The sequence below is a fragment of the Indicator indicator genome, chromosome 6, assembly GCF_027791375.1.
Source record: "Indicator indicator isolate 239-I01 chromosome 6, UM_Iind_1.1, whole genome shotgun sequence".
Classification (NCBI taxonomy): Eukaryota; Metazoa; Chordata; class Aves; order Piciformes; family Indicatoridae; genus Indicator; species Indicator indicator.
Window position 1 is genome coordinate 11,658,798 of NC_072015.1, and position 72,089 is coordinate 11,730,886.

General features: G+C 41.8%; 1 protein-coding gene across 1 annotated transcript; it reads left to right on the forward strand.

The window, feature by feature from the left end:
- Positions 1–37,372: 37,372 nt before the first annotated feature.
- Positions 37,373–38,626, forward strand: ID4 (inhibitor of DNA binding 4). The gene is made up of 2 exons (XM_054381908.1): positions 37,373–37,777; positions 38,582–38,626. The coding sequence occupies exons 1-2, from the start codon at positions 37,373–37,375 to the stop codon at positions 38,624–38,626; spliced, it is 450 nt and encodes a 149-aa protein (XP_054237883.1).
- Positions 38,627–72,089: the final 33,463 nt, after the last annotated feature.

The window sequence follows — 72,089 nt, forward strand, 5'->3', positions numbered from 1 at the left end:
AGATGTTGTCCCATGGTATGCATTATAAATGAGGCAATTCATTTCTTGAGGTTTATAACCAGTGACTGGAATTATAATCAACAATATACATTAGTGTCTTCTAATATTTACAATATTTTGGAGCTAATTTTGATCTCTTGCAAAAGGTCCCTTTTCTTTGTACTGACTCCCAGTTTATGTTGGGGTAGGTTAGAATAGAGCACCTCATTTTATATGAAGCATTATGAGGCTCAAATACTTTTTAAAGGTACACACAAATGTCAGAATATTTTCATACTGAAAGGCATTCTCCAAAAACAGAAAGTTTTGTTTGCTGGGATTTTGTGAGGCTTGTTTTGCTTTATTGGATACCATTACTAACAAACTGCAATCCTTCCATTTATCTAAAGCTAAAGGTCATTTACTTCCTTAACCCTCCAGAAACAGCAAAAGAATTTGACTATTTCTCTTCCTATTTGAAGCTACATGCTGCAATGCACACAGCAATCCTGGCTGTTAAGTTTTACTTTCAGACTTATTTTCTTACATCTACCATTGAATCCTATCAAGAACTTTCTCTGTTTCTCTCAGCAGATGTCCTCACATCCAGCAATGGTAATTATTTAAAATTAATCACATCAACATCATCCCATAAGTACCCACAGAAGTTTTCTACCATACACATCAGGGGCATTCTGTTTACACACCAAACACACAGTTAAATTACATCTGAAGTTCCATAAAGGTAACAAGAATTACCTCTACAACATTTGCATCCCTAGGAAACAGAAAAAGAATTCTCTTATTTGCACCACATTCAGACATTGGGTTGCATCTAGAATAACCAAACAGCAGGGTTTCCTATTCACAATAACTGCCAGACTTCAGCATGAGGGAGACTAAAACCTGGAATTATTGTCCTCTCTACAAACCAGAAATGTAAAGAAACACTCAGTCATACCTATACTCTTCAGAGGCTCAGTGAAATTAAGCCTTGTTAATTGTCCTTCTCCTCCTTAAATATTTGCTGTTATATTAAATATTGTTTTTAGTTCACAATCATAAAGTCACAGAAGGGGTTGAGTTGGAAGAGATGTTTAAAAATCATCTAGCTCCACCCCCTCTGCCACAGGCAGGGATATATTCCACTAGACCTGCTTGCTCGTAGCCCCATCCAACCTGGTCTTTAACACTTCCAGAGATGGGGCATCCACAACTTCTCTGGGCAAACTGCTCCAGTGACTCATTGCCTTCATAGAAACAAATTTCTTTCTATTATCTAATCTAAATCTAGTCTCTTTCAGTTTAAAGCCATTACTCCTACACAGGTTCCCAATATCTACATCTTTCAATCAGCTTCATTAGGCATACTGTCCCAGAATCACTGACCTTGGGAAGACTTCCCAGGTTAGTCGTTCCTCAGACTCTGCCTTCTAGACCCCTCAACCCCCAAGCTCCATTCTATAAGGACAAGCCTATGTGACAATCAATCTCATTTTTCCTGGCATTGGAGCAGAAAGCATGGAAATTGTAGTTGAGCTATCCAGTCCCATAGGTCTGCAAAGGTTTGCCATCCCTAACAAAATATGCTTAGCAGGTTTGCTGCACAGCATTAGGAATTCTAACAAGCAGAGCACCACAACAGTAATGATACAAGGCTTTCCAGGTCCTCAGCTCAAAAGCAGAACTAAGAGGTGGACAATTCTGACCTTAACATCATGTTCACGTCACCCCTATCTCAGATCCTGCTGAACGGAAACCCCACTGATCCAGAAGTGTTGCAAAGAAAACATACCAGATTTAAGAAGGTGACATTCTTCTGACCACATCCAGTTTTGTCTGTTTAAACATTCATCCACACTCAGCAGCATCTTGTCTCAGCACATCATTTTCTACACATTGATCCTCTCTGCTGGGTAACGAGAAGGAAATAAACCTTTGCAAACAGGAAGAAGCTTTCTAACAAATAACTACAAGCTGAGCTGAGCTACATACACTCTGTTCCATTTAGTTCAAGACAAAACTATCAAGCATAGGATTGATTTTTAGACAGCTAGGAGAGTAGAAACAATGACATTCAAATGCTGTTGAAGAAGCACTTTCAATAAGCAGGATGGCAGCAATATCCAGGACTGTGTGCTGAACAACCCCAAAACTGTTTTGATGGACTTAGAATTTATAATAATATATTCAAATTTTACAGATATATACACATACAAATTTATATGTAAATATATATAGATACATTTATATAAATATGCATATAATGCATTCAAATTTGTTTATAATAAATCCATTGTATACCACCCATTAAGCAAACTGATAATGAATCACTTAGCTGCAAAGATTGCCAATGCAACACATTATTGTAGAAGTCGGAGGTGGAGGGAAGCATTCTAACCTTTAAAGAGTCCTTCGACTTGGTGGAATAAAAAAAAAAAAAAAAGTAGCTGCACAACTACAGAAAGGAAGTATAGCAGAACCATATGTCCTCCAAGAAACTTGTGATGTTCATGTTATTACAAGTAGTGATATTGTCTAGGCCACTGAAATATCATATTGAAACATTTAGCCAGAGAAAGACATTTGGTCTCTTCTTGTTACTATAAGCATAAATTGAGAGTATTTCCAATAAGTCAGAGTTTCGGTATAGCAGTGCCCAGAAAGCACAAGAGTACCACTATCTTCACAAAATTCTTTAATTTTTCCTGAGTGGAAAGCTATGGCTGAGAAATAAGAGTTTAAAAAACACCACACAATCACACAGTAGAAATCCATATAGATGTTAACATTTTATAATCAGAGTATGAAGGGCAAGAATGACTCAGCATGAAGACACAAAGGTAGAAAAAAAACATACAGTTAACTATAAAGGAAGAAATCAACAAGAAGCAGTCACAACCTTCTGATAAGCTGTAAGCCAACTTAGAGCATCCATTTCACACTTGAGTGCCAAGATGAAGAAAGAATAAATATTTCTGCTTTTAAAGAAGTCTTTGCAACAAACCCATAACCAGTCTGAAACAGGATGCATATGAAAAAAATACTGAAACTTCATACTTAAAATGAACACAGAAAGTCAGTCAATCAGAAAAACACAGAAGCTGTTAAGCCATAAACCAAGTAAAACACTCTCTCCTTTAAGAGAGAGATTTAGGGGGATGAGGAAAAAAGATGACTTGTTGGCTAGCCATTGTAAAAAAGTGAACAGCAACACAGAACATTAAGATGTCTTGGCCTTAAAAAGGAGGCTATACAGCAGAGTCACCGGCGTTCCACAAAAGTTTAAACAAGCACCACAAACATTTGAATCTGTAGGGTCATAAGTAAATTGCCTTCAACTAAGGTGAAGGCCTTACTGAAGGCTATGAAAAAGGCTGAAGGCTATAATCCAGTCACATCAAAACAAGGAAAGTTAGTTTTCTAGAATATAGACCAAAGATAAGTAGCTAAGGCTATGAAGGCATGAGATGGAATCTTTCACGTGGCTTGCAGACTTGGACAGAGATGTCAAAGGACTTAAAGAAAAAGATTGCATTATTTGCTGACCAATGTTGGACAACTCTGATGTCTCCTTGTTTGCTTTCTCCTTGAAACCTCCCATCTGCAATATTGCGTAATTTACCTTGATCACCAAAACTGACATCTGTCAGCTGCGTTCTCAGAGTAATTTAAGTAAACTTGTATATCCTCACTCAGTAGTCATGCTTGAAAGGACTTCACCATCTTCCATGTTCCTCAGCTATTCCGTATACACAAACACAGGTCTTCCCCTACCACATTTGTATGCAACTTCTACTGTGCTGTGCTTGATTCTCTACTAGAAATTTCCAGGAAGCAATGTCACAATTGAGCAATCCAGACTTACAGTGTAATAAAGCACCACACATTGCTCCCTTCAACAGATAGTGTCTTCTATATAGCATCTAGAGAGCAACCAAAAACGCTCCTTATATAAAATATACATAGAGGGCTGGACCATCAATGCATGCTTCAGAACCTGTATTTTTGAGGCTTTATTACTCGTCATTTAAAACAGACGCAAACAGAAACATCTGAAATGTGAAAAGCAATAGATTTTATAAGATAGAAGTCACAGAAATGCAGATATTTTGCCTTACATAGCTCATAGGTTTGTGCAAAAAGAGCTACAGTGTGAGTTGTCCTCAAAATGTATAGCTAAGGAAAGTTGCTGGTTTCAGTAACTGGTAGAGCCTATAAATGGGATTCTACTGTTGACACCTGGAATTGAAAATACAAGCCACCATAATAACAGAGTGTAAGAGAGGGGACAGCCATTCTGGCAAAGGTACCTAATGCATAACCTCAAAAATTAGTAATGGAGTCCAAGTCACACTATATGGGAGGCTTCTGAATACTATTTTACTATAAGTAAAACTGTAGACCAACTTTTAACTGCACAAGAAGAGAGTTCTTCTTTAAACTTTTTACAAAACATCTTTTTCTTCTGAAATTCCTTTCCAAATACTCTTGGACTACTTAAAAATCCCCCTCAAGTCCCAGATCTTGAGAGTAAGCATAGGAGACTTTCTCTTCAGCTGTTACAATACAGCAGATGAGGACCCAGGGAACATTTTCAGCCTTTCCGTGGAACATGAGTCTCTATTTCAGTGGGACAATCCTGCCAATAAGGCTGTGAATGCCAGCCCTCACTCACTTGAATAGTAACAGTGAAGTCCAGCAACACATGAAGGGATGTCTTTTTAAACCATGCAGTGGAAAGAGACTTACTATAGTCACCATATTGATTTGCCTTGAGTCTTCTAAACAAAAGACGAGCTGTATTGAGACACACCTTTTACAACACATTCAAAGAACTGTTGCTTTGATCTAAGCCTTACTGGTACAGTTCCTCACACAATTATGTTCTTGTGGTGCATAGAAACAGCACTGTCCCCTTTCTGGCAGATTCTGAGGAGCTTGACAAGAGAGTGGGTGATAGCATCATTCTTCACCAGATACTCACTCTCCCCAGCAAAGGAGGCTCCTTTGGTTTTCTACAGCATCAACGTAAATAGTATTTTAAACTGGAGTGCACTGTGCTTGCCCTGTTTCAAACATTCAGGTCACTCATCTCTCAAGTATTCATGTATGCCTGGAAGAGGTTTTTGATTTTAACAGCCCACACACAGGCCCAGAATTCATCAGAAAGTGTTGGGCAAAATCCTACCTATATACCAATTCTGCTCTTGCTGGAATCAGAAAAAAATCTCTTCATTGATTTCACTGTGTTGCTGCCAGATGACACCCTTTCATTCCATTATCTACCTCCTGTACCCAAAACTCTGCCAATCACAGTTGATAGCATCTCTACAAAGTTGTAGAGGCTGCAGAGACTTTTCTGCTGATTTTCAGATAGACATTGGCAACAAACAGACAATCAGCTGTCCTTGAGTTCAGCCAACTGAGCTCTCTGATACTACTGAGATATTGTACTGCTACCACCAGAAGCAGGGCTAGGGCTTGGAAAAGAGACTTTGGGATTTTACAATTTCCAAAAATACTTTCAGAAATATTGTTGTAGTTTTATATTTTGCTACCATAATCTGAATTTGGAATAACCAGGATTAATAGATTATCATAGAATCATCTGGTTGGAAAACACCTTAAAATGATCAAGTCCAACTGTAACCTAATATCTCCCTATACACAACTGTTAGGTCATGTCCCTAAGCACCTTATCTAAACATCTTTTAAACATCTTCAGGGATGGTGACTTCACCACTTCCCTGGGCAGTCTGTTCCAGTGCCCAATGACCATTTCAGTGAATAATTTTTTCCTAATATTTAATCTAACCCTCTCCACTGCAACTTGAGTACATTTCCTCTCATCCTATCACTTGTTACCTGCAAGAAGATGCCAGCCTCCACCTCACTACAACCTCCTTTCAGGTAGTTGTAGAGAGTGATATGAGGACTACTCCAGGCTGAACAACCCCAGCTCTCTCAGCCACTCCTCACAGGACTTATGTTCAGGAGCCCTCACCAGCCTCATTGCTCTTTTCTGGACGCTGTCCAGCACCTCACTGTTCTTCTACTAAGGCAGCCAAAACTTAACACAGTACCTGAGGTGCAACATCACCAGTGCTGAGTACAGGGGTAAGATCACTTCCCTGGTTCTGCTGGCCATGCTATTCCTGAGACAAGCCAGGATGCCCTCAGCCTTCTTGGCCACCTGAGTATGCTGCTGGCTCACATTCCGTCAGCTGTTGACCAGTAGCCCCAGATCCCTCTCTGACAAACAACTTTCAAGCCATTTTCCCCCAAGCCTGTAGCATTGCATGGGGGGTTTGTGACCAAAGGGCAGAACCCAGCATTTGGCCTTGTTGAAGTCATACAGTTGGCCTCAGTCCATTAATTCAGCCTGTCCAGATCCCTCTGAAGAGCTTTCCTTACCTCCAGCAGATCAGTACTCCCTCCCAGCTTGGTGTCATCTGCAAACTTACTGAGGGTGCACTCAATTCCCTTGTCAAGGTCATTGATAAAGATTTTAAATAGAACTGGCCTCACTGCTGAGCCCTGAGAAGCACCACTTGAGACTGGCCACCAACTGGATTTAATTCCATTTACTACCACTCTTTGGATCTGGCCAGCCAGACAAGTGTATGCCTGCCCAACCATGCAAAACTTTTACCAAAGTCTAGGTACACAACATCATCCACTAAATGAGTCACTTTGTTATAGGAGGAAATCACATCCAGCAAGCAGGACCTGCCTTTCATAAGCCTATGCTGATTGGGCCTGATCAATATGCTGCATCATGGCACTCAGACAATCTGCTCTATGACCTTCCACAGCAATGAAGTCAGACTGACAGGTCTACAGTTTCCCAGATCCTCCCTACTGCCTCTTCTATGTCACATTCACCAACTCCCAATAAAGTGAAACTTCTCCAGTGAGCCAGGACAGCTGATAGAGGATGAAAGGGGCTTGGAACTTGCCTGCTCCCTCAGCACCCGTGGGTGGATCTTGTCCAGCCCCATAGAAGTGTGTATTTCAGTGGCAGAGTAGGTCCCTAATCATTTCCTCTTGGAACATGAGATGATTTTTCTGGCACTAGGGGCTGGGTAGCCAGTGAACAGGGATCTTACTATTAACTAGTTAAAAAATTACTACTTACAGAATTACTGTATGCTAAATACCATGCTGACAATTACAGCGTCTCCCTCACCAGGAGAGTCAATTTCTAGAACTATCTTGCATAACACAAAATGACACACATTTCAAAACCTCCAGAAACCCTAGCAAAAGACACACATTCCAACACTTATCAGCTATTATGAAACATAGTTGCAATACTTGGCTTTTTAGTTCCATGTATATAGACTGCAGGATTAGGAGGTGCTTTATAGCTGCCAAACCTAAAGGAGTATTTTTCAGAAACATGATAAAAAGGAGTTTAAGAGCCTAAAAACTAGAATAACCAGGGACCTTTCCCTTAAAAGTTTTCTTTGTTACAACAGAAAAGATTGTGCTACACTATTAAAAAAAGAAATTTATAGTTTGCAAACCAATATTTTATAAAATGTATTCCTTACCTTCTTTTTCCTGTAACCACATCCTTGAGCATCTAAAATGCTGCTGTAGTACTGAAGACTCCCATTTATGCATGTAGCTCTGAACTCCAGTTTCTGCACAACTACTAGCCAACCTCTTGACTAGACAGAACTTTTTTTGCAGTAAGAAAAACAGAATCAATCCCAGAAAGTCACAGAAATTAAAAGAGAACTAATTTAAGGAGACAACAGAGAAGGGAACCACAAAGGTGCTTAAAACACTGGTTTGCCCTTCACTGTGTTTGGTGAACTAGGTTGCAGAGGTTTTTAATGAGGATTGATGACCAGCTGGGGTTAATGGCCCTCAGCTGCACCTCAGGCCATTAACTCCTCCCAATCCGTTATTAATTCCCAGGAAATACCCTCTACCTCTCTCTTTATTGCTTAATCATAAGTGGCAAGAGATAACCAGTCATGATCCTGGCATGGCATAACTGCTCCTGTTCCTGCCTCTTCACACTGCACATCTTACGCTGTAGAACAAGATATTTAGGTATTACCACACTGAGGTCACAAAAGGATGAAGAAACTCATGTGAACAGCGAGAAATAAACACTTTCTCTGGTGACTGTGTATCACATTTCTTCTTTAGAATAAACATAATATTTATAGCTTCTACACTTTGTTGGATTATACAAATCTGTTTGCAATCACACTTGTATTAGACAACTGGGGGCTCTTCTCTTTGCAGTTCTAGAGCATATAATGGGGCTAGTGTTCTTATTACTGCTCTTTTCAAAGCAAGACAGTACCAAGTAGTTTTTATAACACACAGCCTGAGAAGTAAAAACACCACAGTAAACCTAAGATAATGCACTCAAGAGGCACATGGAAGCATAGACTCACAAGGCTGGAACTCTGTGCTTTCCCCTGCAAAGACTAAGCTCAGTCCACCCCAAACTTTGATATTCCCCACCCACTGAAACAGACAGTTTGGTCCAGTCTCAAGCCCCTGTGGTAGCAGAGGACAAGCAGAAGGTTTGCACATGGAGTTAATAAAAGATTAAAAATACAACCTTTATGTTTTAATTTTGTGGCAGAGAAAGATTGTGCTGGCAGTTGGTCTGTTTGAAGAAAGAAAGTGGCATTTCTGTGATACAGCATCTTGAGTATCTCCATTCTGGAATGAAATTTCTGAGAACATGACCATTGATCTAAGAAACACATGTCAATTCATATCTACCATGTTCATGCACTCTGAAAGATGATATACAAATACACTAAGAAGTGATGTGAAAATCATCTCTCTGCATCTTTAGTGAATAACCCTACATCTTCTTCAGTGTCTTTTTGTATCAGGTTCACAGAAAGAGCAAGTAGGGATTACTTTTCTATTTCCTTTTCCACATGTGAGGCTTGTGGGGCACTGAGATTTTTTTAATGGATCAATAAATCACATACTTATGTCTTTGTGAAAACTTTCATGTAACTGAAATTGTGACTTCCATCCCATGAACTATCCCGTTTATTTCAATGGGAACATCAGTGTCAATAAAAGGAAGAAAAATTCCAGTCTTTAGGGGAGAGTACTTCAGTCCCTAAAGGCTTCAAGATGTTGATTACTGTTATTCTTTTTAAAGGGAATAAGACTACATTGACCAAAATATAGACCCTTTCAGGTCACATTTACCGAAATATAGACCCTTTCAGATCACATTTACCAATGATCCATGGTGATGTAAACTAAATCAATTACATCTTTTATTTGCATACAAATCTTAAGTTAAGTGAATGCTCTGCTGCCCTACTTAAATGTAATTATGTATAAACACCCACAACACTTTTTGTGCTGCTTCTTGTGACAATGTTGTATTTTTCTTAGCTATGGGTAGGACACATTTTGAACATTGAACAGAATAACCCCCATTTAGAAAGTTAGATCTGAAAAACCAACATTTGCTCAATGAAAGTTCTCCCAAGAGCCAAGTGCTGTCAAAATTAGCAGAAGAACTAAGTAAAAGGTTGTAAAAAGAAGTAGTATATTTAATTTCAGAACAGCTGGTTTAGGTCTTTACACTACCTCAGCTGTAACAACATTTTCATCAACTTCAACAGATTTTGGATCAGGCTCAGTTGGAATGGAAGTTGATGATAATAGTAGGAGTGCATTGACTGATGGCAATGGGCTTTGCATTGGCCCATTATTAGGAAAGCTGTTTACAAAGAACTGAATAAGCAATGCACACTGTGCTATATACACCACCTCTGCTAGTGTGGCTTACTGACTCACTGCTTTTACCATTTGCACAGCCACTTGCCTGAGTGAACATTTTTGTTGGTTTTGCCTGGGGAAGAGTTAATGTCATCATGGAAGCTAGTACACAGCTCTGTTTTGTATTTGTGCTAAAAACAGTGCTGATAATAGAGAGATGTTTTTGTTAATTGCTGAGCAGAGCTTAGAGCCAAGGCCTTTTCTGGTCCTTGTGCCATGCCACCAGATACTAGGCTGGGGGGGGACACAAGAAGCTGGGACCAAAGGGTTACTCTAGACCATACGACATCATGCTCAGTGTACAAAGCTGGAAGAAGAAGGAAGGGGGGAAGTTCAGAGTGACAATATTTGTCTTCCCAAGTAACCATTACACCTGATGGAGGCCTGCTTTCCTGGAGATGGCTGAACACCTGCCTGCTCATGGGAAGTGGTGAATGAACTCGTTGTTGTGCTTTGCTTGTGAGCACAGTTTTTGCTTCACCTGTCTTTATCTCAACCCATGAGTCCTCTCACTTTTACACTTTCGAGTTCCTCCATCCCACCAGCAGGGAGTGAGCATGAAGCTCTGTAGGGTTTAGTTAGCAGCTGGGGTTAAACCATGACAACGTTTTCTGAAACAAATGTTTTAAATCTTCTTAAATGTGAAAATCCAAAGATTTTCATGGGGTTTATTAGGGGGAAAAAAAAAAAAGCCCACTGAAACCCAACAACCAGTACCAAAAAATCTTCACACATTGGGACCTCTCTTCTTCCTACACTAGTTTCTTTTAACCTAACAACCAAGCTAATCCTGATGAAACATCTTTATATCAACTGCTCATGCTTTACAGAATGTTTTTTCCCTAATTAATTGAATCATATACATCATAGTCACATTTATTAAATTTTGTTAATTATTAGGTACATTCTCACATATAAGATTTTAAAGATTTGTTTAATGTCACATCTATATATAGTAGACAATTAAATCATTATATTCATTAAAGTTACTCATTTAGTTCCTTTGCTTGGCAGTAGGAGACAGAACTATGAATACATGTTTCAGCTGACTTTAGAAGCACGCATTGCAAGCAGCAACAAGCATACATTTTCAAGGATCATTTGTGAAATGTGCTGGACTTACAATGTCAGATTCTGAACCCTTCTGTTATTATAAAAGATTTGCAGAATAAAAAAAGACTTCTAGCCAGCTACTGTCCTTGCCTCTCAGAAGAGGCATTAAATAAGCAGTTCTGTCCTGCTTAGCTTTTGCACAGCATTTTTTTGTATAATACATACTTCAACTCAACTGACCATCAGAATGGGCTTCTACAGAGACTGATGACTACAATTTCTTAGTTTATGTGTTTAACTATGGTTCACAATGGTCTCTCCTGTCCTTAAATCAGATAAATGTATTATGAAATCAAGGCTACTGGGTAACAACTCTAATATAAACAAGTTCATTTTCATGCCACTAAAATGATGGTACACACTCATGAGTGAACTGTTAATGCAGACATCTATCAAACATTTAACAGATGATCACAAACCACTGCAGATGCTCTTCCAGAAACCTCTCTTGAGGGGTTTTGGTCACCAGCATTCATAATTCACAAACCAGCCAAACTAGGAATTCAAGTTAGCAGCAGAGAGTAAGTTCTAGAAGATAAGTCTGTTTGTGGTTCATGGTAAACAATTGACATAGGTGTAGTTCAGCCCACTGAAAATCTTTGGACAATGGTCTGTGTACTTAGGAATGGTTCCTAAATCCCTGTTTCAGATACTGGTTTATCCCATGTTCCAACTCTGTATCAGGTGGAAATCAGGCATGTATGATCTTTCCTCCTATTCTGCCCTGATTATTACGAGAAGGAAATTTGACCTTCTTGGCCAGAGAGGCACCACAATATGCTCCAACCAACTTGGAAAAGCAATCTTATGGCTTGGATGTGTGCCACACCATATACTCACAGGATTGGTTAGATGCAGCCTTTCTTCTTACGAGTAAAGCCTCAAGATAAAACACATCTACATCAGATCCCTTAGGTAAATTCAACTGGTTGGAATGAATCCAGTCTTAATAGCTACTTTGTTAACATAGTTGCTTATTAATAGTGAAGATTAAGACATATGCATCATAATTCTCTCAAGTGCAAAGCTGAACTTCGGTGTAGCCTAACACTTTTCGATCATTTTACAGATAGTGACAAAACAGAGCAAAATACAACAGTAATATAAAGCAGCACTATAAACAAGATGTATTTTCAACTACAAAACTCACATGCATTTTTAACACTACAAATATGGATCTATATTCAATTCTTTAGAACCCAGCTTGCATTTTGAACATAATTTTGCTTTGCCTTACTCATGGGGAGAAGGAAGAAATCTAATCAAATTCTACTGAGTGTTTTCTCTGCTATAATTTAGTGGTAAAACTGGCAGGCTGCCTAACCACGTCAAAAAGGGATACATTTGAAATGCTGTAACTATAAAATAACAAGGAAGCTTTTAGCTACATTCATGTAGTGGAGACTATGAAAATGTTTACTTGTAATGTGGTTAGCATATGAAAAGATTAATCTAACAGGAAAATACATTTTAAAGTTGTGAAATTGTCCTGCTTGATGTATAAATATTTTATGTAAATAAAAGCGGATTTGAGATTCATATAACATTTATATATTTTTAAAACTAAAGGCACAGCAACTGGCTCTGCAAAACATTTTTCAGGAATACTCTCAGGCTGCTATCTACACTAACGCCTTTATTTGTTTATATTAGCTTTCACCCTAAGGAAGACGGCGCCGGTGGTTCTGTCTGGCCAAGCTGCTGACAGGACACCATCAGCTTCGATGGAAGGCATCACAGAGAGAGAGAGAAGGCAGTTTTTCAGCTCAGTGACTCTGACTGCCGACTACGGTGAAAGCAAATTGATGCCAACAGCAGGAATAAGGAAAGGTGACATTTCCTGAAGGCAGTGAATGGAGGAGTCTTAGAAAAGTGGGGTGACATATAAGGATGACGTTCTAAATACTTTGAACGTCTGAGCTCATCTCAAAAAGTTTTGCCGCTTTCTTCACTCAGCATATCCCTGGAATGTAGAAGGCATTTTGTATTCTTTGAGACTGGGAGACAGCTTCCAGTTTACATGCCAGAGAGGGGAAAAGGGGTCTAAACGTAAACGAGAAGTCAAAATTCTTTTTCAGTTCTGGTACAACTTACCATTTTTGTTACAAATTGTCCCAAATTCAAGAAACAAAACAGAAAGGCCTGGCTGACTAATGACAAACTAGTAATACCAACTATTTTTCATAAGATCCAGATAGCTGTTACCACAACCATTACTTCTCCAACATAAGGGTGGGATTACTTCATGGAAGAACCAACTCTTTCTACCAGATTTCAAAGGATTTTCAAGAGCTGTAGCAGACAATGAATGTCTGAGTCAAGACTCAAAGCAAGGACCAACAGTTTTACTGCTTCGGCAGCTCAAATTCACAAGCACGTAGAAAACAGAAATGTGTTCATTAAAGAAGCCACATAATGACACTTATTTTCTTTGGAAGCCATGCAGCACTAAAAACCTAACTGAAGAACAAAGCAGTCTATAGCTGGGTATTGGGGAATGTGATGAACTACAGCATCTCAAGTCACAATTATGGCATTTGGATTTTTTTAATTAATTTTTGTTAAAAAGAAAACTTCTTTGATCCATATAGCTGATATACTTGTGGACTGTAAAAAAATTACAAAAATATATATATTCAGCCTAACTTAGTATCATAGTATAAGTCACTTTTCAGGTTTTAAATGTAAATAAAACTGAAAGTGATTAATGCAGTGATGTCTATACAGTAATAAATACAGTGAAGTCTATGGATTCGTGGTACCAAGTTAATCAAAGGCTCAAAATATTTTTTTGCTGTATGGCAGCATAGCCTAAGTCACATAGTGCAAACTTGTGGATCATTCTGCCATTGTAAACGCTTGTGCATTTTTGAGGCAGGGGAAAGAGCTGGAGGGTTGACGTCAGTACACACAAAGAACTGGATGACTCATGAGCTTTTACAAATCTAACCCAGGACCATCAGCTTGACCTCGCTTCCAACACACAATCAGGAGCATACTGCACTGCGATCCAAATGTTTTTAAAGACATATATGTGAGCCAGTACTGAACTCCTCTGAAAATCAGGTGATGATCTGCCCCATATAATTCTGAAAACACCTCTTACACAGTAAGAAAAGCATGACTTCCAGCTGGGCTACAGAAAGTGTACCCTGAGAAATATCTAGCAAATACCATCAAACAGAAAACTTCAAAATTTCTTGAAGATTCCTACAATAACTGTACCAAAAAGACACACTGTACTCAGAATAGATGCTCATGGGATGGACTTTAACATTCAAAGCAGCAAGAAACGAACACCAACACTTTCACCCATTATACACAATCTGAATGCAGTGGGGAGTAGTGGGGAAGGAAACAAGCACCTAAACAAATAACCCAGTTTCTAAATACAGATCTCTATCAGTCAAACCAAAAAATGTTTTGTTTTTGATCAGAATAAGAGAATCAAAATGGGGGCAATTTATTTATTTTAAATATCAAATGCATTGAAGCAGCAATATTTTATTTTTATGTCATTTCTTTTGACACTATGCAAAATACTATTTCTAAATGCTGGTTTTCTAAAAACATAACCATTAGGATAGTTGTTACATATTTAATTTCATGCTCCACTCAGCATAAAGCAGTTGAGAGACTGCCAGCCAGAGCAAATTAAGCAACCGGTTAGATAATTTCCTGCTTAATTGAAAGCAGGTAGTTTTTAAAAGTAATAATTGATTTTGTTTCTAATGAGTGTGTAGCTATTTCTTTCTTTTTCTATTCCTGTTATTAAACACGATTGCACTAACCCTTTGTACACTATTAATGACAAGCACAAGAGGAACAGAACTGGAGAATACTGTTTATTTATTATTTTAGACTCCAATTGTAGCAAAATCAAGCAGCAGAATTGCATCTCAGTATCCATCCTCCCCTTCAAGATCATTGCTTCAAGATCTAATTCAGGTCAAAAGTTCTTACCTTCATGCTCTTCACAGGCAAGAAGTGAGCCAGCACTCTCATCTTAGTTCAAAGCAAAGAAGCATCAAATATCCTACCAGACAATAACTGACCTCAAGAGAAAGAAAAAAAGAAAAAAAAAAAAAGAGAGAAAGAGAGTGTTTCTGGAATTACTGCTCTCCTTTTACTTCCAGGAATGGCCACTCCAAAGAAAAGCTGTGATGTCCATGGACAACAGGAAAAGAAATCTTTGACTCATACTGTTACATGATTTGATAAGAAAAGACTTCAATCTCCATAAGCATTAAAAAAGTAGCAGTTAATTCACTTGAAAAATATATTTTGAAAAGAATAATTGTTCTATTAAAATGTTTGAACAAACTATTCCATTTTCTGATCTAAAGAAAAAAAATTAAGATGACTGTGTCCATCTTTTTTTCTTCAACTTCTTTGAAAATTAACAAAAGGGAAAGCACATTCTACATGTGTAGGAAGCATTCCTGCAAGCTTTGTATTACAATCCAATGTTTTGACAAGTTAATGTAAGAAACAGTCAAATTCCAGTGTGACTCATTTTAGACTCCATCCTCATAACTGCTGAGTACCTGACTGCTTCTCTTCCACAAGTGTGTATGTACATATATATATATATATATAAAGCAATTCCCTAAAGTGAGTGACACAAAACAACCCAGAGTCTAAAAAACAGTAACACGTGTATAAAAATCAGGAGCTGTAGCATTATAGATAGATATTCACATAGTAGATTTATAACCACCAAAACCACTGACAGGATTCTGCCAATGAGAAAAAGCAGTGGATTTCAGGCTGGTAGGTATTTCCCATATTGCTGTTACTGACTAAAGCACTGACACAATTAAGAACTGCAGTGAGTAAAGCAAGCAAGAATCCTGCAGCCTGTCTTCTATGCATTACTGAAAGTATTATGTGCACTTCTAAGTATTTAAATCTGGTACTTAGTATACAAATCCTTCTCCTGAATTTACAATCTTACATGCAAAGATTTAAAGAAAAACATTCTATCCTCACAGAACATAATAAAGAAGTTTGCAAGGGTATCACAAGATTTGGGGTTATCTTCTTTCATTTGTGGAAAGAAAGTACATTAGCATTTGCTAGTATGACAAATGACAAAAGGGGTTTTATTTGGTTAACCACACTGACAAATCTTTAAAGCAGTTAATAACCTTAGCAGCAACATGATGATTTTTTTTTCCTGAAAAATCACGGTTGCTAGCTATAATGAATTCTCCTTTTACATAAAGGTCATCAACGCTGTAGAGTTTGCTTATTCATACACAATGACACTAAATCTTGCCTCTGTTCTCGATAACACTTCCCCCTTTTTCACATGCAAGTACATATGTACAAAGAGAACTGAAACATACTTGCCTGTAGAGATCTATATATGTACCCCAATCTGTATTAAGGTGGTCTAGAACAGTGGGGGTGGGAATTTAATGAGTTCAAAACAAGTGTTTTGTTTCAAAATGAAAAGTATATGAATAAGCCAGGCAGTCTGTCCCAGGCAAGTAACTTGAAGAACACAGTGTCATCATATGCTGCTTTTATAACAACCATCACAGCAGCAGAATAGCTCTAAAATTTCCACAGTTTCTCTGCTTTGGATTAGAAGCGTTTCTTGTATCTCACCACTTCTGAAGCTAAATGATGTTGTTTCTATTAGTCCAAATTATCAGTTCTCTGAGTAAAAGAAATTAAACCAAATATACAAAAATACTGCAAAGCTTGACATTAAATACTATGTCTGGTGAAATGAAGTCACATATTTCATGTTTACTGTTAACAGTTGTTTTCAGTTCAGCAACAGGATTAGGGCGGATTTACAATCTCAAGTATTTACAGTATTTCATAGTCCTCCTTTTGCCTGCTTAGAGATCAAAGAAAATGACCACTAAAACTGCAAATGGTTAGCCTGTCCATGACAGAACTTAGGCCAGGGTTAAACTTGTACAAACAGAAGCTGTGGGAAAGAAAGACAGAAATAGAGAAGTAAACAGAAATATGATGTAGATGTGTAGAAACTGGCATAGGAGAGAGGGAAATGCTTTACTTCATAATATCCAAATGAATTATTTATGAATGGTCACTCCAATAAAAACCTGTAATGCCTACAGAGGGCAGAAAAGCTCCTGGCAGACCTTCCCCCCACCAAAAAAAAGGAGACGTAATTCTTTATACTCATCCAAACATCACTTATTAGCAGACATCCAAATTCAGCTTGAAGAATTTAAATCAATCACCTTGGCCTTGTGGGATCAGTAGAAAAAAGGTAGCCAATGTTATGCAGGTTTAAGAACAAACTAGCTTGGAGAAGTCTATAGAAAAGCTAGAGTAAAGGTTGAGATGCCTCTTGGAACACACCATGCTTAGTCTTATCTTTTTCTCAGAATTTATAGATCTGGTCAGTTGACCCTCTGTATCATCTAGATTTATCTGTCAGTCAACCTGGAATCACAGCTGCCACATCTGAAAGGAAGACACAGAAGGATAATACTGCTGATTTTCTATAGAAACTGTGACCAAATCAAACAAACGTCTTTAAAATGTTAAATACAGCTTTTAGTCTAATAGCTAGAAAAATAAAACTTGACTTCAGACAGTTAAAAATTTCATGAAAATACAGTCACAAAGGCTCTGATCTTACAAGCTGACTTGTGTACGAGGTCATATTTAAGGAAAAATCAATTTAAAAACAGGCACTATGGGTAGACCTACTTTCTCAATGGTTATTAATCTCAAACCATCTGCCCTAACCACCTTTACAAATGCATCCCCCACAGGAAAAGAGAAACAGAGACAGAGGAGGAGGGGTGGAAAAGAGTACATGAGAAGATTTTTAGATATGAGAAGTTTATGAATTCCAGCACAGCATTTAGCATACATTAAGGTAACCTACTACATAGTTTTTACTTCAGTATTTTCAATCTGCACTGGATATGGTTGTTCCTAGGAAAAAATAATGCAACATGGGTTAGCCAAACAAGAACAAAAAGTCTCTATACATGCTGTTAGGTACCTGAGGGCTTAAGGAAAAAAGCCCTTTTATACCCTGGAGAACAGAAACCCATATAAAAACACAAATGAAAACCTACTGAATAAAATACAGCTGTACTATGAAAAATTTATCTACTCTCCCTCCAGTCTCAAATAGCAACATTTCTAATGAGCTCAGGATTTAATGGCTAGTAGCTACGGCTCTCTTAAGACAGGTCCATACTTACTAGCTTGCCTCTGTTGCAGAGGCTACACTTCCTCATGGTATGCAGGATGTCCATCAGGGTAACCAAGTTAGCCTCTGCCCCAGTGTTATATCTATCAGCTATCCTATCTATCAGCTAGCTTCACCAACCACTCAATAGTTTTCTCTCAAGTCAAACAAAATTTTGCAAATCTATCACAAGGATCAGTGCTCAGAGTCTGTGCCCAAAGGTACTGTTGGGCAGCATCAGAGAGGTGTCTGGTGGGGGCAGCTTGCCTGGCTTTTGGCTGTCCCTACTTTATGTACAACTCCACTGGGTTTTACTGACTTGTGCTGCAAGGCAAAGTCTGAGGGTCCCAGATGTCCTGACAGACCAAAGGAAGACAAAACTGATCCTGCAGGACTGAGTTTTAAACTCAGAATGTATTAAACTGCATGGTGTCATCCTTCCTCTGGGACTTACTCTTTGGACAGGTTACAGCAGTCGTCTCTCTTCTCAATGTTTCCCAGTAGCTTCATACTGTCATTGACTGGAACTTCCAGTTGTTGGCAGTCCTAGACAGGAATCCATCACCATCAGGTACCTGTCTGCTAGGGGAATAGCCCTATTAACATCAGTAGCCAGTTTCCATAATTCAAGAGCCACAAATTTGGCTTTGACTTTGACTATACATAAACTGTATCTGCAGTGTTATTCATGACCTGGAGAAAAGGAGACCTGTGAGACCTGTAGATAGGAATGGAAAAGAGAACTCTAAAGTCATGATGTGTCATCTCAACCCACTGACACTAACATACCAGCTTTAGTTAGATGGACTAAATGCAATATGAAAACTACATGTGGAATAAACAGAATGGAATTTCAAGGTTAGAATGCTTAGTTTCCTGCTGGTGCTCACTCCAGGAAAATGTATGTTATTTAGTAATGCAATTTTTTTCATTGATTAATTCATTTTAATTACATTATTAGTAATAAAATTTGGGGGATTTGGATAATTCATGTAGCCATACATAATGGATGCCTCACAAACCCCCATTTTTTTTCACACAGTCAATACTCTTTATATGAACCCTCTCATGACCAAGCCCACTTGTTGAGGAACTCTACGGATACAACGACATGCACTAAAACTCTGCTATTTTTCACTTCTTACCCCAGTCTAAAGCCTGGGCTACAACTCTCAGCCCTGCATCTCCTTCCATCTCCTTACTCACAATCAACAACAGAGATCTAAAAACCTGCCTGTTACATAGATTCTCTCCAGCACTACTTTCTGTCTAAGGCCACCTCACAAAACAGCATTCACAGACTCTGTGGAGCCAAACATAAGTTTTATGTTTGTTGCACTGTGTTCAACTGTCTGCAATTACTAATTGCAAGTATGACAAGAAAATTTCTTCGGCATCCTGAAGCAAATATATTTTATGTAACCCATGGTAAGAGACTCCAAACTGACAATAGTGTCTTCCACAAAAAAGGCAGATTCCTTACTACCCTACAGGTGACATACATCTCAGGCAGAGACTGAAGTAATCCCTGAGATGTACTAGGGATGAGGCTTGTACAGCTTACTTGGTTTGTCAGTAGGCCTGCCACTGGGAAGCACAGCCAAGTCTTCAACTCCTTTACCTTGGGAGAGAGTTATGTTTTCTCAGTGAACACTCTACTGGAGCTCATAGCATAGGCTGTCTGCAAATATATCCTTTAGCCCTCCACTTTCTTGAACAGACATAGAGAGCTTGTCATAATCCAACCTCAGAAAAAAACAATAGTAACTTTTGACTTGCTGGCACCCAGCATTTCTTGGCCTCTAAGCAAAAATGACAAGAAAAACTGGTTCAGAATAAGACAGCATGGTTGAATACATTCCAGTTATCAGGAGCAAGAGCCACAAAGACCTAATAATGCAGACTTGGAAGATGAAAAGAAATGTCTGAGTCTAACTTAGCTGTCACTGTCAGGTAAGCATTTTGTAGTACTGACAAAGAAAGCATATGGAAGACTATTTACAAATCAATAAACAGTTTCCAGCACATGAAAAGCTTTCAATATAATGATTTATTTTTACACCAAGGGATTGTTTCCTTCCTGGATAAAGTGCATTCTGTACAGGCAACTGAAGACTATGCTCCCTATATTTCTTTATCAAGTCACTATCACCATCACAATATACAGCAAGTGCTGTTTTGGAAAATGGGGATTGCTTGTACTTCAAATGGATAGGAAAAGTGTAAAAAGCTTTGAACATGTCTTACAGGCATGTTGGCCCACACTTCTTCACCAAAAGAAGTCCTCCAAGTTCAAAACTGACTGCCAAGGCTGCATACATGACATTTGCTATTTCAGTTCCTATGGGAGGGTCCAGAGAAGATCCTTATGGGTAAGAAATAATGCTAGACAATCTCTAGCCAAAGATTTCAGAGAATGCTTTGGGATTTGTTTTTTGGAAGTACTGACAGTGGCCCTGATCCAGTAAAACTCTAAAGACCATAATTTAAACACTTTGTTAGATCAGAAGTGTAGCATGCAATGGAAAAGAACACAAATATCACAAGCATGGTTAAAAGTTTAATACTACAGTCATTTTTTTCTCTAGTAAATCTCATGTTCCCATGAATCTGCTCCCTTTCCCATAAGAAAAATGAAGAGGAAAGTGTCGGAATCTACTCTTAAACACAATCCCCTTATGCTACTGAGTCTCTCCATATAAACCTTCCCCTTAATGCTTTCAGTGATATTTTCTGCCTAATTACATTTTAGCTTATGCATCTACACATACAACATCAGATAAAGTCAGTCTGCAGATATACCACAGGTGATGAGTTGCAGACCAAGAATGCTGAAGTAACAGAGGCACCAGAGTAAGCTTCATGCAGAGCCAATTCTGGTCTGATTGAGCTCATTAGCTCAGGCTGCATCCCAGACCACTGCAGATCCACAGGCATACCAGTACGCTCATGCAGCATGGAATATGAATGCAACTTGCAGAGCTTGCCCTGTTATCCCTATGCTATTGCTCCCAAGAGAGGTAGGCAGCAAAGTCCAGATGGATTTGAGAGGCTCTGGAATGGTGTTCGTTTTATTAACCCCAGAATGAACTCTGAGTCTATGATTGGGCACAGCACAAATCCAGCGCTGATCCAGGACTGTAACTGTGCTCAACTCTGTACACTGTGGAGGACAGCATGCAGGCTCCAAACAACTGAGTCAGTACCTCCAGCTCAGCACCAACCATATTAATGCAGGGTCAGGCCTCTGTGTGGACACTTGCTGTGCTGGGTTCCTCAGCATTCCCAGCAATGGGAACACAGCATGGACACACGCAAACATGCCCAGATCTTGTTTGGCAAGACTTAATGCTTTAGTTCTATAGGGTAAGAAAGCAGCTGGACTACATTCAGGCTCATACTCAGCACTAGATGTTCCTGACTCACACTGGCTCCTGCTGAACTAAGGGGACATCATGGCAACATACCCTTTTGCTCACAGCAGTTTTCCCCAGGGCTCCCCTATGCAGCATCACTTACACTAGTTTTCTGTGTCTCCTTTGTACAAGACCCACCTTGCGCTAAGCCTAAGTGCAGCTTCCTCAGAAAACACATCACAGAAAGGTAAGATGTGAAATGTAAAACCTAAGATATAATAGCTCCACAATAACAATGCAAAAGATTCTGTGACAAAGATCAGCATAAGTTACTCCAAGTAAATGAGAATGGGTACACTATGACTGCATTAAACAGAGAGCATCTTTTTATCAAGATGCCAGCATACCAGCCTGATTCTTTCATATCCAAAGCATTTGGTTACAATGAGTTATAATTTTTTAGAACAATGTTAATAAATTTAAAGCACAAAGGGGCAATTACAATACATTAAAACATCCCATAATTTTGGAAAATTAATGTTTCACTAATCTTCATTTTTACAGATAAATTGAATCAGAACTGTGCTGTTCCTGCACTGTGCTAGCTAGTATCCCTGTAAAGCTTTTTAGAACCATATGGAAAGCTATCAATTTTTTTCTTAAGTAGGATTCTCATCACTTTGTTTAATATCACTACAAATCACACAGGCTAATATTTACAGATGGTTTCATGTAGGAATGGTGAATCAACAAACTGCAAGGCAATAGGTAGTAACTATTCTCAAAAGGAGCTACCTGCCAGAGGGCGACACAGAAAACCAGGAAGCTCTCTCACTTCTGATCCCTTGTTTGACTCAGTGCCCCTTTGGGAAGTCGCACAGGGCCAAACTGCAGTAATATCAAAATTAAGTATGAGAAGTTTCTGAATCATGCATATTGAAGCAAAATAAATGAATCCCAGCATTGACTTCAAAAGTCACAAGATCATAGAATCATAAAATCAAACAACACGTTGTGCTGGAAGAAATCATTAATGGCCATCTAGTTCACTCACCCTGCAGTGAGCAGAGAAATCTTCAACTAAATCAGGTTACTCAGAGCCCCATTCAACCTAACCTTCTGTGCTACCATGGAAGGGGCTTCCACCTCTTTGGGTAGCCTGTTCCAGTATCTAACCACCCTCACCATAAAAAATTCCCTCCTTAAATCTAGTTTAAATCCCCCCTCTTTTAGTATAAAGCCATCACTCCTTGTCCCACTACAACAGGTTCTGCTAAAAAGATTGTCCCCCATCTTTCTTGTACGTTTCTTTAAAGTACCAAAAGGCCACTGTATCATTACACTGGAGGTTCATTTTATTTGTCTCCTGGTGCTTCAAGTTTCAGTCAAGTCAGACTTCAAAGTTTTTCATTATGGACACTAAATACAGAAACAAACCTATTAAATCAGTAAAAAGGGATGTTCACAAAGTCTGACATCATCCCTAGGTTTTTCACAGAGACATCAAATATTTTGAGTTTCTCAGATGAGTTTAGAAAGCCTACAGCTTTCAAGCTTTCAAAACATCCAGTAGAGACTTTCATGTACTTGACCACACCACTGGGACAAAAGTGGTTCATGCTTAGGCAGAAAAAGCAAAAAATCTTCAAAAGTACTCAGCGCACAGCAGTCTCATATGCTGTTTCTATGCAATCTTTCTGCCACCATCTCCAAGAGGGTATCACACAACTACAGAGGTGCAGTGAAGAGCACCAGAATGATCAAAGTCATAACAGATTCAATACCAAAGAGATTAAAGGAACACATTTTCTCTGGCATGAAAAAAGCAAACTAGGGTGAGAGTATGGTGCAGATCAGCAAAATCAGAAAATGTGTCAAAAAGGTGAGTATCAAAGATTTTCACTCTAACACAGGAATCAGGAGGTACCAGTTATAATTATCAGCTGACAGATTTTCAGAGCAACTGAAATGTTTTTTTTGTTCATGTAACACCCGTTTCCACAGACACCAAAGAATAAGATAAGTATTTGCACTTAAAGGTCCATGGGTATTTATTAAACACAATGGCTGCCACCTGCAAGCCAGAAGTCCTTCAACCACCCAGTCCCACAGATGTTGAGCAAAGCATGTGCCAGGTCAAGCTCCTCTATGCTTTTGCTGGGCAGGTCCACCCTGCCATTTCTCGGGGGACATCCAGAGGGGGACCCTTACCACCACCCAACAAGATCCAGCTATCTGCTACGACCGATATCCCACTCCTGCCTCACAGCAGAGCGTTTCCCACCAAAACCCCACGCTCCTCTTTCTTTACTGTTGGGTTCAAAACCTGCCCGAGGCTCTCAGGACTTCCCCGAGGTAAAACGGCCACCCACCCTAAACCTTGTATCCTAGTGAACACCAGCTGCCCCGTTTGCGGCTAGTGTCGGCCAGCCCAGCTTCCGAGAACAAGCACGTTAGAGTGAGGCTTTCCCCCACGCGGAGAGAGTCGCAGCGCCCGCGGTTGCCAGACCACTGGGGAGGGGGAAAAGGTGAGGGGGAGCGAGAACCGAGGGACCGAAGAGAAAGTGCGCACAAGCGCACTCCCGCGGACGGGCGGACGGGCAGCTGGAAGTCATTGCCCGAGATTGGCGTCCGCGTTGCCACGGCGACCGCCCCGGCGGCGCCAGCCGGGCCACAGTGTGAATGGGTGATGTCACACGCCCGGCGCCGGCCAGTCTGGGCTGGCCAGGCCAAGGCATCAGCTGGGAGAAGAGGCGGGAGCGGTGGGGGAGGCAGGCAGGCAGGGAAAGAAGCAAGGGGAGCTCGCAGAGGTTCCGCGCAGCTCCACACGGATCCTAGTGTCACGCGTGGAGAGGCGAGGGGGGTGGGAACTGGTAGCAGGTGGCCACGGGTGTTCCTCCGGGTGCTTTGTCACCGCTATGGGTGGCGCTTCAGTGGGAGTGTCGCCGCGGCTCGGTTCTCGGCCCCCACGCAAGGTGGGGGTCGGGTGTTTGGCTTGGGGCTTGCCAGCTCTCTATTGTCCGAATGGAGATGTCTCTGTTTTCACCCTGAATTCATTTGTGAGGCACTTTAGAAAAGTTCCTTCCTGCAGGAATGAGGGAGCTTTTCACTGCTCTCCAGCAAGGTCCGAGGTCCCTGCCAACGCTCCCAAACTTCCCGCATTCAGCCTCGAAGTTTCCCACTGCTTTCAGCAACGAGATTCCCACACTGCAGAATACCTGACTATATTTCTAATTCAGCTGCTTTCAGCAGAACAGCTTTTCGAAACTTGCTATGAACAGCTTACTTCCCGTATGAAATTCTTCATTACTTTCTCACTACAATTCTTCATGAGGGGGTAGGGTACATTCCTAACTGCGTGACCTAGGCGCAGAATTGGAAAATCAGATTGTTCTTTCTTGTTATTTATATAGAGCCACTCTTTACATTAGTTTCAGTGAGCCCAGGGCAAAGGCCACTTGGCAAAAGCCAGCATAGCTGTTTTGTGACCCGGCAGGAGCTGTGGGTTAGGTTTAAATGTACATTTCTTCCCATAAAGACATTAAACTGTTGCAGAATGCGGGGGGGAGGGGGGGGGGGTTTGCAGTAAATTAAATCCCCCTCATCCACCAGTCAGTCAGAAACTACAGCTCGTTTGCATTGTATCTCATGGCACAGCACCTCTAGCTGTGGGTCTGCATACATGGGAGCTCTTCCAGGCTGAGAAGATGTGAAAGTAGGTTTCTCTATGAGTAAAATCTTACAGCAGCTGAAATTAATTACACAGTTTGGTGTTTTACTTCACTTGGCATTTGCTGAACAGCCATTTGCATCCAGGTGGGACTCTTAAAATGGTTTTCGTTGTAATTCTGCTTATTTAAATTCTCCTGTTAATAAATTGGTTTGGTGCATACAGTCTCAGGGAAGAAAAGAACGTTGAGGCCCAACCTTTACAAATAATTATAACCACTTGCAATCCTAGAAAGGCACTCAAAGGCAATGGAAACTTCCTGAAATGTCACCCATCAGCCTGCAGACCCTTTACCTGAACATCACGGTGGCAAAGGCTTAATCACCTGGAGGAGCAAGAGCAGCAATGTGAAAGGAAGCCCATGGGAAGCAGCAGCATCTCGCACAGGGCCAAGTTGGGCAAAGCACCCTGAAAGGACAGGGCACAGTCTCAAATCATGGACCTGGGGGCTAGGGAGGAGGAAAGACAGCAAGGGGACCCATGCATTCCACTGGTGGCTCAGCCTCAACACTGAGGATGGATTTTTAAATCAGTTCAAACAGTGCAGATTCAGTTTGTGGGCAAAGTGAAAAGCTAAACCCCTGCAAAAGCCTGCATGGAAACAGACCTTGCAGTCAGTGTGACATAACTGGGACCAATGGCATCATTTGCAGGTGTACATCTAGATGTTAGGACAACCATGTAGGAAGGACTCACCTTGCAAAAAACTGATTTATCTGATGTCAGTCAGCACCATGCTCACGTTGCAGGATCTTTATGTAGTTTGCTGGACACTTTGGAAGCTGGAGGGGGTGACAAGGAAGCTGAGTTTATGTAAATACAATTTTAGTGCGAGGATCAAGTCTCCTTTCTCTGATTTTAATTGCTCAGCACCATGTTTAAATCTAAGTAACCTCTAACCTTTAAAATCTTAATGGGATTTTAACACTGCATGCTTTTCATGACTGGTTAAGAGGAATTAATCTGAGGACAATCATTGACAGTCAGCCATCTCCATCAGGTAACTTTGCAGTAAACTAAATAAATTCCATCTGGTGGGGGAAGGGAGAGAGCCCTGAGAAACTTGCTCCTCTGTTCTCATTGATCATCACCTGCGCTGGACTTCATACAGCAGTTTAATCCTATTCTCTCCCTCAAAGGTTTCAAGCCTCTGCAAGATCCTGACTGCTATGGAACAAAGACTGGTATGTGGTTCCCTCAAAGGTCAGTCATTAACCTGCCCCAACAACAGTTTTAGGAAGATCAAGGCAATGAAGGAAAACTAAGAAAAAGCACTTTCACTTTGGAATGAATTGTTAAAAATGCCCTCATACATTCAGTTTTATTCCCTTTCAACTCTGCACTTTTTAGTTCCTGCACGTATTTATTTCTCATCAGGAATAATAGCAAGATTTGCTTTCCCAGAGATTTGACCTTAAGTTTATTCTATCCACAACACTATAGACCATTTCATCAATTATGAATGTACTCGTGTATAGAGGAACTGGTAAGCCAGCTCAGTAATGCTACCTTGTTCTGGCGACTTACCCTTATAAATAAATTAGGGAGATATCTTTATGAAATATCAGAAAGAAATGGGAAATGAAAGAAAGAGAGGAAGAAAAAAAAAAGGGGGGGGGGGAAGAGAAAGAAAGGTATAGAGAGAAAGAGAATGAATAAAGAAAAAGGAAAGAAAAGAGGTGGAAAGAAAAGAGGCAGAAAGAAAGGAAGAAAAGAAAAAGAAGGAAGGGAAGGAAGGAAAATCTTGAAAGCCACATTTTTCTAAAGATAAATGGACAGAAGCTAATATAAAAAGCAGTTTCTCTGTGATTGGTATTTTCTGTGCCTGTGTGTCTGTATGTGAGACAATACTGGACTTGGAGTAGCCAGACTATCAATAAGACATGTATTTCCATAAGTTATTGATGACCCTTTAACTCAGAAGTGACAGGCCGAAGTAGAGCCACAAGCTACTTCTGAAAGGTCATCAATAACAACTGAAAATAAATGTTTTATCCAGTGCTTGCCCATTGTGTGTCCTGTTTATGCAATGACAGTTTAAATTTTGTCTGGCATAGTTTTTAATAGGCTGTAACTACTTTAGTTCCTGTCTGAGGCAACCTGGTCTTCCAGCAAAGAAGGAAGGAGACAAAGACACATCCACATCCCCGCTTACTTGCTCACACACTTCACACACACTTTGACTCAGATGCAGAGGTAAAAGCATGCGTCTCTCAGCACATCAGGATGAAACAACAAAGAGTGAAAGGAGAGAATGCTACCTTACTAAAACATTAAACACCACGGAGAATCCTTATGCTGCAAGTCTAAGACTATTCAGAAGAAAGAAGATACAGAGGGGACGGAGAGGAAAAGAACAAGAGAAACTGAGATGCAGGGGTGTAAATAAATCATACCTCATGCAAAGATTACAAATACATAATGTTCTATTAATGTATTTGTAATAATTCATACCATACTTCAAGGAAGATTGATGCATTGTGTGTGTTAAGGAATTCCCGGAGGCAAAAGAAAGCTTTTTCTGTCTATATAGAGTCTATTACTCCCAGTGGGAAAAAGATTGCAATGGACTTTGGATACAACCCAATGGGGACCAAAAATTTACTTTGAATAACCATCACCACTAACCACAATGGCTTTTAATTAGACTTTTTAATTTTAAATGTAAATTTTTCTTACTCTATTCCCTTTGCATTTTCACATTTTAAAGAATTTGGTTTTGAGACTATTCTCAGGAGCTCGATGTAGAGTTACAATTTCAAGAGGCTGGTCTGAAATAAGCTAATGACTTTGCATCCAGTTGTGAAACTTCTGCTCACTTGAGCAGTCCTTATACCCACATCCTTACTCAGGCAAATAAGCTCATTAACTTCAAGACAAACTTTTATATAAGCAAGGATTTGTGCTGCTTTTCAAGTCAATTTCTCCATTGAGGTAAATTAAGAGATTTGCTTGAGTAAAATATTATCAGTGCTTTAAAGTGTTGAAGGAGCATGTTAGTGGAGCAAAAATTACCAAAATAAATGTCATTAACACTTCAAGGTAAGTATGTGGAAACATACTGGTATTGAAGACAACTTGAAATAGTTACTTAGCATAAGCTGCATGATTAACCCAAAATATTATTATATATGCACATCATTTAGCTTTAAGAAAACAAAGTCAGAACTATAGGAAAATTTGCATGTTGAAGCATTTTTAACAGCAATTTCAAATATCTTTAAAATACTTTTGCAGACCTTGCCCCCTGCACAAGAAGCAAAAACATGAAGAATTGCTATACAACTACTCTAAAATGGAAAATAACATTAATTCCCATTTCTTATAGGGGAAAATTACTAAGTCACAGAATATGTTTAACTGTGAAGAATTGCAGTTCATGGATCACTGTCCAATATTCTCCTTACATCCATCCTTCTTTTTTCTGCATCTCCAGCCATTTGTACTCTTCAATGTGTATCTTGATTTAAATTCACAGTGCTGCACAGTGGTTTTCCTTAGACAATTCTGTTGTCTTAATAAATATATAAGGTCATTTTAGTATACACTACTGCTGGAATTAAAACCCATGAGTGTGACCCTGTCTGCCTAATAGAGACATTACCTGTCGTCACTTTTTTTCTTGCTTTCTAAACATGAAATCCTGCAAGGGCTGTTTTCTGTCAATAAAAGCAGAGGGCTCTTGTTTCCTTAAGTGACAACTTTCTCAGAAGCCATGCAGGCTATAAAGAATGATCACAGAAAGCATCCTACCACAGATTAATACAAAAGTCCTCTTTTTAGCAGACTGCTTTTTCAAATGCACACAAGTACATAAGCAAATTAAAATGGTGCTGTGATCCTATAAATAGCCTACTATTCTGCTATTTCTTCAGCAGTCTGGAAGAAAAGAATGAGGAAGAGCCTTTTGCTTCTGTTACTAAGCAATTGGTAGATCCTCACATGTTATGGCAACAGAAACTCTGTAGCAGGTAAATAAATAAATAATAAGGTTACACAGAATTCAACATGTATTGGAAGCACATGGCATGGCCCAGAAACAACAGGGGTCAGCAGACTGAAAAGCTTTCCCTCCACACATTCAACCACCAGACTTGAAATTCTAGTTCTTTCTAACTTCTGTTCCCAGCAGTGTGGCTTGAACCAAGTCAACAAATGGCATTTTCTATAGTTCTTTAAATATTGGTCAGGCTGTCACTAGCATGAAGCAAAATGCCGAGCAGTAAATTAATATTTGTCAAGCAGGTGATACCTGAAAGCGACACTGACCCACAAAAGTAGTTTGAGAACCAACCAACTGCAGTCACAGAAAACATCAATGCAGTCACAAAACCAGAGGTGATTTCTTCTTAAAAAAAAAAAAAATTAAAAATAGGTGTATATATATATATATATATAAACCTCTAAATTTTGAAGATTTTTTTTTAAACACTCCTGAAGAACAAATAACAGATGTGTTAATATTAGCTTTCAAAATGTAAAATGTGTATTGTTCACTATGTGGAAAAAGGGACTGGTCACTTGGGAGAATTATAGGAACATAGTCAGGGTATGTAGAAATGCAACAAAAAGAGGGCCAAGGCCATTTTAAAATTAAACCTGGCAGAGAAAGTAAAAGACAACAAAACCTTCTTCAAATACCTTAGTGGCAAAAGGAAGAACAGAGAAAATGTAGTCCCACTGCTGAATGAGGAGGGAGCTGTGGTAACTGAGGATGCAAAGAAGGCAGTTACTGAATGCCTTCTTTGCTTCAGTCTTTACTGCTAGGAACACCCCCTAGGAGTCCCAGACTCTGGAAGTAAGAGAGAAATCCAGGGAGAAGTAGGACTCTACACTGGTCAGTGAGGATTGAGTTAGAGATCATTTGAGTAAGCTGAACATATATAAATCCATGGGCCCCAATGGGATGCACCCACAAGTGCTGAGAGAGCTGGCTGATGTTGCTCTGCCATGCTCTATCATCTTTGAAAGATCACAGGGAACAGGAGAGGTGCCTGAGGATTGGAGAAAAGCAAATACCACTCCAGTCTTCAAAAAGTGCAAGAAGGTGGATCCAGGAAACTACAGACCAGTCAGCCTCACTTCCGTCCCTGGAAGAAGGTGATGGAACAGCTCGTTCTGAGGGTCATCTCTAGGCACATGAAGAAAATACAGGTATCAGGAACAGCCAGCATGGATTTACCAAGGGAAAGTCATATTTGACTAATTGAATAGCCTTCTATGATAGAATGACTGAATGGGTGGGCACAGGGGGAGCCGTGGATGTTGTCTTCCTTGACTTCAGTAAAGCTTTTGACACTGTCTCCTATAACATCCTTGTGGGAAAGCTCGGGAAGAGCTTAGAAGAGTGAATGGCGAGATGGATTGAGAACTGGCTAAACAACAGAACCCAGAGGGTCTTGATCAATGGCATAGAGTCCAGTTGGAGACCTGTAGCTAGTGGTGTTCCTCAGTGATCAGTGCTGGGTCCAGTCTTGTTCAACATGCTGATGGTACAAAACTGGGCGGAGTGGCTGACACACCAAAAAGCTGTGCTGCCATTCAGGGAGACCTGGGCAAAGGGGAACCTGGTGAAGTTCAACAAGGATAAGTGTAGAGTCCTGCACCTGGAGAGGAATAACATCATGCAGTACAGGTTAGAGGTTGACCTGCAGGAGAGTAGTTCCACAGAGAAGGACATTGGAGTTTGGTTGATAATAAGTTATCCATGGGACAGAAACGTGCTCTGGTGGCCATGAAGGCCAATGGTATACTCAGGTATATTAAGAAGAGTGTGTCCCGCAGGTAGAGAGAGGTTCTGCTGCCTCTCTACTCAGCCCTAGTTAGACCACATCTGGAGTATTTTGTATGGTTCTGGGCTCTCCAGTTCAAGAGGGCCAGGGAACTACTGGAGAGAATTCAACAGAGAACTATGAGGATGATAAAGGGACTGGAGTAGCTCTCTTAAGAGGAAAGACTGAGACAGCAGGGGCTGTTTAGTCTGGAGAAGGCTGAGAGGGGACCTTATCAACTTCTACAAATATCTGAAGGGTGGCTGTCAGGAGGATGGAGCTGGTCTCTTTTCAGTGATACCCAGTGATAGGTCAAGAGGCAATGGATGTCAACTCAATCACAGGAAATTCCATCTCGAGATTTTTTTTTTTTTTTTTTTACTGTGAGGGTGGCGGAGCACTGGAAGAGGCTGCGCAGAGAGGTTGTGGAGTCTCCTGTTCTGGAGATTTTCAAAACCCACCTGGACATGTTCCTGTGTGACCTGCTGTCCTGCTTTGCAAGAGGGTTGGACCCAATGATCTCTGGAGGTCTCTTGCAACCCCTAGAATTCTATGATTCTATTGTTTCTTCAGTGGTTTTTTTGTGGCATGAACTTAGACTGCTTGTTGCTAATGAGGCTCTTAAGATCCCCTGAAAATAAATACCAGTATCACTGGTGTAATGATAACATATGCAGATGAGCATGTACACATCCAGACACTTATTTAATTTAGGTTGGTTTGCTCATTGTCCCTGTAGGCTGTATTATTTGTGTGATTATAGAGCTCTTAATGCAAACTCATAACAAACATGAAAATAATATAAGACAGTGTCATACCATTGGTTTTGAGGCAGATCGGCTGAGGATTTCTGTCCGCAAACAAAGGGCATGGCATTGCACATAAATCTGATCTAAATCTACACAAAATAAAATTAAAGTTAAAGGTAAGACTCTAAATTCAATCTGTTACTATGTAACTCAGTTTAATGTAGTGTTCCTCAGGAAGCAGCTCCAAACACTCCTAAATTATTTTTCCCCTTCCCCAGAACAAGCATCATGATTGCTTATATTTGGACCACACTGCAGAAGGTTGTCAACATGAGTTATCTTTCTTGCCACAAGCTTGCTTTAGTCAATGCAGAAATCTGACATTACCCAACAAACCCAGTGTTCCTGGTCACCTGAACAAAGCAACCTTCTTAAATGACATTAGCCTACGGCTGAGATACAACCACCAGCAAAATGCCAGGGCATCTGTCAGTGACATACCAGTGTTGTCTGCTGCTGCAGCCTCTGAAAGGAGGAGGTGGGTTTGCACTAATGGGTACAACATAGCCATGCTGGAGGCATCACAGCAAGAAAAGCTCTTGTAAATATTAACCCCATTACAGTCTTTTTTTCGTTCTCTCCACTAAATGAGTTAAATGTTTTTTTATGCATTTATTTCCATGTTTGTGTAAAACAGAGCTTACATAAGCATCAAGCCATGGAGAAGGGTGTTTTCTAATCTCTTCCTCATCTCTCCAAAACATTTGTTGTCACATGATTTTTTTGTAGCATATGATGCTGAAGGGAGGTGGGTAGAAGTATGTTCCTGTCATTAGAAGGATGCTTTAAACTGGACAAATACATAAACGTGGATATTTTTTTTTTTTGTCTGTGAAGAGCTGTTGTGAGCAATCAACAAACATTTTTATTTTTATTTTACATTAAACTTTATGCACAGGGAGCAATGGGAAGGTGAAGGTCTTCAGAAACTTAGGTTTTCTCATTGAACAGACCATTATGTCATGACCACAACCAGAGAATGAGAAAAAACCCACTAGGTTAAGTGAAGTGTGTGTTGTATTTAGAATTTATATCAGAGGAAAATAGAGAGAACAGTACTGAAGACAATTCCTGCTATCTGGGGAAAAGGTTTGCATTAAGAAGTGGTTGGAGGGGCTCTGATGGTCCCTGGAGAGGAGAGCTACCCAAAGACTGATGGATTTTGGTCTGTTGGTAGTCTGGTGAGTGAGGAGATGACTTCTCTGTATGCCCTGAACATGTGATGGATCTCCCCGGACCTATTCTGAGGACCCATGGAGTATCATTGCAAAGGACCCTGCCGTCTCACCTCTAGTCTGGTGTCCAAGGGGACATAGGCATGTAGGAATAATAATCCAGTAAAAGATTTACATATTCTTTCCTCCATCTCACTCCTTCACCCAATTTTTCATTTCATATCACCATCCCCTGATGCCAAGAGGAATTTATCTACGGCGTTTGATAAGGGAGCACTAAACACATTATAGTGCTATTTTAAATGACATCACAACTAACTAGATATTTTAATTGAAGGTAAATAACCAACATTATTGCCTTTTGAATGATAGTAATAGTGGAGAGTAATGGCACCATTGAGGAATCTATTGCTATTTCCCTCATAAACCATAAACCATTCAGAGATTTATAATGCTTTTTTAATGATCAGCCCTTCTAGGTGTTGAGCAGCTCCTCTGAGATCCCGAGTCTTCTGACTGCCTGCTGAAGTCAACAGGAATGGAGAGTGGGGGGTCTCAGTATCACTAATCTTTGTGCCCACCAGGATGAAGCTTGTCATACCAGTTATCAGCCTCAAGCAAAGGAAGGCTTGGGATGTTACCACACTGCTCCAATACTGTGTGTCCCAAGCCCCAGAACAGGGGCACTTGACTCAACCACTGTTTCATAATCTGCTTTAGAATAAAAATGCATTGTGCATTTGTGTGCATTTCATGCCCTCTTAAGGTAGGTATAGCAAGTAACCTTGTGTAAGAAACCACATTGATCGCTTGCTTCCCTTTGCATACCTAAATGCGTCCCCTTACAATTTTACCTGTCCTGAGGTTATTTTAACTAATGCAGTACTATTGAATGCACCAGTTGGTTCAGTGGCGTTGTATCACACAGAAATGTCTGTGGATTCCAAGTGCTGTCAGAGGAAATATCCCATGCTCTGCTCTTAGAACGACTGTCCCCTTTCCCTGGTGCCACGACCCAGAGACAGTGCCAATGTCTCAGGTTTGTTTTTTCAGCTGGAGTCAGTGTTATATTCATATACTCAGACCTGTGCTGACAAATTCAGCCTACATTAGTCATTCTTGCTAAATTCAATGGGATTATCCTCGTGACAAAGAGGACATAAGGCTAGTCATTATATTTTCATTTTTAACTGGCTTTACTTTGTTTTTTTAATCAAAAGCAACTTTTTTTTTTTTTAAGCTCCAGAGAGCACCTGAACTCCTCAATTCTCTTTTAATGGACCAAACCAGTTCATTCAAGAATTATCAAGGATCTTGTCATAATATTGCAAGAGCTGGTTACAATGGAAATGAATCTCGACTTTGGATGTGGGAAGGGAGCACAGAAAAACACAGTTAAGATAGATGAACTCCTCCAACCAGCCAGGAAGAGACCACATGCTCAAAGATGCACAGAATTTATTTTAAAAATCCAAACTTCATCTGGTAAAAACAGGAGTGTTAATCCCTATACACTCCTGTCATGAAAATATTGCTATTAATAGGACAAAGGCATGAAGAGTAGCCTCTGCCCCTCTCTCTTGTGTATGTCTTCAGGGATGAAGAGTTTCACTATACTTACCTAACATTCCGGGGTTTCCAACCCATTTCTAGAGCAATTTACTTAGCATCTGGTGCACGTCCAATCTAAATTTTGAAAAAAGCAGCTGACCCAACCTGCTCCCACTTAAGGCAATGACAAAACTCCCATTGACTTCAAGGAGAGCACAAGCAGACCGGTTGTTAACAGGGAATTGGTGCCTATTGTTCAGCCGAGCGTGTCAGACTAGCATGTATCAACTTCATGAGTATCAAAGGGAGTTGCTAGAGGAAATCCCCTGAATATTTATGCCATAGTTGGAGGGGTGGGCTGTTTTTCCCTCTCCCACATATCTCTACTGCAATACATTAATTACATGAACGCACAGAGTCCTCTTGCAACTTCAGCAACACTTACAGATCATTGGACTTCCCTTTGTACCCTCTGTGGTGGAAGCAGCCTTATGGAAAAAGAGGTCTGTGGCATATTGTGGTTCTTCAAGGGTTTCCAGAGTGAGTCATCCTTAAGAGCCATCATGGTCTCAGTGGATTTGCTCTAGTGTTGCTACAAAGTGTGTGTGTGAGTTTGTGTGTGCATACAGAAGCAATCTGTCCAAATTAGCTTCAGGAGAGCTAAAGGGGAACCAGTTACATACTGGGGTTTCCCAGAGATTTCCAGTGAAACAGCTCCCAAGAGGGATTCAGTGCAAACTGAACATCCCAGTATTACAGCGTATCTAGTTTCATGCAGAGTTTAATTAAATGGGACCGGCAAGATTGGAGCCTACATGCTCATCATACATTTTAAATAATATTTTTTTTCAGACAGCACATCAAGTCTGTCCCCTATTAGGAGGACTCTGGGAAATAGACACAGTGTAACCATAATGTATGCTTTAAGGCCCATATATATTTCCTCTTGGTGAGACTCAGAGACTGCAGGGAGTGGAGTTTCACAGAATAAAAGCAACGATTTCAGCAGAATTGGGATCATCCAGCCCATAGCTAATGGAAATATATCATCCCATCCTATCATCATGACATAGCATACAAATCTAGACCTCAGTTAGACAAAGATTTACGCCACACACTTAGGTTTTGTGCTGAGAGCAGCCCAACTGCTATGGATTGCACTGGTAATGTGAGACAAAATAAGGAAAACAAGAGTGTGAGTATTTATAAGTAGAGTCTCAGGATGTGTTTTAAAGGATGAGAGCAAATCAAAGTGTGCTTCATTATACACTTCAGACAATCCAGTCTCGCCCCTCATTCAAGTTCTAGGTTTGACAGCTTCCCACTGTACCCTTTATATATCACCCGTTGTGACTAAGCATTGAGGGGACAAGCAATCATTAATCACCATTATGGATTTCTTCCCTTCTGTTGGGTTTGGCTTACAAGCTTAGGGGCAGATCTTGCAGCCTTTACTCCGTCCTGCAGCCCTCTGCCCAAGCCATCAGCCCTACTTTTACCCACAGAGAGCTCAAAGTGCTGCAGCATCTCTACGATCAGGCGCTGATTTTCTTACACTGGCAGCATCCCATTCAAATAAGCCATGGCTCTTCATCCTTAGCAGGAATTAACAGAAAGTTTGAACACCGCATTATTAAATTAAAAGGTTACAATCTGCCACAAGACGACTTAAGCAGAACTCAGGAGCATGTGTCTGTTAATTTTAATGCTCTCTCTCAGAGTACAGAACTCTGGACATTTCCAGCATCATATTTAAAACATGGTACATCTACCAATACGTGATCTGGTGCATTAATGGACCAAATTAAGTTACAGGTATGAATTTTACATAAAACAGATTAATATTATATGTCATGGAGGAATTTTAAATACTCCATCTCCATGCATTTTTAATACTTATGTGCTCTAATTTAATGTTCCTAGGCATCTTTTTGCTTGAAGTCCCTAAGCCCTACCCCCGCCCAGTTTTGCTTGGGATCGTCCCTGCCTTTAAACTGGCGTCCCGAAGTCCCTCAAAATAGGTGTAAAGCCGGTCTGGGTGTCAGACACCATAAGGATAAAAACGTGTTTCACGACCTGAGGAGATGCCACCCCTCCCGGGAAGGTGGAGGGGGGAGGGGCAGGGTATCAGCCTTCCTCCGGGCAGGCGGCGAGGAGCGGCGCCGGTGGCACGAGGCTGCGCTCGCCCCCGCAGAGCTCAGCACCGGACCGCGGAGCTCAGCGCCGGACCGCGGGGGCGGCGCTGGGGGCCGCTGGGAGGTGGATCCCGCCCGCATTCCCGCAGTCCTTCCTCGTCGGGACCGCCTTCCTCTTTTTCCTCCTCCTCCTCCTCCACCTCCTCCTTCTTCCTCCTCTTCTTCTTCTTCTCCTCCTTCTCCTCCTCCTCCTCCTCCCCTCTCCGGGGGTCAGCGCCAGCTGCCCGCCCCCTCCAGCAGCGCCACCGCCTCCTCGGCCCCACCATCATTGGCCAGCGCCGCGTTCCAAGAGGCTCTGATTGGCTGCGGCGCGGCACAGCGGCGCCCCCCTCCTGCTCCCCGCGTAGCTCTCCGCCTTGCCCCGCCGCCGCGGCGGCGCCCCCCCCACCCCTCAGCACCGCCTGCCGTGCCCCGCCCGCAGCCCGCGCTATATAGCGGACGGTTCGGCGAGCGGCGGTAACAGAGGCGGTGGTGGTTGTGGTTAAGTCCTGGGAAAGGAGGGTTGCTTTTCTTTGGCGGTGCCGCTCTGCTATTGCTGTGCGGCCCTACGAGCACCTCTCTTTCCATCCCGGGGGGAGCTGCTGGTAGCGCCAGCAAGGCTGCGGCCGTGCCCTGCTCGCATTGCGGGCGGTGCGTGTGCGGCTGCCCGAGGTTGCAGGAGGCGACAGCAGTGGTGGAGAGGGAGGTCTCCCTCCCTCCCTGCGGCACCATGAAAGCCGTCAGCCCTGTCCGACATCCCAGCCGCAAGACGCAGCCCGGCGTGGCGGGCGGCGGCGGCGGCGGGGGATACCCAGCCCTGCGGTGCCTGGCCGAGCACAGCGGCTGCAAGGGGGGCCCGCCGTCGGGCGAGGAGCCGGCGGCGCTCTGCCTGCAGTGCGATATGAATGACTGTTACAGCCGGCTGAGGAAGCTGGTGCCCACCATCCCGCCCAACAAGAGGGTCAGCAAAGTGGAGATCCTGCAGCATGTTATCGACTACATCCTCGACCTGCAGCTTGCTCTGGAGACGCACCCGGCGCTGCTCCGGCAGCAGCAGCAGCCAGCCGCGCTGCATCCAGGCAGCTGTCCCGCGGGCACCCCCAGGACTCCGCTGACAGCTCTCAACACTGACCCGGTAAGAGGTGCGTGCCACACCAGCCCGCAGTTGGGGGTGCGGAGCGGGGAGGAGGGTAGCGTCATAAGCTGGCAGTACTCGGCGCCAGTCGGCGTGGGAGCACCGCCGTGAGAACTGGCCAGCCCGTGTCTTTGCCGAGGGGCTGCAGCCCCCGGAGGGAACAGGAGGACTGGCTCAGAAACGCCCCGACGGTGCACCGTGGATGTCGGCATCCCTCCGGTGCAGGGAGGCATACGCACGGTGTTTACCGTGTAATTACAGCCTCTCGAGGGAGTAGCTGTAATCAGCGTGTTTGCACACACGGGAGCAGACGCCGTGCTCCTGCGCTTCCCAGCCCTCCGTGAAGCGTGGCGACTACGAGCTGGTTTGGGGGCTATGCATATTTAACGCTCTCGGCGCAGCGTGCTTGGGTGCGGGCAGGATAGGGAGCGTCTTTTATCCGCGGGACACACACACCATCACCCCCACACCCCCTTCCTCTTACCGTGGCAGCCCGGCGGCGCTTACAGCCGAAGCGCAGGGAGCGGCGTGGCCCCGGGGCTAACCCCCGGGGCTCTCCCTGTGCCCGGGTGTGCCGAGCCAGGCGCTGGGCGCCCGCCTGGCTGGAGGGCCGTCGTGGTCCTCTCTGCCACCCCCCCCTTCCCCCTCTCCCCCGGGCTGGTGCCCGTGTCTGCACCCTCTGCATAGCCCCGGCAGGGATGTGGCAGTGCCCCGTTAACGGAGGGGGGGAATCTGTAGAGTGGTGGGGGAATCTCCATGTCCCCTTTCCCCACCTCTAACTTGGCGTGTTTTCCTGCCGTGCAGGCTGGCTCTGTTAACAAGCCGGGCGACAGCATCCTCTGCCGCTGACCGCCGCTCCCCAGGTGAGTGCCGAGCGTCGGGGCTGAGGGAGCCTAGCCCTCCAGGGCGCAACGCCCGAGCTTGGCGGGGCTGCACTGCCTCCCGCCAGGAAGCCTGATCCCGCCGAGCAATATTTGTAGGAGGCTTTGGGGGTTTATTTTTAATTACCGGGTGGTTATTTTATTTTCTTTAATTACCGGGTGTTGGGTTGGTTGGGATTTTTTCTTCCCAAACTACCTTTCCTTTTCCACCCCCCACCCTGAAGCGCTTCTGGCTGCGGCGTGCAGCTGCGCATCCCTTCGCCGAGCCCAGCCTGGGAGCTGCGGTTGTTGTTTGACCTGGTTTGTTTTGGGTTGTTGATCAAGCATGTCTTGTGTTGTGTTGGTGGCGCCAGTCGGTCTGGAGCGGAGCGGTTCACACACCCCCTCTATTCATTCCTCTCCCACAGGTGTGCGGCGGCGCCGCGCCGCGCCGAGGCACCGCGGGGGGCGGGCGGGGGTGGGGGCCGGCCCGGCCCCGCCACACCGGAGGAAGGAGTTCCCCCCACTCCTCCCAACAGTTCCCATGCTTCATCCCGGCACTGGCAGCCTTCTCACCGTTTTTGCACGTCCGTAGCGGTCCCGTCCCTGTGTACCCCCCAGCCCCCTCTTCTCTTCGCCTCCAAGCAGATGTGAGCGGTTGTCCCGCGGGGGCAGGAGCTGGTCGGACTGGAGCAGGAAAAGTTGCGACTCTGCCCCGGGATAGAGGACCTGAGCCTAAACCCGACTTTAGAAGCATTATAACTCTTTTAAGAGACCGAGCAGCTGAATCTTGAAGCTTTACTAATCTACCAGAGCATTTGTAGATATATTTGACATCTATTGTTTAAAATAGATGGATTTTATTGGGGCCCAGGGAACTTTCTTCTCCCTGCAGGAATGTTACATATTGTATAGATAAATAAGTGACATTTCATACTGTGTATATATAGAGATGTTCTATAAGTGTGAGAAAAGTATATGCTTTAATAGACTGCTGTAATTATAAAATATTTTTAATTAAATATTTTTTGTAAATATTATAAAGGTGTGTATGTTTTGTTTGGTTTGGTTTTGGGTTTTTTGTTTGTTTTTGTTTTTTTAACCGTGGGAATATCTCTTTAGAAAACCACAGCTCAAGTATGGAGCGAGCGTCTAATATGGAAATACCTTAAATGTTTAGGGTTGGGTTTTTTTTTTTCGTTTCTTTTCTGTCCCCAAATGTCCTTTAGACTTGGAAGTTACAGCTATAGCTAATGGTCCTGCATGATTGCATGAGATGTCTAATTGCAAATAAACTTGTTTGGAGTCCATACAAACGTGTTTTCCTCAATCTAGACTTGAAATGTTTGTAAGTGTATTATACATTTTGAGACCACACTTTTTGTCATTTAGGCACAGGGGTTTTTAGTGCATTCTATAAAAGTAGCAGTAAGATGTAGTGTTTTTTACTGAGAACTGAAAAACTCTTATCGTTTTTGCGTTATGGGGGCAGTGCTTTAGGTCTTTCATCAGCTCGTTTGGGTTTTTTGTTTGGTGGTGGGTTTTTTGGGTGGATTTTTTGGGTTTTGGTTTATTGATGCAACAGCAGATTTAAAGAAACTTGTTTCAGAACTTTGTTTAGCATCAAAAGGTTTTATTGTAAATTTGCGTTCCTGTAGACTAATTGCTTAAAAAGTTTAAAAAAGAAAAAAAACAGTTCTCTGCTTGCAACCAAAGGGCAAAACCATTAACAAAACAGTTGCTGTTTCCTTCATCCAAAGAGAATTCTGAACTGCAGAAAGGCACATGGGCAAAGTAGTTATGATCAGTGATGTGACTTCATCTTAAAAGGAACTTACGTAGACCAAAAATCAGATAACTCTGTTAAGATTATTTTTCTAGTACAAAATGACTTGCATTTCACTGCAGCTATGTTACAGTTAAAATCCTGTTTAATCTCTGTGATGTGTAACTACATGTGATAATTAAACTAGATTTACCTGTCTTTAACTGTGATTCTTCAGCTTATTTCTTCTCTACTTGGAATTTGCACATTCGCCTTTGTCGTACACATCATTTACTTGGGAATTAATTTTACAGCAGACTTTTTTTTTTTTTTTTTTTTTTTTTTTACAATCGAGTCTTAAAGGCTGAACTCAGTGTCCAGGCTCAGTAAAAAATGCTCATCTGGTGTGATCAGTAGCCTGCACACTAGTGAAATGGGATTTTCGGAGTGAGAGAATTAAGTAGGATTTAATTGGGTGCTTTGTAAATAGCTAGCCAACTGTGTGTGTAAATGGGCTGTTTGACTGAAAAAGAGGATTTGTTTCAGATTACACAAGTGTCAGAAGTACTGTAACCCAAGGGACAACTTCTATTAAATTAAATATTTAAAAGGAAATTAACTCCTGGGGTCAATAGCTATTGACAACAGTGATGATGTCAACAAGATGAAGGTTGTCTTAATCAAAATAATTGTGTAAAGATCAAATCAAAAAGTAGCTAGCATGTCTGCAAATATGAAGGCTCCCTGTCACTGCAAATTCAGTAAAGGTGAGGCATTTCACAGGCTGAGCCCTGCCTCAAGGGGTGGGCAGTGGGTCCCGGCATTTGGTTTTGCCCGGCTGAGATGTTGTGACAATAGCAGTTCAATGAGCAAAATACATTTGTAAAATTATGGCAGGAATTTCTTGTCCTGTGTCTCCCCAATAAATGCAGTGACATTAAGAATATTAACAATAGGATTTTTTTACTGTGGTTTGGGAATTGCGTTTAAGGAAAAAAAAAAAAGGCAGTATATTTCCAAAGGAATGTTTTAAAATTTACATTACTTTTCTTTGTTTATCCTATTAATATTTGTAGTCTGCTTACTTCACCTTGTATTAGCTCAGCTATTTTGTATACAGATTTTTAGTAACATTAGTTCTCAATACCCTGTTTCGTTTCTACCCAGTGTTGCCAAATTATAGTATTCTGTTACAGCAGAGAGGGCTCAAGCAAAAGGTGGTGTCTTAAAAGTATGAAACTGCCTTGTAGAGTTTCTACATATCAAAGCTAGTGTATCCTGGGAGAGCTGATAAAATCACTGAACTACTTTTCAAGGGAGAGTGTAGCAAATCCTGGGATTGTTTCAGGTCAGGGCAATCTCCCATCGAGTTTAGCAGCTTGAGGATTTGCTTTTCTGTTGCAGTACAAGAAGTTGGGGGCTTTAGAAAAGTCTTACTAAAGAACAGTGAAAATTTTCCATGATACATAGTGTTCTTGACAGATTTGAAAGCAAATATGTAAAATAATCAAAAAGCTCTGATCACAGCATAGTAGATGCTGGTCTTGATGTATTTCTTATGCTATGTATGAAACTGTAAGCAAGGAATATCTAATTGCTTGCTTCCTAATGGCTGGAATCGGTACAGTCCTAAACACAGCTGTACTTATTTTTGTTTTTCAAGTACTTCAGGCTCTCATATTTTAATCCCGTATCTTGTTTAAATCATGTTCCCCCATACAGCAAAATACGTAAATGTTTGAACAAAGACAAATTAAAAGGAGTCTTTCTTCTAATACCTTGGATTTTCTCTTAGTCACAAAAGCATTCCTTAAAAGGAGCTTTTTGATTGCGTGATGAGAGTTGTGGTGAGGCTGCCAGATTAGGAATTAGGATACCAAATTCTGTTCCCAGCTCTGCTACTGAGGCTCTTTTGTGACCTTGAGCAAGTCACTGGCTGTCAAACAAACTTCCAGTTTTCCACTTGTAATACATGGGTGGCAACATATACTTACCTTTATAGAACCATGGAGATGAAAGTGGCAAAATCCATTTGTGCGTTTTAGTTCATCATTCTTATGGGGATTAAGGTTTGGAGAAGAAAGGAAGCACAGGGATGCTAGGGTGATTATCAGGAAAGCTTTCCTTAGGAGGAGCTGAATGAGAAATACATTGCTAGTAGAGGCTGCAAGGAACATCTTGGTCAGGACACTGAAATTGTAAAGGACTAGAAAATGGTCTCAAGAAGGAATAGAAGAGGAACCTAGGTTTTTTCCTTCCCTAGCTCATGTGCTGTCTACAGAGCACAGTGATGGATGTTTGTAACACTGCATGTCCGTTCTGTTGTGCTGCGGTGCGGAGGTCTCTCCCTCCTTGCAGATGCTGAGGCTCCCCTCTGAAATTTCTAGATTATAAGACTTGTTCACTCCATGCAAAAGGCAAATGCCAGCTTTTGTGGTGATAGCTCAGTTTTCCTGTCTGTTTCACATGGGAATGGTATTTATTTTCACTTTCTAAACCATGCAGTGTTGCTTTTAAGCAGTTGTTGCATTTCCAGCCACAGGCGAAGCGGTCATGAGGAATGCCATAGCTGTCCTCCTGGTTGTTCTGAGAGTTAATGAATAAACCATGTATAGGATAAACAGGTTTATGAAAATACATAGCAGTGCTTTACCATTATTTGGATTTTCAGTGCTTTTGTAGCTGTAGAAGTCACATTTTTGTAAAACCTTTGCTGTTAGAAAGAAGAAACCACGGTACAGGCAATTCAAGTAATTGTTTTAGATGCAGCGCAATTTACTGGCTTCTCCAATAGTAAGGCTTGCAATGCTAAATAGCATGCTTCCAAAACAGTATGGAAAATGGTTTGCTCTTCAGTCCCAGAACATGTGATCTGAAAACACAGGCTAAATATATTCCCCCTGTATAACAGCTTGCTCTCTTTGCGTTAGAAAATCCATCCTTTACCCTTTACCCTTATTCCTGTGCAGGAGAAAACTTGCATGCTGTGCCTAGCAGGAGAGCCTGTTTTCCCAAGTGTCCAAAGCAGGCACACACACCAACCCTGGGAGCACAACTGAGCTGACCTAGAGATCAGGGGCTGCACACCATTCAGAGCTGGGCTGCGGGTAGCTGCCAGTCGAGTGCCAGTATCGCACGGGCCAGACCTGGTCTCTCAGCCACCACATCCTGTCCATGCCTCCTTGACAAAAATCTTTTCCCCCTTCACATCCTGGAAAAAAAATTCACAGAGGCTAGGTGTGGGATCACAGCAACATAGTCAGGAAGGGGGAAGGGGGGGGGGGGTTCTAAGTTGGCATCCCTCCTCCTTCTCATCAAAACATCTGTGAAAAAGAGCTATGTCACCCAGAGAGCACTGGGGAAGGAGTGCTGCAAAGCCTGCCGAGTGCTACGCTGAGGCATGAGCACAAGGCTGAAGTCATTGTAGAGACACCGGTGAGCCATGGGCCTGGCTGCTGGATGCACCGAGATAATTCATCTCCCTGTTTTGTACTTCCTGACGGTACACAAAGGGAGGCAAGACTGTTTGCAACTAGCACTCAGCTGTGCTGACACAACTGAGGAGCTGTAAGAAGGCCCATAAAAGCACCTCCCCATAAACCAAGGTGAAAACAGCTGGTGGACTGCAGTACCCTGGCTGTCCCCCACCATGCTCCGAGGGGCTTGAACAGGGAAAGCAGAGCACGCTTCTGGCAGCTTATTTCAAAGCAGAAGACACAGTGGTGGCTGGAACGAATTTGTCCCCATTTGTCATTTCTTGGCCTGTAGAGAGAGGAGCTGGCACCCGGGACTTTGGCACACAGAAATTAGAGCAGTCCCTCCGCAAGAGCCCTGGATGTGCAGCCCTCCCCATGTAAAGTGCAATGGCAGTGCTGAGTGGGATGTGGGGCAGGGCAGCTTGGGCTTTTCTTCCTTTGATGGGCATGGAACATGCTTCGATGTGCTGGGAGGGTTGGTTTTTATTCCCTTTCTGTTTTCCCCTTTTCTGTTTTAACTTTAATTTAGCCTTGGGTTTGCTGCTTATTATTTTCTTTCCCCCACCTCCCTCCCCCCAAAGGTAGTATGTTTATCAACTGACAGGATGCACTCATTTCTGATGAAAGAAGTATTCTGACAATTTTCACAACATGTCTAATTTACTTAAGGACCATAATGGCTTCTTCTGAGCCATGTGTCTTGTAAATAAATATTCCAATGATTTTTAACATGCATATTATGTGCTCAATAGATCAATGGCTCTTTTGAAGCTGTTAGTTTATCCTGTAAGTTGCTATACAGACTTTTATTTTTTGATACTTGTTATTTATTCAACAAGGTATCTCTTCATTCAGAGATGCCAGTGTCTATATTTGTAATAGTCTAACACCTTTATCTTGTTTATAATATTTCAAAATTAGTATCACTCAGCCTTTTCATCAGGTTGGAAAAATCCCCATGAAAATGAGGCAACAGGAAAGAACAGTTCAAAAGAATGAAACTGTAACATACATCCATTTCAGATCAGGTTTTTAAGGCTCTTTCTTCTGCTCCACTCTACCTTCTCTACCAGCCCTGGAAACACATGGGGCCAGGAAGAGTTATGTGTGGGAGCTGCAGTGCATGTGATGAATATTTGGGAAGGCAGCAGAGCCTGGCCTCAGGGGGGAGGAGGACAGGGTGCCATAGGCCAGGCATTTCCCTGTGAGTTCTGCTGTGTCTGTCCAGAGACTGGGGAAAATCCCTTCAGGAACATGCAGCACTTAGGGAAGGATGGTGCAGAATGACATTGCCTTCTTCAGCTTTAATGAAGAAGCAGTTTCTAGGTCCATGTACAGAACAGGCTCATCAGGTAAGCAGGAGTTAATATACCAGCACTGGTTTGGGAAGTGCCCCAGGGCTTCAAGTGCCAACAGGGTTTTTTCAGGGTTTGGGGTTGGTTTTTAGGGGCTCAGTGGGAGGCAGTGGACACAGCCAGGGGCAGGTGTGAAGGTGTAGGGCACATGGAAGTGAAGGCATGCACACAGGTGACTTCATGCTTCTGCAGCTATCAGCTAGGGCAAAGCCTTTTCTATTCCCAGAGGGTGGGGGAGCAGGCAGAAGTTAAATCCCCACCTCAATAGAAAGCTGCAAGGGGAACCCAGCAAGCTCCCAGGCCCTTGCAAGAGTAGCCCATAAGATAAGAGGGCCTGTGACCTCCGTGCAAGCTAGTGAAGGGGGAGAATCTGGGCAAAAAAGATTAGTTCCTATTTAAATGCAGACATCTGCAATAATAGAGGTGAAAACATAAAAAACTTGCTATCAAAGTAATTTGTTTGCAGTTTCCAGGCTTTTGTCTCACCTTGTTTAAAGCCCCACTCCTGTGTTTAGTTTACTTGTGTTAACATCCCCCGTAGGCTTCATCATTTGCTATTGATGAGTATACAAAAAACCCCACAAAAAACCTCAAAACCCCAAAACCAACCACTACCAAAAAAACCCAACAAAAAAAATGCAAAATGTTCCTGTCCATGCAATTAATTCTCTTTTCAAGTACTTAAAATTCAGCCTGTCCCTTCAGTTTCAAAGGTGCTAGATCTTCAAAACCAGCAAGCTGCTCACAGTCAGCTGGGAAACCCCAAGTTGTTTTGGAGCACATAAAAACATTCAGTGCTGATAAATACCCACACTGTGTTTTGCATCTTCGGAATTTGGGATTCCATTTACTTGACATATGCAATAAATAAAACAATAAATAAAATATGCTCCCTGCCTCAAGGACATTTCCCTACATGAGTTGCAGCACAGTATACAAACTCTTTCCAAACTGGCTGGTGTTACAGATGTACCACACTTCCTACTATAAATACAGGAACACCTTCTTATGTCTGAACCCAAACACCGCTGTTTAAACCATAGTGGAAGCAGATAGAGATAAGATGTTTACTGAGAATGTAAAACAATAGAAATAGATGGAAAATGGGCAAATTGTTCTTGTCAGCCCTTTTTGGTGAAAAATGCTTTCACATAAAGCGTAGGAAACTCCGCGACTCAGCTCGTGATCAAATGCCCACCAAAGCCTTTCCATCAGCTTCAGCAGCTATCAAATGGGAAATCCACATGAATGAATGGGTATTATCCAGGGCTCTGTAGTGCTCTGCTCTGCATGGACAAAATCCCAGTATGCCTCATCCAGGCCTCAGCTGGGAATTAGTTTTTACCATTTTTTACCAGGTTATTCCAAACCTACACTGTGGTCACTGGCATAAGAAGTTTGGTGCAGCCTTTGAGCCAGCAAAAGCTTGCAGCTTTTAACTCTCCCCTCTTTTAAACACATAATAGCTCTTTTAAGTAAAGGGTTATGTGCAACAACAGCAGTAGCAGCTCTGGCAGGACTAAATGGTGAAGGAAATAACTTGTGAGGCCAAACCTGTCCCTATCTTGGCTTTGGATTTGTTCTCCTGTTCATCTCAGCAGGTTTGGGATTACGGCCTATCATAAACATGCAGGGAGTTATAAAATCGTCTTCCTATTGCAAGATGAGTTTTGAGTTGAGTTCAGCCATGAGTTTAGCAGAGTCAGATGCTCACTGTCATCAACTGCTGGGGGTGCTTTCATTGTCTTTGGCTTGAATGCTAAATGTAAAGAGAGATATCAGTGATTGGTTGGATCCATTGAAATATTAAAACAAATGCTTGTGTCTGAGTTGCAGGGCAAGGTCTTCTTTATTTTGCTGGGGCAATAGCCATAGTGAAACAAGCTGTATTTTGTTTTCTTTCAGACAGGTGTGATGGCACACCTGCGGAGCTCAGGCTTGAATAGCAACTTGTAACCTTTTGTGGGTAAGGTGGGGGGCAAATCCTGCTTAACAAGGATGTCAAACTGATCTTTGTTCCCTTCTCCTGACCAAGTATCTGTGGCAACAAACTAGAGACAGGTAAACAATTGGCTTCTGCTACCGCAAGCTTTCCATTTACAGTTCACCATGAGCTCTTATTATATGAAAGGAAAGGGTGGATGTGGTGTCAACACAAGGTAATAGTAATATTATTTGAACAGGTGTGTGGGGTGTTGCTAAAGTGAGAGAACGGGCAAGTGGTAGGGAGCAGTTAGTACAGGGCTGTGCATGTAATAACCAGAGCTCACCCCTGTTTATTATCATAACAATCATGTATGGTGCTAGGTTTCACAATGAGCTGGTCTGATTTACCTGGTGCATTAAACCAGTTTTGTCGTTTCTTGCTTTCTAACTCCCTGTTGGAAAAGAGCCTGAGAAAATATGCATGCTAAAACCCCAGTGATCAGACCCACTGTGTGCATATCTACAGATAGATGACCCACCAGGCCACAATCATCCCCCAGACTCTGCTCCTCCACAGACAACATTGCTGCTGATTTACCTCAGTAGAAGAGAGAAAACAGATTTAGTATCTCAGGACTGTATTAAAAAGGGCTGGCAGGTTTGCAGCAAGTGTTAAGGCACCTTGGAATAGGGAGAGTCGAGTACCTCAGCAGTTTTGTCTATTCATCTACCCTCTGTAAGGCAGTTAATTTTAATAATGTATTTCCAGTCTGTGGTACCTGTTATATTGATATGTATCTACGATTCAAATTTATATTTATCTATGTGTCTATATAGTTAGATGGATATCCTTTCAGCAAGAAAACTGTATGCCACAATACAGAATGGAAACAGTAAAAATAATCTTTTGAATTCTACTTTTAAAGGGCTGACTGGAATCACATTAGAAAGGATTAATGCACTAGGTACATACCTGGCTGAAACGTGCATGTTTTCATTGTGGGAAAGTGGAAAACAAAGGGGAAAATCATATCCTGATGTGTTCTCCGAGTAGGGATATATGCTATGATTCACTGAAGACATCTATAGAGGTTACAAAAAAGAAATTAAGAGATGCTATAAACTATGTGAGGGCGTTCTAGACAATTAGACAACCCACTGGTCCATTTACAATGCTGCTCGTAGCTTTCTACCACCTCTGATGAAAGAGTGGCAAATTGTAAGCAAAGAAATTTTGCGCTCTCCTCTGTCCTTAAGAGCACTTCGTTTAGTGAGATCCTAATATGTATCCAGAATATTTTAATAAGAAACTATGGCATGCCACTGGTTTGTGCAAACAGTAGTTGTATTATTGCAGGGAATGAATTAATCTTCTAGACGTCCATTTGTGTTACTCAGATCAGGCAGGGTTTATTTGCAAAGGGCTGACCCTGCTTCCTGGCAGGTTCACTTGGAGATGCTGTGCCAGATCCCCTCCAGCCGATGAGAAAGGATTTGGTTGGCACATCTCAGGGACCACAGGGACAGCCACATGGCAGGGGCTGCCACCCAAGGGAAAGCAGAGTGAGCGGTTATAGGGACAGCAGCTCCAAGTCTGGGTTCGACAAGTTTCTTCAGGGGTTCCTTAGGGGGTATTTAAGGTAGGTAGGAAGCAAGTATCCTCAGGCTTGTTTCTGTGTCCTGGTAATGCAGATTTAGCCCAAGATCACAGAAGGAACCATTTTTTCAAGCAGGTTGCTTCTTCTTAAGCAGAATTGCTGCAGCTTCAACATTTCTCTGTGTACAGATTTCATCAAGTAAATGCTTAATAGCAGGGTGGCTGTCATCTTAGGACAAATATTGTAGAAATCCCTTGTTAGTCACATCAGGTGTGTGTCTTCAATACTGCAACATCTGTTATTTGTTAGATGCAAACAGAGAAGGAAAATGGGTATTTACCCTGTCCTGGGATCTTTAGTGATTCAGGCAACCTGGCTGAATGTGGCAGAGACAGTGCTGACAGTATGTCTGTTTCAGGAGGGTAACATTGCACCAAATGTTGAGTAGGGGGTAAACTAAAAAGCATTGTATTACACTTGGGTGCCCTCTAATTTTTTTTTTTTTCCACAATCCAGTGTGTATTTTAAATGTATCTTGTTCCTTAGAATTTCCCTTTAAAAGTCAATGCTTTCCTGCTGTTCAAGCAGAGTAAACACTGGATGTACTGTTCACAAGCAACAGGTAAGTCCTGGTCAACTGAAAGGAGCATATCTTAGTCACAGGGGTCCAGGATTCTGGACTAAATAAGCATATTGGTCTTTATTTGCATACTTGATTATTTCACACTAGAGGGGTCCAGGATTCTGGATTAAACTGAGCATTTTAATCTTTCTTTGCATGCTTGATTATTTTGCACTAGGAGACATATTTTGGTGTCACATCACAAAACTCTTACTTTGGATAAGCTTTACCAGTTTTTAAGCAGGTATTTAAGTAATAAAAAGATAACAGCCTGGTAACATTTTAGATATAGTTTGAAGAATTTCATTGAATCAGGACTTTAATGAGAAAGCAGTGGATTCTTTAATTACCTCAGACACAGTTCAACACTTAATTAATGTATGATATTTATCCACAGTGCATCAATCTATTAGTTGACTATCACTGTGCAAAACTTGGTGTCAAAGTCGTTGCCGTGTGCTGCAGAGCCAGCATTATGGCTGCACAACTGAATGCACAAAGAATTCCTTGATCTTAGATGGGATGTATTCATTAATATCGTTGATAATTTAAGAACTTGGGCTTTCTTTGTTAAATTTAAAGTCCCAGGAATGTGGCATTTCTGCCATTAAGTGTAATTTTTCAGAACGTGATGGATATGTTGTGTGACTTTCACTTGCTGACATTCTTCTCCACACTTGGGAGTCGTGCCCTTCCTCTGAAGCAGCCTCAGTAGCATGCTGCCCTCTTTTGAATTTTAGGCAGCAGTGCAGCTCCTGGCAGAGGGCTGCCCGGGGTGCTGGAGGCATCATCGAGTCCTGAAAGATGCTTGCGACTTCTGCAGGGCTGATGAATGATGAAAAAGGCAACGCCGTATTTTGTAATATAAAACAGAGTTAGGAGAGTTGTTGTGAAGAACACAAATTCTCTAACATATAAATTCTCTCCTCTTTATTTTGAAAAATGGGAAAACAAACAAAGATCATAGAATGATAAAATCATAGAATGGTTTGGGTTGGAAGGGATCTTTAAGGTCACCTAGTCCAGACCTCCTGCAGAGAGCAGGGACATCTTCAATTAGATCAAGTTGCACAAAGCTTCATCCAGCCTGACCTGGAATGTTTCCAGGGGTGGGGCTTCTACCACCAATCTGAGCAACCTCTTCCAGTGTCTCTCCTCCCTCACTGTGAAAAATTTCTTCCTCATACCGCATCTAAATCTTCCCTCTTTTATTTTAAATCAATCACCTCTTGTCTGGTTGTGGCAGGCCCCATTTTCTTTTCCACAGGCCCCTTTCAAGTACTGAAATGCTGCAATAAAGTCTCCTCGGAGCCTTCTCTTTTCCGGGCTGAACAACCCCAACTCTTTCAGTTTTTCTTCATAGAAGGGATGTTCCAGCCCTCTGATAATTTTTGTGGCTCTCTTCTGGACCCACTCTAATATGTCCTTCTTGCACTGAGAACTCCAGAGCTGGACACAAGAGTGGAACAGAGGTGGACAATCCCCTTCCTCGACCTGCTGGCCACACTTCTTTTGATGCAGCCCACAATATGTTTGGCCTTCTGGAATGCCTTATTCTGTTTTTGAAATATCTTAGACAGGGAAATGTCATTGTCTCCAGTGCTAATTTAAGTGAGTCCTCATTCAGACTGCAATAATTTGTTTTACTATTTGAGTTGTGAGTTGTGCTGAATTCCTGTCTAGATCTTGCAGCAGGAGGAATACATTTTTTTTTCTGATAGTCCATATCTGGCTGCCTCTGGTCCTCTGCACAAGAAAGAAACATTTAGGGTTACTCTAGTGTGTAATAACCCCTGAAGTTTGTCCATTGGTATGGGACCGCTGATGTGGTGGGTTTAGAAATCAGCACATCTCTGCCTTGAGCAGCTTAGTCAGGAGATGTGTCTCCTGCTAGATGGAGGAGGAGGTTTCTCCAGCTGTTTCTCTTCTTCACTGGCAAGCAGCTGCATGGATAGGGCATATTCTCATGTATCTTCCTTCAACGAGGGAATACAAAGGAGACCTTGCGTGACGTGCTATGCTAGAGTAAGTAACACTTCCATTTCTTCAACAGTGGCATTAAAAAGCCCTGCATTCTCTTTCTTAGGTACACATCCCTGCTTAACACATCTTTCTCATGGAGGCAAAGGATGAAAAGCATCATTAGATCGTGTGTCGGGCAGGCTGCCTATAAGTAGTCATATAGAAAACATCCCTAGGAGGAAAGACATGCAGTTTTTGGTCTGTAGTATCCCAGAAGATGCCAGTTCACACATCAAGAGAAGAATGCAAAGGGAGGCATGTATTGTGGAAGAGAGAAAAATCCTGCATGCACACCTAACCCCATGATAATTCTCCTCCATGTTATTGTTTAACATTTTTTTCTGAACATATGATGCCCCACCAAGCCCTCCTAGAGTCCTTAGAAGCTAAGAGACAGGTATGCAGCAAGTCACAACATGCAGGCAAAATAATCAGGCTAACAATAGCTGTGCATCTTGTTAGTGACAAGATTTGTGCAGAAGGGCATGCTGCTTAATACTTATCTCATTTTTCTGCACCTACAGATTTGGTTTGTTTCGTGTTTGGTGTTTTATTTTTGTTTGGTTGTTTGTTTGGGGTTTTTTTTACACGAAAATGAGGGCAATTAATCCCAAATACCATCTGAAACAGGATAAACAGAAGGGAACCAGGCATGTGTAACAGTCACTGGTCCTGTACTATCTCATATATAATAAATATGAGACAAAGCAATAAAAATAAACAATACAGTATTGTGTCAGTTTCAACTCAGACGGGGACAAAATATTGCCACATTTTTTCTTACAAAGCTGGCTGTGTGCTGGCTGGAAAGACCCCTAAAGCATATAAAGCTCTTATCTTCATACGTTTCCCTAAAGAATAATAGATCAGTCGGTGCTCTGATGCTGTTTTAATAATGTACAATTTACAATTCATTTGGTTACCAAGCACTCACAGTATAATTAATTTCACAGACCCTTTCAACACATTCACATGGTTTACAACAGTATGGAAAGGAGGTGGGGAAACTCTCTCTTCCTCTCTGTCATAGGAAAGTGCCTGAATGGCATGTCTGAAGGCTGTCCTGCCACTGCAGGAGTGATGTGGCTCGATTTCTCTTTTCATTCTGTCGCTGGCTCCCACCTGCCTTTCCTATTCCATGAGAATGGGATCACGAATCTCTCCATGGAGGATATTGCCCTAGGGATGAGTCTCACAACCCCAGCAGCATCATGCCAGAGCTGCACCACCTCTCTGGGATGCAGCAGGCATGTGGCCCACCCTGCCAACCCTGAGATGTGTTGCGAGTGCTGGAGCAAAAGCTAAGATGAGCCATGGAGAAATCTTAAGGAGAGAAGGGCAGTGATAAGCCTTCAGTGCAGCTCACTAATGCCTCCTTTCCTTCACCCTTACTATCAGGGTCAGAGGAGTCAGGCAAGAATGCAGGTATTCCTTCAGTCAGGAGAGACTTCCCATCTGAAACTGTCAGCACATGAGCCCAAGCTTATTACTGTTTCATAGAATCAAGACATGAAAACTGGAGGGAAAGACTTCAGAAGCCAGCAGAATACACATTGTTGGGCATTTTATTTCCACAGTCCCGTTATTTTTCCTGTTATGAGGAATCTGTACAGTTGCCTGAGACTTAAATAATGGTCTCTCTCTGCAGTGAATGGAGCTGCTGTTCTGTGATGTCTTGCACATCAAAGTAATTTTTTCAAATCTACGTTTACCTCTTTGATAACACTGGGAGGAATTCAGCCAGCACAGAGAACCTGCGGGTGTGTGCATCCACTCAGAGCTTGCTTTGACAGCGGTGTATGAATCGCTATTCAAGCTGTGGTTTTGTTTCCATTATCAAATAAACAGGAGGTTCCTTTTTTGAATTTCCCAAACATTCTTTTTCTTTTTGAAGTTCTCAATTCCTATACATGTGCCATGTATGTATAGACATATATGAATGCTCATGTATATGTGTACAAATACATATATATGTATACACACACACACACACACACACATATATGTGACAATATATGCCTGAAGGTTAAAGTCCCAGTGTGTGAAAGCTCAGCTCACAATCCTGGATATAAACACACAAGTACTCACACTGAAATGCAGCTTAAATCTAGGCTTGCTAACTTTCTACAAGTAGAGGCGCAGTTTCTCTCTTTTTTTTCCTCTAGATGTTCAAAAGCTTTGAAGGTACCATTTTCTTCTGGGCACTAAAGACCATTGTAACTCAGAGTAGTAAATGTTTGAATAACCTCTATGGAGGCCTGTGTGATTTTCACAAGGCGTTAACTGTAAGAGGTACATCTTCTCTTGTGCTGCTTCTGCAGCTGGCTATTCAATCTTCTGGCATTCAGCCTATTGATTTGGTTTCCTGATCTCTTACTTGAACAAAGATGTGAGGAGGCAAAGGCCACGAAATACTGCTTTCACATCTTGTTTCCACATAGGATTTGCCAAACAATTTGCCAACATATTTAAGACCTGCAGCTCTTATTTTTTGCATCTCTAGAAACTTGACTCTTCTGTGAATCAGAGCATATCCATAAACACAAGAGTAACCAAAAAAATATGATTAAGGACATCATGTATGTATTTGTAAATACAACAGAATTGATGTTATTATTTTGAATTATTCTTGACATAATCCTAACTAAAAGCTTGAGTGGTTTATGTACTACAAGGTTCACTTTGCAACAGGGCTCAAAATTGACCCCCCACCGTCAGGTTTGCAGGGGGTTAAAGCAACTCCTGGGTTGCATGGGAGGACTGATGGAGTCCTGGACCCCAGGAAAGAGCTGACCTCTCTTGCCAGACAGAAGGCACCCACAAAAACCTGATGCAGACTCTTCCCACGAAGTAGTGAATCTGAAAACTCTTGCTTTTAACCTTTAAATATCAAAGGGTCGAAATCTAGCCTTCAATCCAGGTGAATTTTGCCTACAGTCAACGAATAAATTAATTCTGTGTAATTATTTATTATGTGCTTTTTTTCACTTGTCTCGTTTCTCTCCCATACAATATTCTTTTTAGCATCATTTATCTTTTCAATGAAAAAATGTTTTGTATTGATTTAATGTTGCTCAAAATATGAACCCAATTCTCTTCAGAAGATTCTCACAGGCACCACAGGTTTTATTTCAGAATTTTTGTTTCAATACTGAAACCAAACAAAAATTTCTCAGACATTAAAAGTTGACAATGTTTAAACCCATGATGGCTTAAGAACATTGCAGAAATTCTAACATCTATCAGAAATAGAGAAAAAGACATTTCAAAAATTGATCACCTGTTATTCTTTTCTTTGAATAAAAATATATCTGCCAATCAAATCCAAACAACAGCTAAACCACATCTCTTTGTTTTTTTGATCACTGGGGAAAGAAGGAGTCTCTGAGTCTCTTCTTCTTTCTTAGTCCATATTGAATATGAGGTGGAAATGAGACAGACTTCCTAGACATCTTTCCTCAAATTGACTCCGTGTGAACCCCTGGGGACTGTTGACAATAGAAGGTTAAATGCTCTTTGATAGGGAGGCCAGCTGGCAAAAGAGGGCCCACATCCATTCTCCTAATCCTCCTTCCCTCCCAAAATGCCTGTAGGGTGTAGTCCCTGGCCAGAGTTAACACCTGAGATGTGTCCAGGGATGGCTGGGGAGAGTAATACTTGACCCAAACCAAAACCATGCCAGGGACTGCTCTACAATTTAACAATCCAGAAAATTTAGCTCCAGCACCTGGGGGCATTCCCTGGCAGTGTTTCCTTGACTATCTGCACATGGCACACAGAGCAAACCCATTTGAGAGAAAATACCAACTTGATGACACTTTCAGTGCAGGGTTGCATGTTGAAGTGCATGACACTTTAAACCTGCTGGCAAAAACATTATATTGAAGTTTTGCAAAACAGCTAAGAAGGGTTCTGATTGTTTTTTAAAGAGAGCCTAAAAATTTCCAAAAAGGGAGTTAGATCCCCAAGTTGAACGAAGTCAAGATAACACTTAAGTAGCTGATTCATGAAAAGCTACCACTTGACTCTCCACAATGAACTCGCCAATGGAAAGCTTCATGGGAGGAATGCAAAATAACCAGGCAATGCTTAAAGCAGAAACTGTATTTTCTGTCAAGGACAAAATCATCCTGTCATCTTGAAATGTGACGAGCCAACTTGCAGAGCTTTGATTTTACCAGCATAACAACCTGGTGTGTTCTCTGATCAAGATACCCACAGCTGTAATCTAATGTGATCTGGAGCTTATTCACTGATCACAGCTGTGTAATTTCAGGTAACATGCTTCCCTTGTTTAGTTTTGTTTAACATTGTTAAATATATAGTCAGACCATCTGCACAGTATTTTTTTAAATTGGAAATTACAACCATAACTTCCTTTTTATATATCAATAAACTAAATAGCAAAATTTCAAAGGGATCCTTCTCTACCAAACACTGAAGCAGAATGTTTGTCCCACGCCACACCATTGCCTAATTGCACACTAATTGGACAAACGTGATTAAATATTTCAAGATCTTTACTAATTGCCTCTATTTTAGCTTTAAAATTTGCTTGCCACCAACAAATTTAATGACACTGGTGTCTAGTCATCAGCAAAAAGCCCAAGAGTTGCTCTTTAAAATGTACCTAGTCAGAATATTTACTGATTGTGCATTGTTGTTTCCAATGTAGCTTAATTAGAAATCCAATCAGTTCTCTAAGTCTAATTATACTTGATTTGTAGATTCAGACTATGATACATAATGAAGCTAAGCAGCTAACAGTAAACGTGCTTGAAATGTAACAATAAGAGAAATATTTTTAATGCCTGCCTTGTTATCATTTTAGAAACTCCAAGTAATATATGAGATCAAGCACAAAGGGAAATACAGAGATTTATGACTCAATGGATTTTTTTTTTAAAGCCCGTGTTTTAGTCTGCAGCAATACAACTGGTGTATGCTTAGTGTTTAAAAATATTCCCTTTGTTTGTTTTCTGATTTGTTTGGACAAACAGCAGCATGTATTTTGCTGATACTTCGATGGCTGTATTTGGTTGCATGTGTCTTACAACCGTTATTTTTTCCCTGCATTTTACATGGTATTATGCCTCAGAAGCTGGTAGCTGAGTGAGAGATGGTTTATTCAGGCAGTGGTTCCCTTTAGCTGAGTCCCTACATCTTCTCTGCAAGAAATACCCTTTAGGGATATTTCTTTTTATTTCACCCTGTGCAGGGAACACATCTGCTCTGCTATTATTTTTTACCTCAGTCTGAAGATTGCTGCTGCATCCTGACACCCATCCTGACACACTAGTAGTGTGTCCCTTTTTGTAGGCAAGGTATTGCCTACAGTGTCCTTTTATTAGCATTTTTGTGTAGTGGCAAACATTTTGATCATGCTTAAGTAATAAGCAGCACAAATATTTTCTCAAAAAAAAGCAACACATGGAGCAAGCAGAGGAGGAGGAAAGAAATCCATTGACAAGTCACCCCGAGGCCAGTGGCTGCTTCCTTTTGTTTCCAAGAGGCCTGACTTCAACAGGCAGCCACACTTTTTGACTTAGTAAACCACAGAGTTACCCAGGAGCTTCTCAGAAATCAGACTGTTTCAGTGCTATCTATCTAGCTTGGTGGCTTTTTAACATAACCTGCAGACTTCTTGGGGACCACTTGTTGCTACTAAAGGAGACAAAGCTTCCTCTTTGTGAACATCAGTTTGCTGTAAAAGGTACTCTTTCTCTACTAAAAACTTGAAGTTTACAGATTAGAAGCAGTTGAAAGCCACATAGCTTGTCTTATATAGAAAACAACCACCTGTATAACCTGTGATGGAAAGCTTTATGATCACTGACTCCATATGAGGAGAGAAGGAACAATGTTTAGCAACCACCTTCAGCAACATTGGGGTAGGATTATCTGGAGGTTGCAGCAGTCAAATTCAGGCACCACTTTCCTTTTAAGATGGGTCTCTTAAGGGCTTTATGCAGTTTAGGATTTTCTCTCCTCACCGTTGTTATTCTAAATTTCTTCTTAAATCAAAAACCATTTTTTTGCTACAAAGAAAAAGCTTAACCAACTGGCAAGTCTTTGTGTGGGGCCTACAGAAGACAAATGCTGAGAGCTCACCCTGCTAATTGCTGCAGCTCTAGAAGAACCTAATTAATAAAGCAGTTCATGAATAAAAGCCATTCCCCAAGTTGTGGCAACACCACTGAGAATTCAAGGGATGGGGAGAGGAAGGAAGGGAAGGCAGGAAGGCAAAAATTAGGAAGTAAACAATGAGGTTAATGTTAACTTCTGCTCAGGAAGAAGCATAATGCATAAACTAAGCAGACACGGAGAAAAAAAAATTAAAGCTCTTGGTGAAACTGCATGGCTTAGCTATGGGCAATGCAATCATGCTACCACATGAGATCGTGGTTTTAAATGTTTAGAATGCCATCCAAATGGGCTAAGCCACCATGAGACAGACCCCCAGCTTGCCAGAAGCTCAGTCAGCTGTGAGGTCATGAGCTATTCAGTGGGACACCCCAGCCTCACCCATGGATCCCCAGCTCCGGTTTCAGTGGCTGAAACTGCCTGGCCATGCTATGCTGACAGTCTGCCACTGGTTTTGGAGGTCTCTGTTGAGAAATACATCAAATGGCTTTGCCTTGTGGCAACATGACCTGTTGGAATCAGCTCAAAAAGAAGCCAGCAGGTGATGCTGGCTTTCAAACCGGCTTCCTCCTCAGCCTCGCCAGCACCAGGGTATGGCCTCAGCATTTTCTGCCCAAAAGCCAGTTCTTGCCAGCTTCCCAGAGCACTTGAGCTCTGTAGATGAAGAGCACTGAACAGCAGCTGGCTATTATTTTCAGGCTTCCAGAGTAATATTTTTTGCCACATAGAATGAGATGATTTTTATTTTTTTTTTAAGTAACCACTGTAACAGTGTACTTTAAAGATCAAAAACTGTGGAGTTCTAATAAGAACGTGGCTCTGCTTTAACAGCAATATTTAAAATATTTTTCTATGTTGTTCTTAATTCAGTAGGTCTAGGGATTGGGTTCCCATTCCCCTCTCTTTTCTTCTATACCCTTAAAATTGATGGCAGCACAGACAAAAAAATTAAAAAACAGCAAAAAAAATAAATTTCAGACACATCCCCCACATTAACCAGTGTTCAATATTTTATCTGTCTTTACTTTTTTTTTTTCCATCTGTGTGCAATCAGCCTTGAAAATTTCCTTTGCCTTCAATTCTTTTACTTTTGATGGTATTCAGATTGCAGGCTGTGCCTTGGCCCCTCATGCCACACAATCTTCTAGTTATATTATTAAAATGCAGCACTTGCTTTTTCATTTTACTCTGTTTACAGGGTATTGCTTTTATTGATTAATGTCTCAGACTCAAGTAAAATGCTAATCACACAGGGAAAAAAATGTAAAAAAACTCAATAAGCTGATCTGCAGTGCTTGGCATTGGAAGTAGCTCACTAACTTAGCTCTGATTTAGGCTTCAAATTGGAATCAACTCCACCCCTCTAATGTGGTAACTGAACACCTGGCCCCCTTTGGCCAAAGTGTACAACATATTCCCATTTGTGTTCACATCATGGGGCACATGAGTCCCAGAGAAGAAAGACTAGAAAAATTGCATATTTAGCTTAATTTGTCTACAAATATGACTTTCAAACTCATTTATATGTGTCTATTTTCTGCCAAAATTATGGCTGCCACATACTCTGTCCTTCGGGCAAACCTGACATAAATGTGTGTGTGTGTTCTGGCTGATGGCATGGAAAAACAAATCAAACCCAGAAATACAAACCTAAGGAAATAGCAAATAACTCTGCTCATGCAGAAACAGCATGGACTCTGCCATGTTGTTTCTGCAATGCCAACTGCTAAGTGTGTAAGAATGAGTATGACAGGCTGCAGGTCTCTCAGTGACAAAAGCAAGACCGAATTTTCTTTCGTCGAAGAGGAGGCAAGGACTTTTTAACTGCCCTAAGGAGACCAGGGGTTTGACTATTGTTTCTGTGAGTATTTCTTCCACATCCCCCTGCCTCTTCCTAAGCAACACCACCAGCACTGATACCATCTTTGGCACCCAAGCGTATCACAGGCAAAGAAAGTATAAATGTGAGCAAGAGCTGCTGCTTGCCCACTGCCAGCTGGGGAAGCAGCAACCACCACAGCCTCCATCTCAGAAAGATGCAATTCTGCACACACCTGTATTTTCCTTGCATGAAGCCCACCAGAAGCTGATAAGACCAACTGTGCTCAAAGTGCTGATGTGTCAGTCTCTGCAGGTTCAGAACTTGTGTGATTGAGGCCCCAATTACAGTAAGCTCTCACACGTATTTTAAATCTGTTCTTCTCCTCAGCATGTGCATACACCAGGTGCTTAACTGGAAATAAATGCTTAAATTATCTGCACTTCAGTGGGATATAACCAAGAGCTTCAACTCAAATGGGGTGTGGGTCCTAACTTAAACAGTGATGCTTTCCTGAAGCAGGATGTAAACTGTGACGCACATGAACAGCATATTAATCATTAATCATCAAAAATCCTTCATGGTGTTGCAGTGTGATTGTAAGCATTATTTTCCTGTGCTTGAAATTTTTATATGTAATATATATATCCTGTAGAAACAAGGCTAAGATGACTTCAGAAAGTGTTGAGAGACTGAAAGAGGTTAATTGGTGCTTTTATTTTTCTCTAAACCAGAAAGCTTTTTTGTTTTTTAAGAAAAGCTATTTTGTTCTTTTCCCATTATACTCTCTTCTCTTTCCCCCCCCTTCCTCCCCCCCCCCCCCCCCCCCCCCCCATTTTCCTCTTATTAATAAGGTCTGGCCCTCTTTAACATGCAACAAGAGCCTAATGAGCCATGCAGGCTTCTGTAATTTTTTCACTGTTGAAAATGCCTGACACTAATCTATGCCATTTATACTAATAAGAAGTGCATCAGCTGATATTTGGTGCAATGAAAACATTTTAAATATACTTTATTGAATTGCAGGTAGCAATTTCTCACAAGGTTTACTCCACTGTGGAAATAGATGCCTTACAAGTGTCACAGTGCTGTGTGTATTGCACAGTACACTCATCTGAAAGAAAAATAAATCTGATGCCCAGTGATATATTAGCTTTATATTGTATGTAAACATGTCAAAAAGATACTGCAAGGAAAATAGTATCTTCCATTTTTTCTGCACACTCTGTTTACAGTTTACATTAGCAATGAAGTGCTGACCTAAAATACGATGTCACATTTTATACTAAGTGGACATTAATTAAAGCTAAATTGCAGGAGAACTCATCAGGAGTTTATGCTTTACATATGTATGTGTACACGCACCAATTCATCATGATTAATGCTGTCCCAGTGAATAGCCAGGATGTACAGGTGGAAAAACAGGGGCAAGGAGAAAAGCATTCCTTAGAATTATCTTCCCCCCTGTTCTTAATTTGAGCTTTCCATGTGCATTTCTCCACTATCTCATCAATAGCACCTAACTCCAATACAGCACCGCTAATTCCAGTGGCAGAAGTGCTGGTGTAGCTGGGATAGATGAAGGATATAAGTGTGGCAAGGTTCCTTGGGAGGGGTGATATCTCCTACTAGAGCAGCAGATGCAGCTGGAAAAAGCAGACAAGCTTTTGGGCACACAATATTTTTCTCTGGTTCGAAGCAAAGGCTACAAGTGGCTTTCCATGTCAGACCTGAAGAAAGGTTCTGTGCCTGAAACTTTTTCCAGTTAAATCAGTCAATCTAATAAAAAAATATTCCCTTTCCTTTAAGATCTCTTTTTATGCACGTATTTCAGAAGGGTGGAAAGTATTATCATCTCTGCTTCAACGATGCTGAAAAAGAGAAACTGGGATGGACTGGGCTGAAACCCAGACATTCTGGCTGCCTGGGTGAGAGAAGACCAGCTTCCTTCCTCTGCTTGCTCTGCTGCAGCCTGCTACGTGAATACAAGAACATCCAAGAGAGGGGACTGCAATGATTCATATTTCTGAAGATGTGCCTCAGGCACATAGTTACCCTGTGGTTTTGGAAATATAAATTCATACCTCCAATTTAATAGGAAATACAAGCGCACACTGTGGCATCCTATTTAAGTGTCCTACTATCTGCCAAGTGTGGGGAATAGAGCTGGCAACTCCCCAGAGGCTGCACACTCATTCTTTTTAAGAAGGAAGGAATAAGGCAGGGGAATAACAGGCCTGTGAGAATGAATATGGCACAAAAATTCCCAAATGGCCTAGCCCCTGCATATGGAGGGGCAGTGTGTGGCCAGTAGCACTTTGCAGCATAAGAATCAGTAGGTCCAGCTGTGGGGGATGCTATAAGGTGGTCTTCAGCTAGTTTTAGAAACTAGGTGGGAGATTTTCTCATCCAGACAGGATGTGACCTGTTAATGATACTGGTGTCAAGGTGTCCCCCCATTTTAGCAAACCCCATCTAGAGGTCACCTCTCCCAGGTACACTGTTGTCCTCCAGGTTTATTTTGCCAACATGTCTATCTCTGTCAGGAGAAGCATGAAAAGGCATCCCAACACCAATATCAAGGACATGTCTCAAGGCACATCTCCTGAGCTGAGCTGCAAGGAGGACCTTGAAGCTCACTTACAGAGATGTGGTGAGGTCCCTCGTAACTGTGACAAAAGTGAAGAAAAATCGTTACACTGAATAAAGTCTCTGGCATCTTCAGGCCAGGTTTCCTTTCCAACAGTACCTGCAGCTTTACTGGAAGCTATGTGAAGAAGTGTAGTGGGCAGCTGCAGGATCTACTGCTGAAATGTCTTTCTGAGCACAAACAAAGCACTGTCACTTAAAGCACAAATGTCCCTCAAGAATATCCTGACATCTCAGATGGAAGCCCCATGGGCGTTCTTGATTTCCACCCATGAAGATCTCGGTCAGACCTCACGCATCCTTCTTTCAGAGAGGAAGTTCCTTCCTGGGCAAGGAAACTCCAAGAACTTGTTACACAGTGGGGAAAAAAACCCAAGCAAACAGGCCTATCTCTAGCCTTTGTAATCACAGGGTCTCTTTACAAACTCAAGCATATTCATGTTTGTAATTGATGGAGAAGGGTTAACAACAGCACTTTTCCCAGCCTCTTTATTGTTTAGTGAACATGCCCTGCTTTTGTGCTCATTTTTACTATAAAGTAGCCACCATAACCATGGCAGTCATCTTCCTTTGGAAAACTCTGGGCATACTTTTTATTATTAATTAGATATTTTAATTATATATTTTCAATAATTTAAAAATATAAAATTATGTTTTTACCTATCTCCCAGTCACCTTAAGCACAGATTTGCACTGCCCCCTTTCTTCTGTCCCTTCCCTAAAAGAGCAGTCAGATCTCTCTCCTTGCTTATCCAGGCTAATTTAGAACCCAGCAATGCACATGAGTAGTTCAAATATTTCTTTTAAAGTACCTTGCTTTGCATTTGTTAAAACTGGATTTTCTATGCCACTGACCTGCTTGTTGTGCCCTGTCTCCTCTGAAACTGTCCACTGTCCACATCTAGTCTAGATGTGTTTCTAATTATTCAGCTGTTCCATCACCCAATGACTACCCTACTGCCCAAGAGGGGGAATCAGGAAAAGGAAAGAAGGCCTGTTGGCTGAAATTGAAACAGATTGAATAGTAGTAAGCCCCTCTAATATTAACACTAATGTTGATTAAAAGTACACAAAGTTATATTCAGCCTATGTTGCAATCATGAGCTGCACACTCCTAGAAGTGAGTGTCAGGTGTGAGATGTCAGGTAGTGGGGACACCACAGCTCCAGCAGAAGTGCAGCAGTCTTAGCAAATAGGAGTGCTGGCATGAGGAGCAGAATGCTGGGAGAGACCATCCAGGGTCAGCAACTACTGGGGAAAAAAGCCCATCCACAGCAAACAGTTTGTAGGAGTGTGACATTAATTGTATGGAATAATTCTGTTGGCAGGCTTGGATCAGCTACCCTGGCTTTTATTGCTCCTTCTCGCTTTAGCACCTGGCTAACTCAAAACTGCTAAAGACCTTGATCACTATGGAGACCTGCATACCATGGCTGGCCACAAACGAAAACAAAGTGTCTTATCAGTTTTATTCTCACTGAATTGGATGCTACAGTCTTCTCAAAAATGCAGCTTTCCTGAATAGACAATTGATTCTATGATTCTATCCCCGTGAAACTAGTGCAAGATGGTAGCTAGTAATCTCTTGCTACTTTCTCAGCCACCATTGCTCTATCCTAGATCCTGTCTAAGAGACCAGCCATGGTCCAATGCCCTTCTTGCTGCTAAGACTGTATGAATATGCAGCAAGACAACAACCATTGCCCTGCATGCTTGTATTCCTTGGCCATATCTACATGTCTCAGGCCATAGGTGAGGCAGGAGCCTTGGGAAAGGGTTGGGTACCCCTTTTGCCAGGAGCACTGGCTTGTGTGGGCCATCTCAGAGCAGGCATGTGGCCGCCCATACCTAACCAGTGGGCCACCTGCATCAAGACAGAAGGATAATAACAAACGCAGGTGAGCAGCCTGGAAGACAGGAAATTCGTCTCAACACTTGCTGTAGTGCTCCAAATGTTTTCCACTTGGTACATTGCCTTCAACATTAGGTATAGGTCACAGTAATCTGCTGTAATGATCCCTCTCCTATTTCAAGCTTTTCCTAATATTGCTGTAGCAATCCTGCTAGTTCACTTACACTGAGAAAGTGGTTCTGTAGTCCCTCTTTCTTTCCTCAGATCCAGAGAAATGCCCTTTGATTTATCCTCTCAGCATTTGGAGTGCTGTGGGCAGCTTGAATTGTGGGCTGTCTGGATCTGTAACTCATCCCCTGGACAATTACTGGCCATACACATCCCAGCACTGCTCTCCTCTTAACCTTCACCAGCCTAAGTGTGTTAACTCCCCAAAGATTATCAGGCTGTCTGAAAGTGTGATTGAAATGAGCTTGGCTTCTCTTGAGAAGCCAGTGCCCTAGCCTACTAAATCACTGGCTCTAATCTTGAGCACTTAAGCAAAACCAAACAAAATAATCTTCCAGAAAACACTAATAGCACAATGTCACTACTCATATCATGTGTGTCAATTGCCCTATTAATTATTATCATTACCTGCCTTCATAAATTGAATGCAACTGCAGTTCTAGCATCAGGGGAAACCAACATTAATTGGCAAAAAGCCTGCAGAAGCACCTTTGTGTATCTGCCTGTTTCTCCTCTCTCCCTGCATGCACATGCAACACAGAACGTACCCATTTGCCTGCGCTACCTTGTGTGCACGCATGTAGACACACAGGTATTTTGTACACGTGTGTACACTGTGCAGCCTGCTGATATAGTCAAGCAGCACACACTGAGGTAGGCGCATTCTTCCTGAGCACCTTATTTTCAAAATGTTGCTCTATATTCTTACCCTGTTGTTGAAATACACACAGAGATGCACTCCAAAAGGCTACGTCTTATGCCCTGCATCTCGACATTTTCCGACAGATGTTGGCTAATGTGGTTGTAGAAGGTTCACCGTGGATGCAGTGAGCCCAATAAATCTTCCTCTTAAATGCAGACACTCCACCATCCCAGCATCTTACACCTATAATACATTTTAATTACTTGGCTATTCAAATTATACTAAATTAGATCTGCACAGAGCTGCATCACGGATTTCTCAATTTACATTTAATCCATGGCAAACAAAATAATAAAAAAAAAAAAGGCAAGCACACTTTTTATTGGAACTTACAGGAGCTCCTGAAGTCTGATACCTTTAAAATTATTAAGTGACAAAGATTACTAGCACTAAGGTTCTACTTTGCTTCCCCATTAGCCATTTAGGTGACAGCTGCTGTATTACACATAAAGATGAACCATTCCTTGAGGGATGATAGTGGTTCCGCTGTGACACTACTGGCATAAAGCATTATCAGACCATAGCTGTGCTTAGAGCCATCACAGTCTCCTAGGCACCTATCAGTACCCTCATTATCTGCATCACAGAGTGTCGAGAAAGAACACTGCCAGGCTTCACAGCTTTGCAGCTCATTTGAGAAGCGGAAATTAAACATCCCAGGAGAAAAAACAGGCACATTGTAACAGCACCAGTGCTGTACACACATAACATGTTGACTGCTGTTGCACTGACTTCTGTCTCATTAATTTAATAGGCTCCTGGACTGGGGATGGGAAGGTGGGGAGGCAGCCTTTGCAAGCAGATTACTGAGCAGGGCTCTCTGCACTGATTGTGAATCCAGATCGGAGTGAGAACTTACACCAAACACGCCTACACTTCAAATACTCACCCTGACTTCTGCAGCTGCTGTGGGCTGAAATAAACCAGAGAGAGGCAGCAAAATTAGCTCATTGCATGCGTAATCTGTGTTTCGATTATCCTCGACCCCTGTGTGAAATAAAGGAAAGCAGCACAGGTGCCTTTGCAGGCAGAGATGGTAGCTGTGGGCCTATGTAAGGGTTAATATGAATGAGCTAAATGGGGACCACTGCATTCAGGCTGGGTGATGTTAGCAGCAGCACAACACAGCTTTGCAACTCAGAAGGGACTGGTTTGCTATATTCCTCTGAAAAAAATAATGTGGTGATGTCCAGCAAAAAGCATAGTCCTTGCTGAAGCTTCTTTAGGACCTGAGGAGAGCATACATCTTCTGATAGCCCTGAGGTGACTTGTTCCCTGAATCAATACATTTAACCAGCTCTCGCTTACACTAAAGCCAGCGAGTGCACGTCAGGGAAGAAAAATGGACATAGACTTCTGTTCTATTCCCTTGCAGAATTGTACATCCAAGAGCACCTGAAGGAATTTGGAAATTTTAAAATTTTCTGTCGCATTTCAGTTAGTTACTGCAGGTGAATTCAGACATTTATGTACATTTAAGTTGATAAGGACGTTATAAGAGACGTCATTGAAAGCAGGACTGGTCTGAAAATGTATACACATTGTGAGAGACATCCATTAAAGTGATCTTTCTGACAACAGCGTGCTTGGCTATTTGTGTGTGTCTATGTCCTTTCTTTATTTGTGTGGATGGGTGATAAAAGAGATTTAATGGTTAGACTCAATGATCTTAAAGGTCTTTTCCAACCTAAGTGATTCAATGGTTCTGTAAGATAGAAGTAGAAAGAAGGTGAGCTCTTTTTTACAGTCTGTAAATCCACTTCACTCATCATATAGGAGCCAAATGCCACAGACCCCACTGTTCTTTCCCCTCGCACTGTGTAGGAGCTACTCAAGGGCTCCAGGGTGCATGCTGAGATAGGGGACAGAAAAAAAGGAGCCTATAGTATGTATATATATGTGCCCTTACCTTGGCCTTCAGTAATGCTGATATTTTTCTGGATCATATAACAAAAATGCAGAAGCTGCATTATCTAGACACATGTACAGATCAGTGACAGCATGAAGAGCAGGTGGGAACCTTGTTTTGAAGGCCCAGTGGGGAATATTGCCAAAGGAATTGCACTTTGTGGGGCTATTAAAGAAAAAACACATGCACACAGATGGTCTCAGCATCTTAAATACATCCCCACCCCTTGGAAATGTCATGAGTCCGCAAGTCTATACACCTTTCTGGGAGTCCCACAGCCAGGAAGAAGGGAAATTTCCTTAAGTATCTCCTCTAATGTCATCCAAATAAGTATATTAAGATTTTTGAAATTGTGGAAATGAACAGAGATAAATATGCCAGGAAAATCTTTTTCCCCAACAACTAATTCTTAGGAAGATTTTCCAAAAGTTGATGGCAATTACAGACATTAGTCTTGCACACTTAAGGTCTGATCTGGCTTAAAGAAGCAATCATACATAGCATTTTTTATTTCTAGGTGCTTGTAGTTGAACTTATTGCAAGAAGCAGTGTTCTTTCAGCTACTTCCACATTGCTCCTGAATTCATCTCTTGTGCTAATATTCCACAGATGTCTTTGGGCAAAGCTAAGGTCTTTAAGAGTCTGGGGCTGGGGTGAGGGTTGCAACAGTAACTGGAAACACTGGAACTATCTACCATTGAAAACAAACTTCCAGATGCTCATCATGTTTAAACATCTAAACCCAAATTTTAAAGCCTCAGTCTTGAACATGGCCTAAGCACAGCAGGACATAGAATAGGACAACATTTCTAACATGCATTGGAAGAACTAACAAAGCTGTGGAGGGTTTGAAACTCCTACTCTGTGCCCCCAGGAGCAGTGGATGACTTCCTCCTCATTACTCAACAGCACATGAAAGAGACAGGTATATATAAAGCTTTTATTTGAATGTACAATTGTTTGTTCATTTATGGAAGCACACATACAATAACACCCTGAGTAGCCAGAAGATGTTGATTTCAGTGGTATCAGAAACAGGTACTTAATGGTAAAGCCAAGGGATCTACAAGAGAGGATTTGACTTGCTTGAATCTCACATTACACACTTCGACTTGGTGCTGATTGCTGTCTTTAACTGTTAGCCTAGTTTGGTCTCAAAACCATCTCTGGACAAAGATAAGTGCATAGCTCCCATGCAGATGCTGTAAATTCACGTGCATAGGAGCAAGAAGATAATCTTTCCATAAATACATGTTCATGAATGCACCTCTTCTTTATTTAGATGTGGAATCAAAATCCTGTTATTTTTCCACATAGGTCTTTTTTGGAGTCCTGAGGGAGGACTATTTTTTACACTAAAGGTCACAAGAAGTTGTGTTTAACTGAGTGTAACAACAGGGGCAACAGAACAGTCGTGAGACACACGCTTTCATTGCTGTGTAGGTGACCTGCAATTCACTGTACCTTTTGGCACAAAGATCTACATTTTTAAGTCTTACACAACAGTTTTTCACTTTGATGTACCCAACTGAGAGAAAGATTTGGCTGCAAGAAACATGGGTGAGCAGGAATCCTTTTGGCCTTTGAAAAAAAGATCAAAGTGGCTGAGGTACCTGCAGGAGTAAAAGGCATCACCTGGGTCATTGAATTCAGTCTCTCACAGCCATGAGCAAGCTGAATGCCATAGCGCTCTGGGACCCAGGAGCATTTCACAGACCTTCAGACTGGTCGACAGCCATCTGAACATGAGACAGGAGTGTGGTAAGGTGGCCGAAAAGGCCAAGAGCACCCTGGCCTGTATCAGGAATGGTGTGGCCAGCAGGAATAGGGAAGTGATGGTCCCCCTTGTAGTCAGCACTGGTGAGGCTGCACCTCAAATATTTGATTCAGTTTTGGGCTCCTCACTACAAGAAGGACATTGAATTGCTCGATTGTGTTCAGAGAAGTGCAACAAAGCTGGTGAAGGGTCTAGAGAACAATTCTTATGAGTGGCTGGGGGAACTGGAGTTGGTTAGCCTGGAGAAGAGGAGGTCAAGAGGATACCTCATTGCTCTCTACAACTACCTGAAAGGAGGCTATAGTGAGGTGGGGTGTCGATCACTTCTTCCTAGTATCAGGTGACAGGATGAGAGGAAATGGTCTGAAACTGTGCCAGGGGAGGTTTACATTGCTCCTATGCATGTGAATCAGGAAAAATTTCTTTACAGGAAGAGTGGTCAGGGTAATAGGTTGCCCAAGGAGTTGGTGGAGTCACCATTGCTGGAGGTGTTTAAAGAAACATGTGGACGCATCACTTTGGGACACGGTTTAATGGCCGTGGTGGTGTTTGACTGACAGTTAGACTCAATGATATTAGAGGTCTTTTCCAACTGAAACAATTCCATGATTTTATGATTCTATGATTCTAAGATATTGTCTCCCGCAGGTGATTCTTGCTTCCAGTGGAAAGGAAACCTCAGTGCAGGAGGAGCACAGACTCCTCAGCACTGCTGGCAGCTCCCCAGTATGGCCCACAGCCTTGGCACCCAATGGTCTGCCCACCCTCCAGCACAGACCACAACCTAGTGCCACCCCCACATAACAGACTACAAACCACGTCCCTCAGGTAATGATCCGTGGTTGCTCCTAATATGTCCAGAAGCATTGTCTTTCACTCCCACAGCAGGACAGGTCAAATGCATTTTCTGCTAACCCAGCTGGCTTGCACAGCATCTGCATGGGCAGCTTACCAGTTGCAACACAGCACAAGGCCAGACCACAAATCCAGACTTCAGGGATACCCTGAAACCTTCCATCTTCACAGACAGTATCTCCATGTCCAGGATATGCTCTACCTCATTGTCTATTGATTGTAAGATAGAGAATGGAAAATTCCTTTTATTCCCATCAGGAATCCATCTGGAAAAGCTTTTAAGTCCAGTAACCAATGATGGACATGATGCAACTTTGTGTTTTAGAGTTTAACATGGGAACATGAGCTGGGGAAAGGTACAGGACAGTGAAATAATGCTCCTTTTCCAGACACAAGGAAACAAATTTGTTCTAAACTCATAAGTGTGGATGTTGGAATACTAATGTGAAATTACCAATAGATGGTCCTCTTGAAATCCTAAATATGTCAAGAAATATTTGTATTTACATTCACGCTGTTACTTTACATTCCTATCTTAATTTATTTTGCTGTGTCTATCCTCCCATCAGATAATTTTGGACAATGCACTTTGAGATAATTTAGGAATATATGCCCACATGATGAACAAAGGTGTCTGAGATAAGTGTATAGGTTAAAGCCTCATAGCACATACCTCTGCAGCTTCCAGACCATGCTTCTCTTCGGACACTGATGTCCCACAGCCATTTGGTGAGACTGGGGTGCAAGATGTTGACAACTGCTAATTCATGCATTGAATTCTCTGTTTATAGCTTGTTCTTGGACAAACAGATTCTGTTCAAGTGGGGGCACAGCCACGTGTTTTCTCTACCAGTATTTCAAACTCTAGGTCAGAAGGCTTAGAGATTTTGGAATAAGGGAATAACCATTTATGTAACTGTAACTTCTTCCTCTGTGTGCCCTCAAGATATGCAAGGCAGCTTTCACTGATATCTGGCATCTGATTTGAGGTGCCCAAACATTGCTGCAGAACAATCTCTACTGATTTAGGTGGTTATGGAAGATTTACACAAGCATAATTGAAGGATTCTTTTATTTTGAAACTGTTTTGGGTCAAACCCTGGAAGAAAATGTATATATATACATAGGGATCAATATGAATTTATCACCTCTCCATAATTTCTGGTGACAGACCCATTTCTTTCTATTCCAATTTGCCACTGCTCCCAAGGTAGAGTTAAAAAAGCCAGAGGTCTTCTTCACACTTGGTGCTTAAGACTCCAATGGAAATGAGCTATTATTTTGCCCATGTTATCCAAGAATACCATAGAAATTATGACACAAATAGAAATTGAAAATAACCTGAGCAATCCATTTATATGGACTGCATTTTGCCTGCCTAACCAACTAGAATATAACCTATCTAACCAGCTTGTTTGGAATGAAAGCTCCATTTTGAAAGGCTTGTAGTAAAAGGAGAAAATTTACTTTGCCTATTTTGCTTTTGAATGTGTCACCTGGAGCCCCAGCTATTCTTCTTCTTGGGTTTTGTTTTTCTGTTGGCTTTTGTTTTGTGTTTTTTTTTTTTTTTCTTCCACAATGAAATTACTCTCTCTTTGAAGAATTTCTGCTGTGTGAATTGTAATCTCTGCTGGGAGAATTAATGATTTTGTCAGTCTACAGACAGTATTCTTCTTAATGTTAATTGACTTATTTTAGAAATGCATATTAAACATATGCTTTTTTAAAAAAACAAACAAACAAACAAACAAAAACCCACCCCAACATCCAAACCCGGGAATGAGAAGAAAATATAGAAAACCAGCAAACTTTGCAGTCATCTCTCAGATGCTGGATTCTTCCAGACTCACAGCTGCTCCAATGCCTTCTGCCAGCTGAGTGAAGAGTTTGATGTGATAACAAAAGAGCTTCCATGGAAAAGCCAAAAATATGTCTGTAGCACAGCAGCTGACCAGCTCAGCAGCACGGGTCACTGCAAGCACAAACCGCCTGCTTCTCTATTCATTCCTCTAGCTCCTGACTAAATGCTGAGTCAAGTTTAAGGGCACAGACCATATTCAGACCATTCATCATGAGTGCCACAACTGTTTCTGTTCCTTGATTTTGCAGGAAACCCCGGGCAACAAGCACCCTGAGTCACCCGTAGCTATCTTGAAATTAAACACCACAGAGGCTGCAAAATCTGAGTGCTTAAGAGGCACTGAATACCATCCTGCATCACGTTAAGTGTCTTTGGTAGCCTGGAGCTTGGGGACCTCTGTCTTTGCAGAGACACCTCTGCTGGCTGCATTCCTGCAAGTGACAGCCACCAAGAGATGTTTCCTTGAGGACCAAGCCCTAAATGTTCACCCTTGGCTTCACTTTCCCCTGTGGTGTCAGGCAATATTTATGAGAGACAGTGGGAAGCATGTCTTGATTGACATCCCCCTCAGGGAAGGAGAGGGGAGAACCATATCATATTGGCAATGAGTCATCCTGCTCAGATCATCTTCCTCTGCTAAGACACTAGAGATACCAGCTAAAGATATCAGCTCAGCTGAATAAAATTTTAGGATGATGACAAGGATGGTGTTAAGCCTTCGACACTTGGACAAATGCATGAATTTTTTAAGCAATCAAGAAAAAGAAGTGGTGGGGAGTTTCCCTGGGTGACTATCCATGCTTTGGGTCCTGAGTCTCCTCCATCACTTTCCCATGCCAGGAAGCAAAGCCTGCAGACTCAGTGCAGGGCAGGCAAAGGAGATCCACATGA

Bases quoted from the DNA above. Each gene is read 5' to 3' on its own strand.
- ID4 (XM_054381908.1), top strand. From the start codon at position 37,373: ATGAAAGCCGTCAGCCCTGTCCGACATCCCAGCCGCAAGACGCAGCCC. The intron at 37,778-38,581 runs GTAAGAGGTGCG...CCTGCCGTGCAG, and splicing joins CAGCTCTCAACACTGACCCG to GCTGGCTCTGTTAACAAGCC.